The following is a 59,046-nucleotide window of genomic DNA, read 5'->3' on the forward strand; positions in this document are numbered from 1 at the left end:
TCAGTGGTTTAGACAGGATCCTTAGGAATTTGTGAGTCCAGTGAACTGTTGGATAGAAAGAGGAAATGATCAAGTTTATCTGGAAGGAATATATAGAACTTCAGCTGGAAGGTTGGTAGCTTTGGACTGAGAAGAGCCTGCACAAGAGGGTCTGGACATTAAGGAGAGAAGAGGAATAGTTTGCTTTTGTGGGTGTTATGAAGCTTTTGGGGCTTCTAGACGTTGGCACTCTGCGTGGTTACTGTTAGAGTGTAGGACTTGTGAAAAACGTTGGTATTGTTCCTCTGAGAGACAGCAAGATCTATGCCCTCAGTGTAAATTGAGGCATCCTAACCAAGCTGATTTTGAACCTAAGATCCTAAATTTTGTGTGTGGAAAATCATATTCAATACCTGCAACTTGGATGTGCGTGTGGGAGGAAGGTTGGGAAAGGACTGTGAGGCTGTGTGGAGAGAGATTAGGGTGGAAACAGGATAAGACAAGAAGGAGGAGGTAATGGGTACTAGTCAAAGCAAGGAGATGTCTAAGGCTAATCCTTTAGGCTGTATTTTGACACACTGCAAAGTGTTAGTAGGGCATGGGGGCACTGAAAAACAGCAAAGTGTGTTTCTCTGAGAGAGAGAGAGAGCAAGGTCTATGCCTCAGTGTAAATTGAGGCATCCTAACCAAGCTGATTTTAAACCTAAGATCCTAAAGTTTGTGTATGGGGGCACTGAAGAAGACCAAAGTTTGATTAACTTCCACAGACATATCCCTCAGTGGAAACCATTAGAACTTCAGGAAACTTTGGTGTTTCAATTAAACTTCGAATTCTTGTGAAGTTTTTTGAACACACTCTGAGGGAATTAATATGATGAATACAACAACAAAGCCCCAAGAGTGCCATAAAAGTCCTTGTGCTTTGTCTGTGCTGCTGAGCTGGGACCAACTCCTGGCACAGAAGGAGACACTGACAACCAAGAAGAGCTTCAAAAAGTCATTTCAGAAGAGGAGCAGCTCGTCTTCCAGCCCAGCAGGGCTGAGGGCACTGCCTGCAGGCACTGAGGGGACAGGAGCCAGGCACAGACAGGCTAAAGGCAATCAGGACTGGGAAGACATTGAGCTGAGACTTCACTTGGGGAAACACCTTCACAGCCCTGGACATGGTGAGTCTGTGGGTGCAGGGCAATGTCCCCTGTGCTCCTGGAGGGATCTCCTGGAGCCAGCACAGCCCACAGCCTGGGGGATGTGTCAGGAGGACTCTCCCAGTTTCTCTGAGGCACAGGAGGAGGAGGAGGATGTGCTGCAGAGCAGGGCTGCCCTGGGCACCGTCAGAGGGACAGGGCAGGACGGCTCCTGCTGCCAGGGACGGCTGCAGGGGCTGAAGCTGGGGCTGCAGCCAGGGCTGCCCAGGGCTGTTCTGCAGAGCAGCTCCTGCAGCCCTCAGGGCTCTTGGCCAGCCCAGGGCATGTGCCACCTGCCAGGGGCAGCTCTCAGCCTGCCTGGCAGCTCCCCATGCACTGTGGGGAGAAGTTGGAGGTGGAAGGAGCCACCCCCATCAGGGCAGATTCCTCCTGCTGTGGAGATGGTGCTGCATGGCCAGGGCTGCTCTCAGCTTTCTCCTCAAGGGAAGGGAAAGGGGCTGTCAGGTGTGTGTGTGTCACTGAGACTCCTGCACTGTCCCACTGGGGATCACCAGATCTGCCTCACATCTCCCTCACAAAGTGCCTCCTCACCCTGCTCTGCCTACAGACAGCAGCAGCAGCACCTTGGCCTGCAGCATCTCAGTTTTTTTTGAGCTGCCCTTAAGGGTCTGCTGGGAGGGAGATGCCTCTGGGCAGTGCCCTGTGCTGGGAGGGGTGTGCAGGGCAGAGCTGAGCCCCCAGGGCTGGGCTGGGCTCTGGGACCACTGGCAGGGACAAGGCTTGGATAGAGAGAAACAGCTCCCAGTAGTGAGAACTCCAGGCAGCAGAGAGCCAGAGCATCCCTGGATATACATCACTGTCCATCTGCACAGGTAAAGAAAGGAGGGTTTACAGAAACTGACTTTAAAACCAGATCTTCCAAAAAGTCCACTTCATTTTTCCAGTAACTTTTAAGTGTGATCACCCTGAAATAGGGGGAGGTGTAATGAGTGAAGGGCAGCTGAGTGTGACCAGCAGGTCTGACTGCACTGGGGCACAGGGAGCCCAGATTGAGAGCAATGCTAAAGATGAGGCAGTAACTCAGCAGCAGCAGATACCCAAATGCAAAAAATGTTTGGCAAAGTTCCCCCACATGAATAGCAATATTTTGAGGGAATTCAAAATAAAATAGCATAAAATTGAATCAAAGAAGTTGTCAATCTGTCCTTTCAACAGTCCACCATTCCCAGAGTGAAGAAATGTCCAACAGCAGCTCCATCAGCCACTTCCTCCTGCTGCCATTGGCAGACACGCAGCAGCTGCAGCTCCTGCACTTCTGCCTCTTCCTGGGCATCTCCCTGGCTGCCCTCCTGGGCAACGGCCTCATCATCAGCGCCGTAGCCTGCGGCCACCACCTGCACACCCCCATGTTCTTCTTCCTGCTCAACCTGGCCCTCACTGACCTGGGCTCCATCTGCACCACTGTGCCCAAAACCATGCACAATTCCCTCTGGGACACCAGGAACATCTCCTACTCAGGGTGTGCTGCACAGGTGTTTTTCTTTCACTTCTTCCTCTCAGCAGAGCTTGCTCTCCTGACTGTCATGTGCTACGACCGCTACGTGTCCATCTGCAAACCCCTGCACTACGGGACCCTCCTGGGCAGCAGAGCTTGTGCCCACATGGCAGCAGCTGCCTGGGCCAGTGCCTTTCTCTATTCACTGCTGCACACAGCCAATACATTTTCCCTGCCCCTGTGCCAGGGCAATGCCCTGGGCCAGTTCTTCTGTGAAATCCCACACATCCTCAAACTCTCCTGCTCACACTCCTTTGTCAGGGAACTTGGGCTTATTGCTTTTGGTGTCTGTTTAGCTTTTGGCTGTTTTGTGTTCATGGTTTTCTCCTATGTGCAGATCTTCAGGGCTGTGCTGAGGATCCCCTCTGAGCAGGGACGGCACAAAGCCTTTTCCACCTGCCTCCCTCACCTGGCTGTGGTCTCCCTGTTCCTGAGCACTGGTATATTTACCTACCTGAAGCCCCCCTCCATCTCCTCCCCATCCCTGGATCTGGTAGTGTCAGTTCTGTACTCGGTGGTGCCTCCAGCCCTGAACCCATTCATTTACAGCCTGAGGAACCAGGAGCTCAAGGCAGCAATGTGGAAACTGATGGCTGGAGGATTTCAGAAACATGAAACTACTTGCAAATTTCTGCAAGTTAATTGTAATAAAAGTTATCTTTGATTGTATATCTTGGTTTTGTTGTGTGTTTTTTCTTCTCTTTTGTTTTAGTTTTTTAATGTTATCCACCAATAAAGGTTCGTTGCACCCTTTCTCATTTTGTTTTTCTCCACCTTTGCTGTGGCCACAGACTGTGTCAATGAGGAGCTGTGCTCTCAGTGGCTTTAAATTAAGTAAAGGATCTCCCAGAAAAGTTTTCACCAGAGCTCCTTCCCTGGAGCTGCAGAACAAATGCTTGTGTGCAGAGCTGGGGACAGGTCACTACTGGCACAGCAGCTCTCCTCCTACTGGCCACTCTTCCTGGTCCAGGCCAGGTGCCATTGGCATTATTGGCCATCTGGGCAGACTGCTGGCTCATGTTCAGTCTGCTGTCCATCAGTGCCCCCAGGTCACATTCTGTCTACGCCCTGTCTAGCCCCTCTCTCCCTAGCCTGTAGCACTGCAGGAGTTCTTGTAGCCCAAGTGCAAGACAAGGCACTTGGTCCTGTTAAACCTCAGCTTCTTGGATTTGGGCCCTGGATCCAGCCTGTCTAGGTCCCTGTGCAGAGCCCACCCACCCTCTAGCAGATCTACAGTTGCACTCAGCATGATCCCACCAAGGTTCCATGAGCCCCACCAGTGTCACAATGTCCTTTTAATTTGATGGGACCCCTTGGTGTCACAAATCCACTTAGATCCTTGGGCCCCTGCAGTGCCACAGTGCATCCCTGGTTCCATGAGGTCTCGCAGTGCAGCAATGCTCTCCTTGGTTCCACAGTGTCACAATGGCTTCTTGGTCATTTCTTCATTCCAGGAGTACCTGAGAAGCAGCACTGATACCTTGGTTCTATGGGGCCCTACAGTGTCACAATGGCCCCATCATCACACGAGGTCCTGCTCTGTCACAATGCTCTGCATGGTTCTACCAGGCCCTGCAGTGTCACTGTGGCCTCTTGGTTCCATGAGGGCTCCGAGTGCCACCATGAATTCCTGGGTGCTGCAGTGTCACAATAGAGCCCTGGTTCCACAAGATCCTGCAGTGTCACGAGGGACCCTTGGTTCCATGGGGCACCAAAGTGTCACAATTGTTCCCTTAGTTCCAAGAGTCCTTGCAGTGGAACAATGGCCCCTTGATTCCATTGGCCCCAGGCTCTCACAAGGCTCTCCTTGGTTCTGCAGTGGCACAATGGCCCCTTGGTTCCACAAGGCCCTGCAGTGTCACAGTGGTCTCTGTGGCTCCACGAGGACCCAGACTGTCACCATGGACTCCTTGCTTCCATGCAGTCCCACAGTGTCACAGTGGCCCCTTGGCTCTGTGGTGCCATGTCATACACAGTGTCACCATGGTCCTCTCAGTTCCATGAGGCCCTGCAGTGTCACAATGGCCCCTTGCTTCCCCAGGGCCCTGCAGTGTCACAATCATCACAGAATCACCCAGGCTGAAAAAGTCCCTTGAGAGCATCAAGTCCAACTGTGACCCAGCACCATCTTGTCACCAAGACCATGGCACTCAGTGCCACATCCAGTCTATCCTGAAACACTTCCAGGGATGGTGACTCACCCACCTCCCTGGGCAGCCCATTCCAATGCCCAGTCATCCTTTTTGTGAAGAATATTTCCTAATGCCCAGCCTAAACCTCTCCTGGTGGAGCTTACGGCTGTGTCCACTTTTCTTCTCACTGTTACTGGGAAAAGAGCCTGACCCCCTCCTGGCTGCACCTTCTTTTCAAGGAGTTGCAGAGAGTGATGAGGTCTCACCTGAGCCTCCTCTTCTCCAGGATAAACATCCCCAGCTCCCTCAGCCACTCCTCATAGAACTTGTGTTCCACACCCCTCCCCAGCCTTGTTGCCCTTCCCTGGACATGCTCCAGCCCCTCCATTTCCTTCTTAAATTGGGGGGCCCAGAACTGGACACAGCACTCGAGGTGCAGCCTCACCAGTGCTGAGCACAGGGGAAGAATCACTGCCCTGGTTCTGCTGGCCACACCATTCCTGATCCATTGTAGTCAAATAGTGGGAAGGGCATGGGGACAAGTGTTATTGATTTTCAGCTATGAAGAGTTTTGATTTTTGTATCCATTCAGACTGCATTAGAAGGTGCTGGGGGTCAATATTATTTGCTTATATCCTTCTATAAACAGGAAAAGACAAGAATACAAATATTCTCTCTGCATAATTTCCAATATAGTATATACACTTGTAATACACTTCTGAAATTTGTCTAATTAACCACAGAAGAATTGAAAACTTAAATTATTCCCAGAGGTGTTCCTTCTTTGGGTGTTTTGAAGAAATATTTATGAGTCTTTGCCACTGAATTCCTGAACTGAAGAGCTCAAAAAAGAAGAGGGCTCTGCAACAGAAAAATTCATCAGCGTTGTCACCGTGTGACGGGTTTTGCCAATTTTAATATATTTACTTTCTTTTAGATATAGGATTTAGGAGTAGAGACAAGGCAGGCTCAAAACTTAAAAAGGTACAATAAGAAATTTATTAATAACACAAAAATAATTCAGAATAAGAGTTCTAGATTGTTCCCTCCTCCCTTCATTCCACATTTCTTACCAACAATATAGAGGGAACACTTCAGTCAGTTATCCACCCAAACAATCAGTTCACTTAAGAGAGAAAAGTACCTTTTTGAATTTAGGCTTAGGGGGTGTCTTCACCTTCACAATCTATATCCGCCCGGGAAAATATTGCAGATTATGACTCTTTTCCCATCTCCGCAGTCCTTCCAGAGCTGTGCAATGAGTTATGTTACACACTTGGGGTACCACTTTTAAAGGCAGGCTGCTGAAAAACAAGATTCTCTTCATCTCCTTCTCTATCAAATGTCTCTGTTCGTATTCCAGTCCCAGAACAGAGAGCTCCATTTCCCCGAGGCAAAAAGTCTTCTTCTCAAACACCCCAAACCTCCCCAAGTATATTTCCCAGTTTAATGGAATTTTAGTGTAGTCACCGTCCCCTTAGCCCACAAAAAGGCTTTCAGCTGCTTATCAGTTGCATCTTTTCAATCTCTTCCCATCAGGAACTTTACCTTCATTCCGCTGACCTCTGTAGTCTCCATGCTTCATTTCTTCTCATTCAGGGGAGCTCAGAAGATCAAGAATCTTATCCAGGCATTTAAAAGAGTTAAAATTGTATCCAGGTCGTGAAGAAGCCACATGGGCAGCTGGAGGCCTCTTCTGCCACGCAGAGAGCCGAGCCGAGCCAAGTCAGGGGCCAGCAGGGCTGAGGCCGTTGCCGGAGCCATGCGGAGCTGGGGGCCACAAGGCCAGGGCCGCAGTTGCCCGGAGATGGGGGAGCCATGCAGTCGGGGGGGGCCAGGGCCCGGGGCCATGCGGCCGGGCCGGACCCCCCACCAAGGCAGGGCCAGGGTACCGAGCCAGACCCTCTGCAGAGCCGGTGTCGGGCTGGGGTGCCGGGGTGTCGGGCCGCGCCCCCCGCCACCGAGCCCGGAGCTGGACCAGGGGACCGATGCCCTGGCCAGAGGCCACCGCACCTGCCCCGGGAGCCAGAAGCCGAAAGAGAAAAAGTTGACTTAATCCCATGTGATTTGTGAAAGCGAATTAACTTTTAATTGGTTTCCTGAGATGCCCACTACTAAATCAGCTCTCTGATTGGTTCCAGCAGCTCACAGGCGAAGCTCCCAGAGAAGGGACAGCCCCCCACTCCCCAGCCTCATGTTGCTTCTGTGTGGTGAATCCACCCCTCCCCCCTAGCACGTGAAACCAACACAAGCATCCTTCAAGTGGGTGAGGATTCATCCTTATCGGAGCAGGAATGTGAAACCAACACAAGCATCCTTGAAGTGGGTGAGGATTCATCCTCATCGGAGCAGGAATTGGGCACAGCTTTGTTGGCCTGGAGCAGGAGCAGCTCTGCAGGGCCCCAAGGCCGGGGCTGTTGTGCTGGCCTGGGCAGATGGGATGGCAGCAGGGGCTGCAGAGCTCTCAGGAGCTCAGGGAGAGGGGAGCAGGGCACACAGGGAGCCTCCTTTTGCCTTGGCCAAGCACCTTGCCCATGGCTGGGGCTGAGTCCTGTCTGAGCTGCAGCTGCTGCTGTGCCCTTGCCAGGGGCTGAGGCCATGGGGCCACTGCCCAGAGCCCCCTGCCCTGAGCAGAGCTGTGGGGCCAGAGCCGGCTGGGCTGTGCTGGGGAGAGGCCCTTGGTGCTGCACAGAGCTCAGGGCAGCTGGCACAGCCTGCAGGGAGCTGGGCTGGCCTGAGAGAGCCTGCCAGAGAAAGCAGCAGTGTCCATCTCAGCCTGGCTGAGCGTGCAGGGGCAGGACTCAGCCCAGGCCTTGTGGGGCAGGGCCAGCGCCTGTGGAAGGCATTGGAAACAGGCAAGTGGCCCAGAGAGGAGGCTGCTCTGTGCCCTTGGTGGCATGCACAGAGCAGGGAGGGGGCCCAGGACATTTGTCAGCGCCCGCCTCTGTCCTCAGCCCTTGCCAGCCCTGGCTGCTGAGCCCAGGTTTGCCGTGGGCTGAGTTTGGCTGTGGCCCAGCTCCATCCTCCTGCGGGGCTCAGGGCCTGTTCCCGGCCATGGCCAGCCCTGCCCGGCCTCTCTGCTGGCCCAGAGCCCGGCAGAGCCCGGGGCAGGGCTGTCAGTGCAGGCCCACAGGTGCCCCGGGCTGCGCAGGAGCTGGCAGAGGCTGCCCAGCAGGGAGGCCATGGGGCACAGAGCCCCAGGGCTGCTGTGGGCACCACAGCACAGGGGCCAGTCCCACCCTCAATGCTCCTGTCCTGGGCTGGGCCTGCACAGGGGCTGTGCCACCATGGCTGGGGCAGCAAGCTGGGAATGGAGGCCAGGGTGACAAATCCCCTGGCAGAACCTCATGGAGGAGGCCATTTTGAGTGGCTTCATAGCTCAGGAATGTAAAAGAGGGGAGAAGCCACAGAGATGCTGCACAATCTCGTACAATGCTGGGGATTTAAACCTCATTTCCTTGAGCTGCTTCAGACTCATTCTGGGGGACGTGTTACACCACAGCGAGCCCTGGGAAGGAAATTCCTTTCTCTTGTTTCCAAGCCTGGGCCTCCTGATATGTTAACAATTGACCTTTGGTTCGTAGTGATTCCATTGCATCACAGTGGTCTCCTTGTTCCATCAGGCTCAGTTTTGTCAAAGTTTAACCTTCATTCCATTGTATCACAATCCTTTCCTGAATTCCATGATGTCTTGCTGGGTCACAGTGGAGTCTTTGTACCATGCATTTCCATTGTGGCTCAGTGGTCTCCAGCATTCCATGACATCACGGTGCAAAACAGTGAGCGCTTCATTCCATGAGTTTCTGTTCCATCACAATGATCTCTCTTGGCTTCCATGAGGCCCTGCAGTGTCACTAGGGAGACTTTGATCCATATTTTTCCATTGTTCCAGAACAATCTTCAGCACTCTTTTGAGGCCACAACGTGAAACAGTGGACATTTGATTCCACATGATTCCACAATGGTCTCCTGGGTTTCATGAGGTCCCTGTTTGCAACAATTCAGACTTGGTTCCATGAGATTCTATAATGTCTCAATGCTTTCGTGGATTTCATGAGTCTCTGCTGTGTTTACAATTGAAATACCGTTCCCTAAAATTCCATAGTATCGCTTTGCTCACCTGTGGTTCATGAGGCTGTGCTGTGTCACAATGGACACTTGCTCCCTCCAAGACTGGAAAAGTCCCAGTGGCACCGGGTTTCCATCAGGCCATGCTTTGTCACAATGGGGACTTGGTTCCATGAGAATCCATTGCACCACAATCTTCTCCCCAGTTTTATGGGAGTCTGATATGTTCACAAGTGACCCATGGTCCCATGAGTTTCCAGTGCATCACAATGGTCTCTTGGATTCAATGAGGGCCCACTGGGTCACAGTGGAGCCTTCGTACCATGCGTTTCTATTGTGGCACAATGGTATCTAGCATTCCATGAGGCCCCATTGTAAAACAGTGGCCACTTGGTTCCATGAGATTCAATCCCATCAGGATCATCTCTTGCATTCCATGAGGCCCAGCAGTGTCCATGGAACTACAACAGCAGAGAGGTCAGGCTGAAGGCTGGGCTTAAAAAAAACAATACTAGCACAGGAAACATCAACTGGAGTGAAAAGACGTGTGCTAATGTCTTTACAAATCATTTGATGGGTGAAGGGATCGGGGTTAAGGTCTTTGAAATGGGTCCTAATTATTCTACTGACTTTGGACAGCAGGTTTGTTACTGGGCCCAGACAGCTTGGCTCCTGAATCAGAAAATGGTCTGCACAAGGCTGAACTTCTGAACTTCAGGGGGAAATGTCAGATTCAAGGGGGGATATGGGCCAGGATGTTCAGGAAGGCTGTACCTTCCTAGTGACTCGGCCAATGGAGTAATGTGCGCGCAGGAGTTCTGGATAAAAGGAGGCTGCGGCCTCTGAAACTGCAAGAGAGAGAAAACCCCGCAGGCGTGTGCCTTGGAGAACTCTCTGCCTTTATATAAATAAAGTTGAAGGACTCCTCTGTCTCCTTTTCGGTCCTAAACTTCTGGCATTTGTGGATTTTCCTGATAGTGACAACATGGAAACTCATGGAACCAAGTGTCCAGAGTTCCATGGTGCAGCCTCATAGAGTGCTGGAGACCATTGTGTCAAAATGGGAACACATGGAACAAAGGCTCCACTGTGACACTGCAGGACCTCATGGAATGCAAGAGATCATCCTGATGGAATGGAAACTCATGGAACCAAGTGCTCGCTGTTTTACAGCGGGGCCTCATGGAATCCAAGAGGATTGTGATACAAAGGAATCTTACGGAACCAAGGTTCAGTTGTGACAAACCTGGGCCTTATGGAACCAAGGAGACCACTGTGATGCAATGGAATCTCAAGGAACCAAGGGTGAATTGTCAACACATCAGGCCCTCATAAAGCTAAGGAGAACATTGTGACACAATGGATTGTCATTGAAGATGTTTCCCCAAGTGAAATCTCAGCTCAATGTCTTCCCAGTCCTGGTTGTCTTCAGCCTGTCTGTGCCTGGCTCCTGTCCCCCCAGTGCCTGCAGGCAGTGCCCTGAGCCCTGCTGGGCCAGGAGAGGAGCTGCTCCTCAGCAGAAATGTCTTTTTGAAGCTTTTCCTGCTTGCCAGTATCTTCCTCTGTGCCAGGAGATACAACACAATGACTTTAATGATCTGCTCAGGAGTCTGTTTTTTTAAATCAGATTCAATCCTGGAGAGAGTGTTTTTCAAAAAAACTTTTAAAGAACTCAAAATCAAATTAATATGCCAAAGTTTCTTGAAGTTTTAATGGGTCCCACTGAGGGACAGGACTCAGAAAGTGCCCCAAGGTTCCAGTTAGAGCCAAACACTGGAGGCACTGATGATAGATGAAGATAAACAAGGGAAAGGTGTCTCTGATGCTCAGCAAACCTGGATGTGTTTCAGGAATGCAAAGGGCCAAGGCTGAGCCCCAGCCCCTGGCAAGGCACATCCTGTCCCTCCCTCATTGCTCGGGGCTCTTCCCAGGGCACTGGGCTCTGGGGATGTGCAATGCCAAGGGCAGGACCATGGGGCGGCCCCTGCCAGGCTGCTGAGCAGGGACAAGGAGGCAAAGAGGCCCCAGCACAGCAAGGCTCACTTGTCCCCTGCTGGCCTCAGACCCAGGGCCAGCAGCCATGGCCCAAGTGCTGCAGCAGTTGGCTCTGGCAGGGCCTTTCAGCTGCTGCCCTTCCCTGTGCCCTCTGCAGCCCAGGCTGTCCTACGGTGTCCATGCCCTGCGCCTCTGTCCCTGCAGGCTGTCGTCATCCCCCGGCTGCCCCACCTCGCTGGCCCTTCCTTTGCTGACAGCTCTGCATCCTGCCTGCCTCTACCTGGCCACACAAAGCCTTGGGCTGCTCCAGACTCCTTCTCAGGGACGTGTTGCACCACAGCCCTGCCCTGGGACAGAAATTCCTTTCTCCTTCTGTCCATTCTGGACCGTCCCATCTGCCCTTGGCATTAATTCTTTTTTTCTCTGGCTGTTTTCCACTATGTCAGAAGGATCCACCATCCCTGAAACCACCCTTCCATCTCTCTCAGGGCTCTCCTTTGCTCTCCTCAGTCTCCACTTCACTGAGCACAGAGCTCCTTTGTCCCTATCTAGTGGTCAATGATTTGATGCCTTGGGCACCTGGACAAGAAGGACAGTTCTTTTCAAAGGAAGGAAACCACAGAACCCCAGGATTTGAAGGCAGATCAAAGGCAAAGGGAAGCCAGACCTGTCTGTCATTGGAGCTTTTGTCTGAAAGAAACCCTTGGATATATGTAGAGTTTAGGAGGTGGAATTCCATTTCAGGCATGGGTGCCTGGACCGGAATAACAATTCTTCTCCACAGGAAGGCAAGGGCAGAGCCTCAGTGTTTCAAAGACTGATTAGAGGCAGTCCCAAGGAGGCCAAGGCCAGACAGACCTGTTTGTCTTGGCAGCATTTGTCTGGGAGCAATCCTTGTATAGATGGAATTTGGGAGGCCAAATCCCAGTTTTGTCCCTGGGCATCTGGAGAAGGACAGCTCTTTTCCCTAGGAAGAAAAGTATAGGGCCCCAATGTTTCAAAGGCAGATGAGAGCTGGCCCTCAGGAAGCCATGGGAACCTAGACATTCCTGGCAGCTTTTGTCTGGGAGCTATCCTTGGATACAAGGAATTTTAGAGACAGATTCTCATTTGGCCATTTACGCCTGGACATGAATGATGTTTCATTCCATGGGAGAAAAGCACAGTCCCCCAGTGCTTTAAACACAGATGCAAGGTGGCCTTCATGAGGCCAAGGTCAGACAGAGCTGTCTGTCCTGGCAGGTTTCAGATGGGAACAATCCAAGGATATAATCAAATTTGGAGGTATCCCAATTTCGGCCAATTGGCACCTGGAGGAGAAAGACAGTTCTTTCCCACAGGAGGGAAAGCACAGAACTTTTAAGATTTCAGGGGCAGATGAGAAGCAACACTCAACATGCCAAGGTCAGCTGGACCAGTTCTGGCCCCAGGAGGCCAAGTCAACCAGGTCTGTTCCATATTCTTGGATCCTTGGAGCCCTGAAGCATCACAATTACCCCTTGGTTTATTTCTCCAATTATTTGTCCAAGTTTAGGACAAAACTGGGGAAAAACCTCCAAAGGAGCCCCCCAGACTAAACCCCCCTCACAATTCCTCCCCCCCCCACTGGGCTCGGAGAGAATTTTACTCGGGGGGGAAAGTGGAAAAAACTTGTTTATTAACAAACACAAGAAAAAAAACACTTCCCAGCAACAGGAAAGTACAATCCCAGATGACAAAAGAACTGTTTTCACCGAAGTTAGAGACTGTCGCTGCTGGGAAGGGCGAGAAGCTTCTTGGGCAGGCTCCGGAGGCAGTCTCTGATGCTCAGGTCCCGTCCGGAGCCGGTACAGATCTTGGAGCTGAAGGAGAGAAGGGGGAAGGGGAAGGCAGCAGCAGCCAGGGCAGAGCCAGGGCAGCAGCAGCAGCAGCGGGGCAGAAGCAATAGGGCAAAAGCAGCGGGGCTGGGGTAGCAGCAAGCAGCAGCAAGCAGCAGCAGCAGCAGGGCAAGCCGGGCAACCAGTCAACCAGGTCTGTTCCATATTCTTGGATCCTTGGAGCCCTGAAGCATCACAATTACCCCTTGGTTCCATGAGGCCCCACAGTATCACAACAGATCTTTGTTTCCATGAGGCCCAGCAATATCACAATGTTCTCCTTGGCTCTGCATTGGCACAATGGCCCTGTTGGGGGCTGAGTGTTTTCCTATTACTGTGTCAATTTGGGGAATTTTTCCCGTTGTCATTCTAATGGAGCTGCCGGTTACACCCGCAGATCTTTGCTGGCTCTGGACAAAAGGGGTAGGTGGGATCGGCTTGGGGAGGGGCTCTCATGATTCGAGAGGGGACTCGTGTTCCCGGCGAGCTGGGAGGAGGAGCCACTCGGTCTTGGAGCCACGCGGCCGAAGGCAGGAGAGCCAGACCCTCTGCCATCACCTGCCCTGCATCTGCCCTGCTCCAGCCTCCAGTCTCTGCGGACACAGCTGAGCACCAGAACCCAAACGGTGAGCGAGGAGCTGCCCGCTCCAGCCGCTCCCCCCTGAGACCGGCGCGGCCGCAGCCGCCCCTTCCCGCCTCCGCTCCCGCCGAGAGAGAGCGTGCCCACAGCTAAAGAAAGGACTGGAACCGAGTTATCTGTTCTGTTTTGTTAGTAATTTTAACAACTGCTGTTGTTTCTTCTGGTACAGTTAGATATATTAGTAAAAGAGCTGTTATTCCTACCCCCTTATCTCTGCCTCAGAGTCCTTGATTCAAACGTTTATAATATTTGGGGAGGAGTGGAATTCAGGTCTCTGTTTCAAAGGAAAATTTCTGCCTTTCTTGGCAGACACCTGTCCTTCAAACCAGGACAGATTTTGGCGCCCAACGTGGGGCAGGAGGGCATTAAGAGGAGAGTTAAGACAGGAGTAACAGCTCTCTTGAGGGGCAACATGTTGTCCGGTTTAATCTGGTTTGGGCTCCATGTGGCCACAGATACCTCTCTCCCATTTGTAAGCCCTTTTTTGAATATGGGCCCTCTCACCAAAGTTACTGTAGCTATTATTCTATTAGTTTGGTGGATTGATTATGTCAGAATTTCATGGTTTTTTAATTTTCTCTGGGAAGTGGCCACATGGATCCAGAACTATCATACTCTAACTGCGTGTTTCTGGGGTTATTTCAATAATGGTACTTACTGTGAAGTAATGAATGCAAGGGAAATTTTCTCCCAACCTATTACCCAGTTTTTTGAGGCTACTCCACCAGTTTTCAAGGATTTCAGATCTGTTTTAATTGCTAGTGTTATTATACAGTGGCTGGCATTGTTGATAGGCCTGTTCTACTTAGCATTCAGAAACAAGGGAATATTGGCTTGGTTAACAGCCCTGATATCTACCCCAGGGACTAGGGATATTGCTCCAGAGTCTTCCCCTGCCCTAGGGACTAGGGATGTTGCCCCAGAACATGACTCTGCTACGGGGACTAGGGATGCTGCCCCAGAGCCTGATGCTGCCCCACAGCCCACTGCAGAAATGAACCACCCAGAGTGGGTGGGAGGCTCTAGTGAAGGATATTGGCCAGGTATTGAAGGAGCAAAGCCAGATGTTGAAGTAGCACAGCCAGATGTTTAAGGAGCACAACCAGATGTTGAAAGAGCACTTTTCTTCAGCTGGTGAGAAACCCTCCTCCTGCCCTAAAGAGGGAGAGTCAGATGGTGCTGCAGTGGAACCCGTAGATGTTGTATCTGTCCAGGTTCCAGCCGCATCACAGGGGCAGCCACAGCCAGCAGCAGTTGCCCCTGTGGAAACTAGAAAATCTAAGATTAAAACGAGGCACCTAGATAATGGGGATCAGCCAGGAGGGTCCTCACAACCAGCAAGGGAGCCAGAGATTGAGATTGTCACAGAGTCCCTCTCATACGACAGTCTCTGTAACCTGCGTAAAGACATTGCACAGCGAGGCCGTGAGCCTTTTACAACTTGGTTACGCCGGGTCTGGGACCTTACGGGAACAGGTGTGCAACTGGATGGAACTGAGGCCAGGAATTTGGGATCCTTGGCCCAGGATTCAGGTGTGGACCAGATATTTGTAAGGGAGCAAGGCCTCCTTTCCCTCTGGGACCGGCTTTTACTGAGTGTGAGAGGGAAGTTTGTCCACAAAGAGAGAATGCAGGAGTACCACCGTAAAATGCGCTGGAAAACTCTTGAGGAAGGGATCCAGCAGCTGAGAGAAGTGGCAGTATTAGAGGTACTCTTTGGGAGGGATGGACAGCATGACAATGAGCCTGACAAGGTCAGGTGCACAGGGCAGATGCTGTGGAATCTGGCAAACCTGGGGCCATCTCAGTATACCACCTTCATTGCAATGATCAACGCTGATGACCACCAAGAGACAGTGGGTTCTGTTGCCAACAGACTCAGAAATTTTGAGAGTATGATGAATGGCCCAATGCAGGCCAATGTCTCTGCCGTGGCCAGGGACCTCCAAGAGGTCCAAAACAGGATGGAGGAGATGAGGGAGGAGATAAGGGAGGAGATAAGAAAGATCAGTGCAGCACCAGTGCGAGTCATAGGCCCCAAATCTAGAACCCAACGCCCCCCAGCTAGGGAGAGAGGGTACACCCCACGAGCTGACCTGTGTTTTTCCTGAGAGACCATGGAGAAGACATGGAAAAATGGGATGGGAACCCCACTTCTGTCCTGGCAGCACGGGTGCGTCAGCTCAGGGAGGGAAATGCTAACCGAGGGAACCGTGCTAAGATGAAGGTAGCCTCAACCTCCCATGGTAAAGGTGCAGGGTATCACAGAAGGGAGGATGATCTGTCAGATCCCCTGGAAGGAACCTCCACTATGTATGCCCAGGAAAGAAATAATAACCAGGGCTAGAGGGGCCCTGCCTCTAGCCAGGGAGAGGCATGGGATGACAGGATCTATTGGACAGTGTGGGTGCGATGGCCTGGCACATCAAAGCCACAGGAACTTAGAGTACTAGTTGATACTGGTTCACAATGCACCCTGATACCATCAGAACATGTGGGGAAGGTACCTGTTTCTATTGTTGGGGTGACGGGGGGATCACAGGAATACACTTTGCTGGAAGCTGAGATTAGCCTGACAGGGAAGGGATGGCAGAAACATCCTATTGTAACTGGCCCAGGGGCACCACGTATTCTAGGCATAGACTTCCTCAGGAACGGCTACTACAAAGACCCAAAGGGGTTCAGGTGGGCTTTTGGAATAGCTGCTGTAGCAACAGGAGCATTAAGCAGTTGAACACCTTGCCTGGACTATCAGAAAACCCATCTGCAGTGGGGCTCCTGAAAGTGACAGAGCAACAGGTACCAATTGCCACCATGACAGTGCACCGCCGGCAGTACCGGACAAATCGAGATGCTGTGATCCCCATCCACAAGATGATCCGTGAGCTGGAGATCCAAGGGGTGGTCAGCAAAGCCCACTCACCCTTCAACAGCCCCATCTGGCCTGTGCGCAAATCTGAGGGAGAATGGAGACTGACTGTGGACTATCGTGCCTTGAATGAAGTGACTCCACCGCTGAGCGCTGCTGTGCCGGACATGCTGGAGCTGCAGTACGAGCTGGAGTCCAAGGCAGCAAAGTGGTATGCCACCATTGACATTGCCAATGCGTTTTTCTCCATTCCTTTGGGAGCAGAGTGCAGGCCTCAGTTTGCTTTGACCTGGAGGGGCGTGCAGTACACCTGGAACCGACTGCCCCAGGGGTGGAAACACAGTCCTACCACCTGTCATGGACTGATCCAGGCTGCACTGGAAAAGGGTGAGGCTTCATAACATTTGCAGTACATCGATGACATCATTGTGTGGGGGAACACGGCAGTGGAGGTATTTGAGAAGGTAGAGAAGATCATCCAGATTTTGCTGGGAGCCAGTTTTGCCTTTAAAAAGAGCAAAGTCAAAGGACCTGCCCGAGAGATCCAGTTCCTGGAAGTGAAGTGGCAAGATGGACGGCGCCAGATCCCCACTGAGGTAATCAATAAGATCACTGCAATGTCTCCACCAACAAGCAAGAAGGAGACACAAGCTTTCCTAGGTGCCATAGGCTTTTGGAGAATGCATATCCCTGAGTACAGCCAGATTCTGAGCCCTCTCTACTTAGTCACCTGCAAGAAGAACGATTTCCACTGGGGCCCTGAGCAGCAGCAAGCCTTCGCCCAGACCAAACAGGAGATCGCTCATGCAGTAGCCCTTGGCCCAGTAGGATGGGACCAGAAGAAAAGAATGTGTTCTACTCTGCAGCCGGGAACCATGGTCTGTCCTGGAGCCTTTGGCAGAAGGTGCCTGGTGAGACTCGAAGCTGACCCCTGGGATTCTGGAGCAGAAGTTACAAAGGGTCTGAAGCCAATTACACTCCCACAGAGAAGGAAATCCTGGCTGCCTATGAAGGAGTTCAAGCTCTCTCAGAGATGACTGGCATGGAAGCACAGCTTCTCCTGGCACCCCGACTGCCAGTGCTGGGGTGGATGTTCAAAGGAAAGGTTCCCTCTACCCACCACGCCACCGACGCCACATGGAGCAAGTGGATTGCCCTCATCACTCAGGGCGCCCGTAATGGCAACCCAAATCACCCTGGGATTTTGGAAATAATTACAAACTAGCCAGAAGGTGAAGATTTTGGTTTCGCCAACGAAGAGGAGCAGAAGCAAGTGACCTGGGCTGAAGAAGCTCTACCATACAACCAACTGCCAGCAGATGAAAAATGCTACACCCTTTTCACCGACGGTTCCTGTCGCATTGTGGGGATGAACCGGAAGTGGAAAGCAGCCGTATGGAGCCCCACACGACAGGTTGCACAAGCTACTGAAGGAGAAGGTGGATCAAGTCAACTTGTTGAGCTCAAAGCTGTTCAGCTGGCCTTGGACATTTCTGAGAGAGAGAAATGGCTAAAGCTCTACCTTTACACTGACTCCTGGATGGTGGCCAATGCTCTGTGGGGGTGGCTGGAGAGGTGGAAAAAGGCTGATTGGCAACATAGAGGAAAACCTATCTGGGCTGCTGATGAGTGGAAAGACATTGCTACACGGGTAGAGAAGCTACCTGTGAAAGTCCGTCATGTGGATGCCCATGTTCCCAAGAGTCGGGCTAATGAAGAACAGCGGCATAACGAGCAGGTAGATCAGGCTGCACAGATAGAGGTCTCAAAGATAGACTTAGATTGGAAACACAAGGGAGAATTGTTCCTGGCTTGATGGGCCCACGATGCCTCAGGTCATCAGGGCAGAGATGCCACCTATAAGTGGGCACGAGACCGAGGGGTGGATCTAACCATGGACAGTATTTCTCAGGTTATCCATGACTGTGACACGTGCGCTGCCATCAAGCAGGCGAAGCGGGTGAAGCCCCTCTGGTATGGTGGGCGATGGTCCAAATATATGTAGGGAAAGGCCTGGCAGATTGATTACATCACACTGCCTACGACCCGCCAAGGCAAGCGCTACGTGCTGACCATGGTGGAAGCCACCACCGGATGGTTGGAGACCTACCCTATGCCCCACGCCACTGCTCAGAACACTGGGCCTGGAAAAGCAAGTCCTCTGGAAGCATGGCACTTCTGAGAAAATCGAGTTGGACAACGGGACTCATTTCAAGAATGGCCTTATCAATGCCTGGGCCAGAGAACATGGCATTGAATGGATATATCATATCCCTCACCAACTTGCATCAGTTGCCAGGAAAGTTGAAGAGTGCAACAGCCTACTCAAGACTACCCTGATGGCACTTGGAGGGGGAATCGTCAAGAACTGGGAAACAAGCAAAGGCCACCTGGATGGTCAACACCCGAGGGTCCATCAATCGAGCTGGTCCTGCCCAATCTGAACCCTTGCACAGAGTGGATGGAGATAAAGTCCCTGTAGTACACATGAATGGCATTTTAGGAAAGACTGTTTGGATTAATCACACCTCAGGCAAAGACAAACGCATCTGTGGGATTGTCTTTGCTCAAGAACTTGGTTACACTTGGTGGGTGATGCAGAAAGATGGGGAAACCCATTGTGTACTGCAGGGAAACCTAATTTTAAGTGAGAACTGTGTAAAAGTTTTCATTATGCAAATGGCAATAGAATAAGGGGTGGATAATGTGTTGGGTTGATGTGGCCAGAAATGTGTATTCTATCACCATCTGTTGAAGCTGGGTGGGGCAGTGACCCTTATCTCCATGGCACATACCATCTATTAATGGGCCATCTTTAAGACAAGATGGGGCAATCCTCTTTATCTTTTCCACAACCCATCCTCCCTCCAGGAGGATATCATCTGCTGCTGGTCCATTAAGTCCCACTTTATGACTGATAAAATTACATCATCCCATTGGGAGATGCTCCAGCCAGGGGGAGGAGCCAAGCCTTTCCTACCTGGATAAAAACTGAGATTTTGGTCAGCAAGTTATCCTTCTTTCCACTGGATTCCAGAGGAACACCAGACCTTTCCACATAATCTCTGGACCTTCAGAGGAAAACTGCACCTTCTACAGGAGCACTGCTCCAACTGAACCACATCTGCCACTGCAGGAGGATGCAGCCACCATTGAATGGGACTGCTACCAACACCCTGACTGACGGGGTATTAGGTTGTATTCTGACTCTGTCAGGGTTGGGATTGCTTTTCGTAATACTGTATTTCTATTTTAATTTTCCTAGTAAAGAATTCTTATTCCTAATTCCCCTATCTTTGCCTGAAAGCCCCTTAATTTCAAAATTAAAATAATAATAATTTGGAGGGAGGGGGGTTTACATTCACCATTTCAAAGAGGAACTTCTGCCTTTTTTGGCAGACATCTGTCCTTCAAACCAGGACAAAGGAGGATTTGGGATGGAAAAATGAGATTTTGGAATGGAAAAGGAGATTTGGGGAAGGAAAAAGGGATTTAGGGTGAGAACTGAGGATTTGAGGTCAGGATTTCAGTGAGAAAAGGGGATTTGGGGTTGAAAAAGGAAATTTTGGGGTGGGAAAAGGAGATTTTGGGGCGTGAAAAGGAGAATTTGAGGTGGGAAAAGAATTTGGGGTCTAAAAAGGACATCTGGGGTACAGAAAGGATTGTGGGGTTGGAAAAAGGAGGATTTGGGGTAAAAGAAGGATTTGGGATAAAAAATGGAGGATTTGGGATAAAAAAAGGAGGATTTGGGCCACACTGAATTTACCTGGGAGAGTGGTGGCCGGTGGTAGGTTTAGGGAGGGGTCAGGACTATTTTTGGAGCACTTTTCTAGGATTTTGGGGTATTTCTATGAAATTTGGGGGCGGTTCTGTGGGATATGGGGGCAGTTTTGGAGGATTTTTTGGTGTTTTGGGCTGGTTTTGAGCAATTCTGGGATATTTGGGGGCAGCTTTAAGGGATTTTGAGGTGGTTTGGAGGCATTTTAGGGTGGTTTGGAGGGATTTTGGGGTGTTTCTAGTTGATTTTGGGGCAGCTTGAAGGGATTTGGGGTGTTTTGAGGCAGTTTTGGGATTATGAGGGGTTGTTTTCAGCCATTTCTCTGGGATTCTGGGATGTTTTGGGGCAGTTCTGGGATATTCAGGAGAGGTTTTTGAGGCATTTCTCTGGGATTTTGGGGTATTCCAGGCGGGTTTTTTTTGGGTTTGGGGGTGTTTGGGAAGGTTTTGGGGTCACTCTTTGGTGAAGGAGATTTTTGTGGCATTGCTCTGGGTGATCTTGGAGCCCTGCAGGGCCTCGTGGGCGGTGCCCGCCTGCACCTCGGTGTCCAACTCCACCAAGGCGATGTCGTGGCGCCGGGCACCAGGCACACCTCCTTGAACCCCAGGAACCTGGCACGGGGGAATAGGGCCACAGATAGCCCAAAAACCAGGAATAGTACCCCAAAAATTCAGGAATGGTACCCTAAAAAGTTTGGGAATAGTACCAAAAAATCAGGGAATGGTCCTGAAAAAAATCTAGGAATGGTACCCCAAAAACCTGGGAGTGGTACCCCAGAAATTCGGGAATTGTACCACAAAAAACTCAGGAATGGTACCCCAAAACATGTGGGAATGATACCCCCAAAAACCTGGGAATAGTACCCCAAAAAACAGGGGAATGGTCCCCAAAAATTCCGAGAATGGTACCACAAAAATTTGGGAATTGTACCCCCAAAAGTTCAGGAGTCTTCCCTCAAAAATTCAGAAATCTCCCCCAAAATTCAGAAATGTTCCCTAAAAAACCCCAGGAATGTTCCCTCAAAAGCCTAGGAACAGTCCCCAGAAAACCTAACAATGGTCTCCAAAAACCCAAAATTGTTTCCCCAAAAATTCTGCAAATGTTCCCTCAAAAATTCAGAAAAATTCCCCAGAAATTCAGAAATAGTCCCCCAAAAAACCCAGGAATATTGCCCCCAAAAATTCAGGAACGTTCCTCCAGAAAACCTGGGAATGGCCCCCAGAAAACCTAGGAATGGTAGCCCAAACACCAGGGAATGTTCCCCCCAGAATCTGGGAATGGTTCCCAAAAAACCTGGGAATGGTCCCCAAAACCTGGGAATGTTTCCTCCAAAATTTGGGAATGTTCCCTCAAAAATTCAGAAATGTTCTGCAAAAAATCCAGGAATTGTCCCCAAAAAACCCAGGAATGGTCCCGCAAAGAAACCTGGGAATGTTTCCCAAACACTTGGGAGTGATCTCCCAAAAACCCAAGAATGTTCCCCCAAACCCAGGAATGTTCCCTCCAAAAAACCTGGAAGTGTTCCTCAAACACTCGAGAGTGATCCCCCAAAAACCTGGGAATGGTCCCCAAAAAAACGAGGAATATTCCCTCAAAAAATGCAGAATGTTCCCCCCAAACCCAGGAATGTTCCTCCAAAAAAAAAAGGGAATATTCCTCCAAAAATTCAGGAATGTTCCCTCAATAAATGCAGGAATGTTCCCCCAAACTGAGGAATGTTCCTCCAAAAAAAATGGGAATGTTCCTCCAAAAATTCGGGAATGCTCCCCCAAAACCTGTAAATGGTCCCCAAAAATCCGGGAATGTTCTCCCAGTCTCCAGGGAAAGTTCCTAAAAAAGCCCGGGAATGTTCCCCTAAACCTGGGAATGTTCCTTCAAACACCCAAGAAAGGTCTCCCAAAAACCTGGAAATGTTCCAGTCAAAATTCAGAAATGTTCCCCAAACACCCTGGAATGCTCCTCCAAATAATCTGAGAATGTTCCCCCAAAATCCGGGAATGGTCCCCCAAAAATTTCATGAATGTTCCCTCAAAAATTCAGAAATGTTTCCCCAAAAATTCAGAAATGTTCCCCAAAAATTCAGAAACGTTCCCCCAAAACCCCAGGAATGGTCTCCCAAAAAATTCAAGAATGTTCCTCCATAAAACCTGGGAATGGTCCCTCAAAAATTCAGAAATGTTCCCCGAAAATCCAGAAATTCCTGCCCCCACCCCAAATCCAGAAACATTCCTCCAAAAATCCAGAAACCACCCGAAAAATCCTGAAATTCTCCCCCCAAAAAATCCCGGTATTTCCCCCCAAAATTCCACCCCTTCCCTCTGTGATCTCCCTCAGTTCCCCCTGGAATTCCTGATTCCTTGGAGAGCAGGATGTGGTTTGGAGGGTTCTCTGACAGCTGCGGGGAATGGGGAGAAAAACCAAAATCAGACAAATACAGCTCAAAACCAGACAAAATCAGCAAAAATCAGCTCAAAAAACAGCCCAAAATCAGCCTCAAAATTCTACCCAAAATCAGCCCAAAGTTACCCCAAAGCACAGAGAGAACCCCAAATTACCCCAAAACACCCAAAATTACCCCAAAAACACCCCAAATTACCCCAGAGAACAGAGAACCCCAAATTACCCTCAAAACATCCCAGATTATCCCAAAAACACCCCAAAGTTACCCCAGAGATCAGAGAGAATCCCAAATTATCCCAAAACACCCAAAATTACCCCAAAAAACACCCCAAAGTTATCCCAGAGCACAGATAAGAGTCCCAAATTACTCCAAAAACACCCCAAATTATCCCACAGGCAGAGACAACCCCAAATTACCCCAGAGTACAGAGAGAACCCCAAATTATCCCAAAACCACCCCAAATTATTCCAAAGGAACAGAGAACCCCAAATTATCCCCAAACACCCCAAATTACCCCAAAAAACACCTCAAAGTATCCCAAAGGCACAGACAGAACCCCAAATTACCCAATCCCAAATCCCATAAATGATCCCATAACTGACCCCAAATCCCAGAATTGATCTGAAATCCCATAAATGACCCCATAACTGATCCCAAATTCCAGAACTGATCTCAAATCCCATAAATGATCCCATAACTGATCCCAAATTCCAAAATTGATCTGAAATCCCATAAATGACCCCATAACTGATCCCAAATTCCAGAATCGATTTCAAATCCCATAAATGATCCCATAACTGATCCCAAATCCCAGAACTGACTCCAAATCCCATAAATGACCCCATAACTGATCCCAAATCCCAGAATTGATCTGAAATCCCATAAATGACCCCATAACTGATCCCAAATTCCAGAACTGACTCCAAATCCCATAAATGATCCCATAACTGATCCCAAATCCCAGAACTGACTCCAAATCCCATAAATGATCCCATAACTGATCCCAAATCCCAGAATTGATCTGAAATCCCATAAATGATCCCATAACTGATCCCAAATTCCAGAACTGATCCCAAATCCCATAAATGATCCCATAAATGACCCCAAATTCCAGAACTGATTCCAAATCCCATAGCTGACCCCATAAATCCCCCAAAACTCACAGGCACAGGGGATTTCCAGGAGGCATTTTGGGGTTTTGAAGGGATTTTGGGGGGAATTTGGGGGATTTCCAGCAGGGATTTTGGGGTTTCTGAGGGATTTCTGGGGAATCTGGGGCATTTCTAGAAGGCAATTTTGGGGTTTTCTGAGATATTTTGGGGTTTCTGAGGGATTTGGGGAGGTTCCAGATGGATTTAGAGGGGATTTGGGGGATTTCTGGGGGATTCAGGGAGTTTCAAGAGGAATTTGAGACATTTTGGGATTTCTGGGGGATTTCCAGCAGGGATTTGGGGATTTCTAAGGGATTTTTGTGGGGGATTTTGGGGTTTCTGAGGGATTTGAAGTTTTCTGAGAGATTTTTAAGGGATTTCCAGGAGGCATTTTGGGATTTCTTAGCGATTTGGGGTTTCTGAGGGATTTCCAAGAAGCATTTTGGGGTTTCTGAGGGATTTTTGGGGGATTTCCAGGTGGCATTTTGGGAGTTTCTGAGGGATTTTGGGAAGTCCTAGTAAGGATCTGGGAATTAATGAAGGATTTTCAGGGAATTCAGCGAGATTTTGGGAAGGATTTGGGAGTTTCTGAGGAATTTTGAGGGAATTCATGGGGTGGAAACCTTTGGGAATTCCTGGTTGGAGTTCAGACTTTTTCCCAGAATTTCAGGGGTTTTTTTCCCAAAAACAAAATTTTCCCCCAAATTTCTGTCTCACCATGAATTTATTGTAGAAGGGGTAGCTTTGCATTTGTTGTTTTTTTTTGGTTTTTTTTTTTTTTTTTTCCCAGGAATTCAGAATTTTCCCCAGAATTTCCAGGACTTTTCTACAAAATTTTAGATTTTTTCCCCAAATTCTGGTACTGTCCCCCAAATTTTTTGTCTCACCATGGGTTTGTTGTAGAAGGGGAAGCTTTGAGGTTGTTCTCAGTTTGATTTGAGAGTGATCCCAGGGGATTTTGTTTTTTTTTCTCAAGAATTCAGGGGTTTTTCCCAAAATTTGAGGTTTTTTTCCCCATAATCTTGGTATTTTTCCCCAGATTCTGCCTCATCATGGGCTTGTCATAAAAGGGAAAACCTTGGAGATGTTTCTGGCTGGATCTAGGGGGTATTCAAGGATGCATTTTAAGGTTTTTTCCCAGGAATTTGGGATTTTACCCAAAATTTCAGGGTTTTTTCCCCACGTTTGGGTTTTTTTTCCCCAAATCCCAGTATTTTGCCCCAGATTCTTTCTCACTAGGGGTTTGTTGTAGAAGAGGAAGCTTTGAGATGTTCCTGGTTGGATCTGGGGGATATTTGAGGCTGTATTTTGGGAATTTTTTCCCAGGAATTCAGTTTTTCCCCAAACCCTGGTATTTTGCCCCAGATTCTGTCTCACCATGGGACAGCACGGTGACATTGGGGACAGGTGACAATGGGGACACAGAGGGACTTGTTCAGCTCTGGGGGGTCAGGGGTCCCAGACACACCTCAGACGACTCAGTTCCTCTCATACCCGCCTCAAACCTCCCCAATTCCCACTCAAAAACCACTCAACGCCCTAAAATCCACCCCGGCCCAAACTCAGATACCCCATTTCCCCCCCAAATCCTCCTCAAACTCACATCAGACCCCCCAGATTCCCCTCAGATTCCCCTCAAAATCCCCCATTTCCCCCCAGCCCCACCTCAGCTCCCTCCCCAGCCTCCTCAAACTCACCTTAGACCCCTCAATTCCCCCCAGATTCCCCTCAATTCCCCCCAATTCCCCTCAGATTCCCCTCAATTCCCCCCAATTCCCCTCAATTCCCCTCAAATTCCCCCCATTCCCCCCAATTCCCCTCAGACCCCTCAATTCCCCTCAATCCCCCTCAATTCCCCTCAGATTTCCCCCAGATTCCCCTCAGATTCCCCTCAATTCCCCTCAGATTCCCCCCAATTCCCCTCAGATTCTCCTCAATTCTCCTTAATTCCCCCCAATTCCCCTCAGACCCCTCAATTCCCCTCAGATTCCCCCCAATTCCCCTCAATTCCCCTCAGATTCCCCTCAATTCCCCTCAATTCCCCCCAATTCCCCTCAGATTCCCCTCAATTCCTCTCAATTCCCCTCAATTCCCCTCAATTCCCCTCAGATTCCCCTCAATTCCCCTCAGATTCCCCCCAATTCCCCTCAATTCCCCTCAATTCCTCTTAGATTCCCCCCAATTCCCCTCAGATTCCCCTCAATTCCCCCCAATTCCCCTCAGATTCCCCCCAATTCCCCTCAATTCCCCTCAATTCCCCCCAGATTCCCCTCAATTCCCCTCAATTCCCCTCAGATTCCCCCCAATTCTCCTCAGATTCCCCCCAATTCCCCTCAGATTCCCCTCAAAATCCCCCATTTCCCCCCGGCCCCACCTCAGCTCCCTCCCCAGCCTCCTCAAACTCAACTTAGACCCCTCAATTCCCCCCAATTCCCCTCAATTCCCCCCAATTCCCCTCAGATTCCCCTCAATTCCCCCAATTCCCCTCAGATTCCCCTCAATTCCCCCCAATTCCCCTCAATTCCCCCCAATTCCCCTCAGATTCCCCTCAATTCCCCTCAATCCCCCTCAGATTCCCCTCAATTCCCCCCAATTCCCCTCAATTCCCCTCAATTCCCCTCAGATTCCCCTCAATTCCCCTCAGATTCCCCTCAGATTCCCCCCCAATTCCCCTCAATTCCCCCCAATTCCCCTCAGATTCCCCTCAATTCCCCTCAGATTCCCCTCAATTCCCCTCAGATTCCCCTCAGATTCCCCCCAATTCCCCCCTCCCAGCCACTCTCCCCTCACGCTCTCCCGCCTCCGCCGCAAGCGCGAGCCCCTCCCAGCCAATAGCGGCGCGCCGCTTCCCGAGCCAACCAATCAGAGCGCGTCTCCCCTCAGCAACGCCCGCCTCCCCCGCGTCGCTCCAGCCACTCAGGGGCCAGGCGGAAGTGGGGTCTTGGGATGGATCTGCGGATTTTGGGGAGGGGTCTGGGGGGATCCTTAGGGGGTTTGGGAAGGGCCTGGGGGTGTCTGCGGATCCTAAGAAGGGTCTTGGAGGGTGTTTTGGGAGGGTTCAGGAGGAGGTCATGGGGGGCTATGGGGAGAGGTCTTGGGGGGGATCTGGATGGGATCCTGGGAGGCTCTGGCACGGTCTGGGGGTCCTAAAAGGGGTCGGGAGGGTCCTGGATGGGATCGAGGGCGGTTGGGAGGGGTCTTGGGGGAGTCTGGGGGTCCTGAGAGGAGTCGTGGGGGGGCTCTGGGGAGGGGTCTTGGGGGTCCTAGGCTGGGTTTTGGAAGGGGGCTGGGGGGTCCTTGGAAGGTTTTGGGAGGAGTCTGGAGGGGCTTTGGGGAGGAGTCTTGGAGTCCTGGGTGGGATTGTGGGGGTCTTGGGGAGGAGTCTTGGGTGGGGGGTCCTGGGAGGGTCCATGGAGGGTCTGAGGAGGGGTCGTGGTGAAGCGTGGAAAAACTCTCTATAACCCACAAAAATCAGTTATAAGAGTGGGTATTGTTATGAATGGATTTTCAATTTGTCCAATTAATCAAACAAGATTAAATTTAGCACCAATTTATTAATAGCAGCAATTGTATATAAATGAATACAATAAAAAAATACTAAATACATAGATTTGAGTATATATAAATTTAGCAGTAAGTAATTTAGTTACATTTGTAATAAAGCATAAGCAAAACCCACCAGGGTTACACTGACCGGGGGTAGGGGTAGGGCTCTTCCTCCTGTACCAAATCAGTCAAGCTAAAAATCTCATTTATATACTGCTTATTAATGCATATTAATATAGAATGGTCTGGAAAGCTCCTCCTAGATCCTGCTTCTATAATCTACAAAGATTATAGATTATATTATTATTATATTATTATTATAGATTATATTATTCCACCTGCTTTGTTTAACCATTTTTAACCACTTTGGAGAGGTTCCTTCTCTTCCAGTCCCAAGGAAATCTCTGTCTCCTGTTCACAAACAGGGCTGGTGGGAGATGTGGTGGTCAGAGGCAGTTTGGAGTACAGTGACCACGAAATTATTGACTTTTAGAAAATTTTGTGAAAGGAGGAGAGGCATCAACAAAACTTCTACACTGGACTTAGAGAGAAGACTTTGGCCGATTCAGGATGCAAATTTGGGGACGTTATTAATGTGATTTGTGCTAATTAAATTGTAACTATATTAGCAAATGTGTTGCTTTAAACCAATAGAAAAATTGTAACAAAGCATAAAGGATAAAGGAAATGGTTAAAGCAGATGGAATCATCCTCCAGATGTTGGGAGTGAAGGTAGTAAGGGTGTAGTGTAAGAACAGAATCTAGAAATAAACTTTCAACCTGTAATTGAGCCAAATTGGGATGATTCCATTTGGACAAGACTTGTTATAGTAACATAGGCTTAATTATATAATTCTAAGCTTATTGAGCCTGCACTTCCTGCAAGGTCAAACAGCGACACTGAGGAAGACCCAGAGCCTTCATGGGAAACAAGAGCCCAAAAGGAGGAGAGACCCCCGAGCACTGGTGGAGCACGTGCAACACAACACAGTGACGTAGATTTTAGGAATAGAAACGAGGAGGAGCTTTCCAGAACATTCTGTATTAATATGTATTAGTAAACAGTATATAAGTGGGATTTTATATGTTGTGACAGGAAGGGCCCTACCTGTACCCCTGGTTGGTTTTGCTTATGCTTTACTCGAACCAAACTTCAATTATACTAAAATACTCTCTGCCAAATTCTGTATTTACTTAAATATATATAGCTAATATACTTTGATTGTATTCATTTATATACAATTACTGCTATTATTAATAAATTGCTGCTAAATTTAATTTTGTTGTTTGATTAATTGAGCAATCGAAGACTCCATTCCTAACAACTCTTGGGGACCATTAAAATACAGAAAGATTCCAGGAGCTCTTTGTCTTCCTTCAATTGTCTTCAAGTCTCCAGGGCTTGTGCAGATGCTTGGAGACAGTTTGGAGTTTCCTTAAGTGAAGATTTGAAAGTGCATCTCATGACTTTATTTTACTCAAGTGAATGTTTTTCTATTTTTAAGTTCAGAAGGAAAGGGCTAGAAGCATTTCCCAAGTGACCTTGATGCAGAATGATTCCTTAGGAGGTCTGGGCACGTTGAAGAAAGAGCCCCTTGCAGGCTGACCCAGTTTGGACAACCTGCTCCTCACCCCCATCACAACCATGGCATGATATCTCCCACCTGGTGCTGACAGCCCAAAATATAAAAAACCTCATTAATTTCTCTTCATAATAAAAATGTTATTTAATTTTACAATTATATTTTCCTTATTTGTAATATTACTATTCTATCATTTTATGACCTACTTTTTATATTTGTAATAAAAAGCTATACATTATTAGCAACCAAAAAAATTATTGGTCATTGCTTTTAAGTAACACAATTCCCTTCATTCATTGGTTATTTATTTCTCCCCCTTCAAGATAATTCATATCATTATAGCCATTTCTTAATCTTTTTTATCATCTGTTTTTCACACAGGGTCAGGTGGGCACTTCGGGGTCCAGGGAGACATTTCTGGGGCACATTCGGGGCAGTTTTGGGTCTGGGGGAAGAATTTCGAGGGACAGGAGGAGACTTGGGGGCATTGAGTGGGCACTAAGAGAGAACTTGGGGATCCTGAGGGAATGTCTGGGCTTCGAAGCGGCACTTGGGGGTCCAGGGATGCGCTTGGAGCTCAGGGAGGGGAATCTGGGGCCCTTCGGGGTGGGGGGGAACTGGGGGGGCTCCAACGGGGCTCTCTGGGGCGCGGGGCATGATGGGAGTTGTAGGCGCAGGTATAACACAATTTAAATTGGCCGTGGAGTATCATGGGAGTTCTCGGCACAGCAGTGGTGTCTCTCGGTATGGCGCGGGGCATGATGGGAGATGAAGTCATGGCTGGAATAGCCCTCTATGGCACCGCAAGGCATGATGGGAGCTGTAGTCCCGGATGTGATTCTGACAGAGCTTTTGCGGGGTCTGGGAGGGCACTTGGGGGACACTTTTGCCTCTGAACGGCAACTTCAGGTCCTCAGGGAGCAATGTATACATTTTGGGAGCACTTGGGGGGAGCTTGGGGAGCTCTAACCAGGCTCTTTAGGGCATGGGGCACAGCAGGAGTTTTAGGCACGGGACTGTGTTATGAGGTGCTCTGAGCTCGCGGGGGATGGCAGGAGATGAATTCCCAGAAGTGCCTGTAACGGGCATCTGCAGGCTTGGGAGCATTCAGGGGATTCAGGGACGTTTTTGGGATGTACCGGAATGGCCGCTGAGGGGGCACTTAAGGATCCTTGGAGTTTCTGGAGGACATCTATTGGACATATGTGGGGAATACCGGGGTTCTGTGGAGCGCGGGGCATGACGGGTATTGTAGTCCCGGCTCCCGAGAGGCTCCATTGGCCGCGGGGCATGACGGGAGTTACAGACACAAAGGAAAGATGGCGCCGGCTCCGGGTGCCCCGCCCGAAACACCGATCCCCGGCCTGAACCTCCTGAGGGGTACCTCGGGCTGGCACACGCCTGAGGAGTGTGTCTGTTTGCAGTTGGGAAGATTAGGAGTTTTGGGTTCCTTAAGAAAAAAAAAACAAAACAAAAAAAAAAAAACGGAAAACCCCACTTTTCGTGGCAGACCCATTCTCCAAGCGAAGCAGGTCCCAGGTGAGTGAGGGCAGACAGGATGGGGTTGGGGAATGTGGAGCAAGGCTGTCCACACTGGGTCAGACCTCAAGGCACAGCTTGTCTGAGCAGCCAGACCTCCTGAGGAGAGACCCTGGATCAGTATCAATCATAGAATACTGCAATCATGTCTGCTCTAATGAGAACACTATTAAAATACAGCATTTAAAATGGAAATTTGTATTTCTCAGAAGCTTTTTGAAATATTTCTCCATGACTATCATAGGAAAACTTCCTAATGAAGTGCAACAGACCAGGGGGAAATCAAGGCAGAGTCATGGTTTGTTAGGAAACCTCTCAAGAACTCCAAGTCAGAATCAATCAAATAAAAGTTTCCTAAAGTTTTAATGGGTCCCACTGAGGAACAGGAGTGAGAAAGTGTCCCCAGGTTCCAGTTAGAGCAAAAAATTGGAGGCAGAGGTTGCAGGTGGGGACAAAGAGAAGCCAAGTCTTGGTGCCCTGGGGCACAGCAGGGTCTGTGCCACCAAGGGCTCCAAGGAGACACCTTGTCCTGAGCCACTGGGGCCTCCTGGCACAGCCCCAGCAAGGCTGGCCACTGTCACCCCTTGTCCTGCCCTCAGCATCTCCCCACATCCCAGTGGCCTCAGGGATCTGCTGTGACCAGTCCCTGGGGAGCCTTGGTCAGGAATGGCCCTGGGGGCTCCTTCATGCTCCCAGGGACTGCAGGTTTTTCAGAGGACTTCGGGTTTTGCTTTTGCCTTGGAGTCTCTGAGAACTTTGTGCAATCATTGCCTCCAATTACCTGCTTTAATTAGTCTCTTGAGAGCTTTTCTCAGTAACAACACTCACTGGGGCTCATTAATACTTCAAGGTACTTCAGCTTTTTAAGGTACTTTTCTTTTTCCTTTCTTCTCTGAAAGGTTTTTGGGCAATCATGGCCTCCAGTTCTCTCCTCCAAGGAGTCCATCAGGAGCCTGTGTTGGGGATGGACCTTAGTGGGACCCATTAATGTCTTGAGACACTTTGGGTTTTTCTTCTGACTTGGACTCCTGGAAAGGTTTGTGCAATCTTCTCTCAGGCCCTGATCATCAAGGGCTCAGCACCAAATCCACCACAGGGCTCATTTGGAAAAAGCAAACCATGACAAACATGGCAAACCATGGCTCTGCCTTGATTTCCCTCTGGTTGAGAACATATCCAGGAATTTGTTAGATTCAGTATTTTGGCTGCTTTTATCTTTACATTTTCATCACAATTTTCATGACTAATCCCTGGTTATACTTTAGAGATGTTTCCAGCAAACAAAAATTCTGCCTGATTATCCAGATACAATTTACAGACTTCAGCATTAATGTAGTGACATGGTTTTCATTCTTTTTCCTCAATCTCATTTTGGTTAGGAACAATAATTCCTGTTGTCCACAGAGCTGACACCTGTTTCATTCCAGAATAATGTCCCCAAGGTCCTTTTCTGTTCAGCTGTACCACGCTGTCTGTGGGTGAGAAGGCTTGGTGGGTCCTTTCCCCTCTGGCTGGAGAGGTGCCTGGTCCCAGTCCCTGAGGGCACCCAGGCTCCTGATGGAATTTGTGTGGAAGTGCCTCAGTGTCACAGCAGCCTTCACTTGGAGCCCCGTGGATCAGAGCATTTTCCAAAGAGCTGTTGGGGCAAACAGGGAGATTTGGTCCTACAGGTTCTGTAAAACAACATCCCATAACATCCACTTGTTCTGGCACGGAACACTTGGGTGCAGGGACATATTCCCATCCTTCTCACCCAGGTTTCAGCTTTCAAAGAGTGCTGTCTTTCCCCAGAGCTGTTCCTTCAGCTGCCCTGGGAGGGCATTTGGCCTCTGCACCCACACTGGCTCCATTTTTAGGACTGGTGCATCCAAACCCTTTATCTCCATGAACAGCAGAGATTTGAGGTGGATGTCCTTTTTCTACATTTGTTTTAAAAGCTGAAAAATCAGTAATTGTGCTACCCTTCCACAACTGAATATGAGCTTGAATAATCCTATTGTTCACAAATGTTTAACAGAATTACTTTAATTTCTCGGTGATAATCTGCACCAATTGCTCCTCCCAAAACATGAACACTTCAAGGCCAAGCTCGAGTGAGCATTTATCAAACCAAAAATGTCCTGGAGGAATCTGAATTCCTGTTCCAGTATTGATAACTCTCATTTGCTTCTTATTCAACCTAATTAATGAATTCCAATGCCTAAAGGTCCAGCCCTGCAGCCTCTGGAGGGGCCCTGTCAGGGGCCATCACACCCAGAAAAATTTCCCAGGCAGTCACAATGTTACTGTCCATGGCTGTATTTGCACATTGGGTGCAGCCATGCACATCCAGGGGATTTCCATTCCCCCGGTGGGGCAGTTGTTAAGGGTATGGAGCACATCTGTGAGATGGGTTTTCATTGTGACACATTCCAATCTCATTTTTTTTTCAACTGCTCTTTTAACAATCCCTTAATCTGTTCAATCAATGCTGCAGCTTGTGGCTGGTCTGGTGTATGAAAAACCCAGCAGTCTTACTTACTTTATTTTTCATAGGAACAGAGAAAGCATTCCACATGCTAGTGTCAGCAAACCCTACATAAACTGCCAATTTCATCCTTTTCTCCTTCATTTGTTGTATACAGTCTCACAGAGTTCACCAGTGATATTTGTGTCCTGGCCAGTCATTTTCTGTAGGGTATTTAATGTTACATCCCTGAGCAGCAAAAGCTAAAAAATTAGTTTTTGGAGCATTATTTTACAATGTCATTATATATGTGAAAGTATTTATATAAAAGTTTTAATATATATATGTGTGTTCAATTATTTATTATTTTTTTGCTCTTTCCTTTGCACAAATGAATCCAAGCTCAAGATTAAAAACCTTTTCTGTTGCTCCATGTGGGAGTATTTTGACACCAATCGTTCTCTTTGTTGGCACTATTTCTGGGATGCTATTAAAAAAATTCATCCTCATCTTCCCAGAAACACAACTGCTTTTCATTTTTCCAGATGAAATTTTTGCATGCATTTTAATATATCCAGTGGTTCAGCTTCTTTCAGCTGACTTCCCCATTGCTCTCACGATGCTCCGACCTAGGCGCACTCCAGAGCCAGCAAATGCTAGGGGTGGTTTTCCCTCTACCAGGGAATATAGGACAGGACTGATTTCTCACATTCACAGCAACATTTTTTGGTGATCTAGCCAGGCCACACCCACTTTGTTTTACCAGTGGGTAGGATCAGCTGCAGAGACACAGACACCAAGATCAGGAGCCATTGTCATTTACTGTAGCTCATTCTGGTTTCATTCTCCTCTTGGGTCACTCCCAAAGACTGGCCAGGGCTCAAGGAGGAACCAGGAGAGCTGACTTTGATCATACAACCCCAAACAAGGTCAGATATTGGATTTCATGGCCTTGTGTATCTTCTAAATAGGGAAAGGTCAATACATGCTTTATTAATGAGCGCATACACCTATCACTAATGGCCATGCATATTTTGCTGAGTGTATACAAAGATAACCTTTGGTTGGGAGGTTCATCCAGAGGTCACCTTTGGCTCAGGGCCTGTTGTCCAGGCCTTGGCACTTCAGGGACATAGTTTAATGCTGGGCTTGGCAGTGCTGGGTGAACGGCTGGACTCAATGTGCTCAGAAGTCTTTTCCAACAGAAAGGATTCTATAATTTCAGGATTCCATCTGCTGGATTCAGCTAGGTCCATGCTGGCAGCATTACTTTGGTCAAAGCTCCCTCTTGCTCAGCTCTTGTGGCCTCAGGCTTCAGCTCCTTCAGCTCCTTTAGCTCCCGGTGCTCAGCTGCTCATGCTGAACGAGATGACTCGGAGAGAAGAATTCAGTTCATCCAATTCCTTCTGGGACACTAAGAGCGGAGGCTGTGAAAACAGGAGCATTGTTTGGTGTGGCCTCCTCTCTGCCCTTCACACCTTCCAGCACTTTGAACCAGCCAAGAGCTTTTTCCTAGAGTTCCATGAAGCAGCTGTTCCTGCTTCCAGCTCTGGCTCTTCCCAGTCTCTGACCTTGACTGGTTTTGTCCCTCTTGCTGTGCCCTCTGTTTCCCCTGTGCTCAGTAGCTGCTGCCCAGGGCTGTGGAACTGGCACAGATCAAGGGCTCCAGCCCCTCCTTTCTCTGCCCTTGGAGCTGCCTGGGCACAGCAGCCTTTTCCATCTGGAAGCTCTACATGGACAGGGAGTCCCCACCTCTGTTCCCTGCACAGCTCCAGGAGCCCAGGGCTGCCATCTCAAGTCCCTGCTGGCACTGGGGGCTCCCAGGTGCCCCAGGCTGCTGTGACACCACTGCACATGGGAGGGAAGAGTGGCAGGGGCTGTGCTGAAAGTCACATCCATGGGCTGCTGCTGCTGCTGCTGCTGTGGGGGTCAGAGTCAGGGATCAGATCCAGGCACTGCTGCTGCTCCCTCGGGATCAGCCACAGTTTGGGTGTTGCTGTCAGTGCCAGCAGAAGCGGTGGCTGGAGCAGTGGGTGCTGACAGTGCCCCAAGCCCCAGGGCCAGAGGGGTCCCTGGGCGGGGGCTGGGAGGGAGCTGCCCCTTGTTCTCCCTCTGCCCCACACAGAGCTGGGCTGGGCACAAGTGGGGCAGCACAGCAAACAGGGAGCCTGCGAGTCTCTTCCAGCCCTGTCTGCTCAGAGTTTGGGCCTTGGAGCTGCAGGTGGGCAAAGGCAGCTGGTCCTGGTCCCTCTGTGTGTCCCCATGTTCAGCAGTGCTGCTCCATCAGTGCCTAGCAATGGGGAAAAGCCTCAGCCCTGCAGGGCCAGGAGCTGCCGGGCTCTGCCTGAGCATCTCAGCCAGCGGGAAGGAGCTGCTCCACACAGGAACCAGGAGAAAAGGACACTCCTTTTTTATGACATGTTTTCTGTTTTAAGGAAAAGAAAAAATCCTCTATAAAATGTGAAAGAGAAAAACAAAAACCAAGTGTGCAGTGAAAAATCTTCTGTAACTTTGAATTAAGAAGTAACTGATCTTTTGAAAGACGAAACTCATTTGTTTAGTTTGTAAATGAGCTGATGGCATTGATGCACCTTACTGGCCTTAATAACCTTTTTAAAAAAACTTTTGGTGGTTGTTTCCAATATTGCTATTTAAAATTGTGGTGAAACTGGTGTGAAGCAAGAAGAAATTCCTTTGTGCCCTGCCAGCTCCTAGCAGGACTGGCAATCTAAACTCTGTCACAGCTCAAATCTTTTAGACAACCCTTCCTTCTCACCCTGTGAATGAGCTGCACATTCCCTTTGAAGCTGTCAGGGGTTTATTAAAGAAATTCTCACTTATGGCTTTTTGCTTGGTTTGGAAGTGCAGAAGGGCAATTCTCCATCCATCAGCTCCAGACTGCACTGCCTTAGGAACATGGCTCACTTGACAGGTTTTGTCAATTGGTGGCATTTCTAGAAGAAGAAGAAAGTGCAATTGCACAATTCCAGCCAAGAAGGAATGAAGAGTGGGACAGAGAAACATCCTGTGGAGATCCAGGCATTCAGCTGGGACTGTGGAGAGTTTGGGTTCTTGCCAACTGGCTGTGTGTCCCTAACTGCAATGTCTTGGCCTGCAGGAGCGTCTCACTCACCTGCAAAAGCAGAGAGCTCAGGCGGTGTGCTTGGAAAGGGCTCATCTGATGCAAAGCTGTCAGAGCAATGTGAGGGCAGAGCGCTGTGCCCAGGGCTGAGCCCAGCAGAGCCCTGGCAGAGCCCAGAGCAGACTCAGCATCCACAGAGCTTGGCTGCAAGGAGAGAAACCAGAACCCACCTGTAAGCTGAAGGCTCCTGTCCCCCTTGTCCCAGCTCCCACGGTACCCAGGCCATGCTGGCCGTGCCCAGAGTGGTGCCCAAAGCTGCCCATCATTGCTGCCCATCATTGCTGCCTTGGGCAGCAGAGCTGGAGAGCAGCACATGTGCCCAGCCTGCAGCCAGCCATGGCACATCCAGCTCCTCAGCAGCTGCCCAGAGCCAAAAAGCACCTTGGCAGCCCACTGAAGGATTCATGGCATCTGCCCCAGCAAAGGGGGAACCTTTGGTGCCCGGCCAAGCTGTGCCATGGCCAGATCTGGGAGCATCCCTCTGGCTGTGGACTCACCCACAACTGGTTGTGGACCTTGTCTGTGAAGAAGGTTCTATAATCAAAGTCCATCATCTTCAGCTGGCCAGGTTGAGGAAGAGATTGTCATCACTGAGATTGTCCTTGGTGTTTCCAGCAGCAGTCCCACCTGGTACAGCTTCTCCAGGGGCTCCTTCTCCTTCCCTGGGGGCCAGACCAGGCTGTCAGTGTTCTGCCCAGGGCCCAGCCATCAATGAACCAGACAAGCAAACCCAGGGGGATGGTGGCCACCAGTGCTTGCCACACAAGGTCTCCAGCTCAGCTCCAGCTCAAGAGCTGTGTGTTCCCTTCTGATGATCCCTGCTCCAAGCTATGGGCAGAACAAAACCAATCTAGTTTGCTTTGCCACTGATTGACAAGAGATGTCTGCAGCTGTTATATGTCAGGCCCCTGGACCCAACTGTACACAAGGATCTCTCCCATCTTTTAGGGTAGATGAACACCCTGCAGCTAAGGATCCCAGAAAAGGTATTCTAAGGATGCAGAACTGGTCCAGCTGACCATGGCATGTTGAGAGTTGCTTCTCATCTGCCCCTGAAATCTTGGAGTTCCGTGCTTTCCTTCCTGTGGGAAAGAACTGTCTTTCTCCTCCATATGCCCAATGGCCGAAATTGGGATACCTCCAAATTTGATTATATCCTTGGATTGTTCCCATATGAAACCTGCCAGGACAGACAGCTCTGTCTAGCCATGGTCTCATAGGGATGACATTGCATCTGCCTTTAAAGCACTGGGGGACTGTGCTTTTCTCGCATGGATAAAAACATCATTCATGTCCAGGAATACATGGCCAAATGAGAATCTGCCTCTAAAATTCCTTGTATCCAAGAATAGCTCCAAGAAAAAAGCTGCCAGGACTGTCAAGATTCCTGTGGCTTCCTGAGAGCCAGGTCTCACCTGCCTTTGAAACATTGGGGCACTATACTTTCCTTCCTATGGAAGAGAGCTGTCCTTCTTTTCCAGATGCCCAGGGACAAAACTGGGATTTGGCCTCCCAAATTCCATCTATCCAAGGATTGCTCCCAGACAAATGCTGCCAAGACAAACAGGTCTGTCTGGCCTTGGTCTCCTTGGGGCTGCCTCTAATCAGCCTTTCAAACACTGGGGCTCTGCCCTTGCCTTCCTGTGGAGAATTGTGATTCCGGTCCAGGCACCTATGGCTGAATTGGAATTCCAGATACAAAACTCTACATAGATCCAAGGGTTGCTTTCACACAAAAGCTCTAATGACAGACACGTCTGATTTGCTTTTGCCTCCGATCTGTCTTCAAAACCTGGGGTTCTGTGGTTTCCTTCCTGTAGAGAAGAGCAGTCCTTCTTGTCCAGGAGCCAAAGGCATCAAGTCCTTGACCACTAGATAGGGACAAAGGAGCTTTGTGTTCAACAGAGTAGAGATTGAGGACAGCAGAGAAGAGCCAAGGAAGGGATTGAAGGTTGGTTTTAGGGATGGTGGATCCTTCTCACATAGTGGAAAACAACCAAAGAAAGAAAGAATTAATGCCAAGGGCATCTGGGATGGTCCAGAACGGACAGAAGGAGAAAGGAATTTCTCTCCCAGGGCAGGGCTGTGGTGCAACACATCCCCCAGAAAGAGTCTGGAGCAGCCCAAGGCTTTGTGTGGCCAGGCAGAGGCAGGCAGGACGCAGAGCTGTCAGCAAAGGAAGGGCCAGCGAGGTGGGGCAGCCGGGGGATGACGACAGCCTGCAGGGACAGAGGCGCAGGGCATGGACACCGTAGGACAGCCTGGGCTGCAGAGGGCACAGGGATGGGCAGCAGCTGAAAGGCCCTGCCAGAGCCAACTGCTGCAGCACTTGGGCCATGGCTGCTGGCCCTGGGCCTGAGGCCAGCAGGGGACAAGTGAGCCTTGCTGTGCTGGGGCCTCATTGCCTCCTTGTCCCTGCTCAGCAGCCTGGCAGGGGCCGCCCCATGGTCCTGCCCTTGGCATTGCACATCCCCAGAGCCCAGTGGCCCGGGAAGAGCCCTGAGCAATGAGGGAGGGACAGGATCTGCCTTGCCAGGGGCTGGGGCTCAGCCTTGGCCCTTTGCATTCCTTGAACACACCGAGGATTGCTCAGCATCAAAGACACCTTTCCCTTGTTTGTCCCCAACTGTCATCAATGCCTGCAGTGTTCTGCTCCAACTGGAACCTGGGGACAATTTTACAGTAATATCCCTCAGTGGAATCCATTAAAACTTTATGAAACTTTAGAATTTGAATCTGACTTCGAGTTCTTGAGAAGTTTTTGAACACACTCTCGGGGCCTGAGTCTGATGTTATCAGCACCAAAGCCCAGAGAGGGTCATTAAAATCCTTCTGCTGTGTCTGTGCTGTTGATCTGAGCTGGGCTCCTGGCACAGAGATCAATCCTGGCAACCAAGAAGGGCTTGAAAAAGGCATTTTTCCTTAGGAGCAGCGCTGTTCACAGCCAAGCAGGGCTGAGGGCTCTGCCTGCAGCCACCCTGGGCACAGCACAGATACACAGAGAGCTTCATTAAGTCAGGACTGGGAAGATGCTCAGAATTGGCTGGGACAGAATCGCTCCCAGCCCTTGGCATAGGAAGCCTCTGTCTGCAGGACAAGGCAGCTGCAACTCCTGGAGTGATCTAAAGCTGGAACATCCCAATGCCTACAGACTCTGTGAGTACATTCTCTGATTCTCTCTTGTGCAGAGCAACCAGGGGTGCCCAGGGCTGTCCTGCAGAGCAGGGTCCTGCATCCCAGGGCGCTGTGCTGGGGCAGGGACTCTGCTGCCTGCCAGGGACAGCTCTCAGCCAGCCCTGGGAGCAGCTCACAGCGTGGGGGACAAGGTCTGGGTGGAATGAGTCAGCTGGTAATGCTTAGAAGTGTTCTCCTTGTGTGGTGAGGATGCTGCATTGTTCATGGCTGTTCCCAGCATGACATTTAACTGCAGAACATTTCCAAGTAGATTACATAGGGAGCACAGCAAGGCAGAGACTGCATAAAAGGGAAAATCCTGATTTTATAATCTACTTCTCTAGGTTGTCTGGATGGGAAATTCCTCACTGATGTTCATCTGTCTGTTCAGGTTGAGAAAAATAAAAGCAAATTCTCTCAAGTCTGAATAAACCAGGCAAAGAAAGAAATCAGCACAGGGTCCCTTACAGGCAGCACCAGTGTCTCTTTTCCGACATCCTCAGGATTGCTCTGATGCTGCCATCAGAGCCTGTAGAGGCAGAGCTGGCCCTGGGCAGTGCCCTGGGCTGGGAGGGATCAGCAGGGCAAAGCTGAGCCCCCATGGCTGGGCTGGGCTCTGGCAGCACTGGCAGGGCCCAGCCCTGGGCACAGGGAAGCAGCAGCTGGCAGGGACAGCTCCAGACAGCAGAGCCCTGTGCAGGCAGTGGGGGGAAAGTGCCACAGAGCTGGGATGGGATATTTAAAGTCTCTCCAAACTGAACTGTTCCATGATTACTTTTCATACAGGTCCCCATACCAAGACACAGCAAATGTCCAACAGCAGCTCCATCAGCCACTTCCTGCTGGCACTGGCAGACACGTGGCAACTGCAGCTCCTGCACTTCTGCCTCTTCCTGGGCATCTCCCTGGCTGCCCTCCTGGGCAACGGCCTCATCATCAGCGCCGTAGCCTGCGGCCACCACCTGCACACCCCCATGTTCTTCTTCCTGCTCAACCTGGGCCTCACTGACCTGGGCTGCATCTGCACCACTGTGCCCAAAGCCATGCACAATTCCCTCTGGGGCACCAGGAACATCTCCTATGCAGAATGTGCTGCACAGGTTTTCTTTCTTCTTTTCTTCATTTCAGCAGAGTATTTCCTCCTGACCATCATGTGCTACGACCGCTACGTGTCCATCTGCAAACCCCTGCACTACGGGACCCTTCTGGGCAGCAGAGCTTGTGCCCACATGGCAGCAGCTGCCTGGGCCAGTGGCTTTCTCTATTCACTGCTGCACACGGCCAATACATTTTCCCTGCCCCTGTGACATGGCAATGCCCTGGGCCAGTTCTTCTGTGAAATCCCACACATCCTCAAGCTCTCCTGCTCAAACTCCAAACTCAGGGAACTTGGGCTCCTTGCTATTAGTATCTGTTTAGCACTTGGGTGTTTTTTGTTCATGGTTTTCACCTATGTGCAGATCTTCAGGGCTGTGCTGAGGATCCCGTCTGAGCAGGGACAGCACAAAGCCTTTTCCACCTGCCTCCCTCACCTGGCTGTGCTCTCTCTGCTAGTCAGCACCTCATTTTTTGCCTACGTGAAGCCCCCCTCTATCTCCAATCCATCCCTCGATCTGACACTGTCAGTTCTGTACTCGGTGGTGCCTCCAGCTCTGAACCCCCTCATCTACAGCCTGAGGAACCAGGAGATCAAGGCTGCAGTGTGGAGACTGATGACTGGATGCTTTCAGGAACATTAAACTGCTGCCCAGTTTCTGAAAACACATTTAGTAAGGGTGATTTTTGATGATACTTCTTCTTGGTTTGGTTGTGGGTTTTTTTCCCCTTTGTTTAAGTTTTATCATATTGTCCATTAAAAAAGCCTCTTTGTGTTCCATTCCTCATTTTGTATCTCCCTCTTCCCTGTGGCCACAGACTGTGTCAATGAACAGCTGCACTCGTAGTGCCCAGCAAAGTTTTCTCCGGAGTTGCCCCCTCTTGTTCCCTCCTCTGGAGCTGCAGCAGCAATGTCTGTGTGCAGAGCTGGGGCAGATCAGTGCTGGCACAGCAGCTGTGCCCAGCAGCAGCAGCACTTGGTGTTGCCAGTGCTGCTCCCGTGCCACTGCCCCACTGCCCTCCTGCCCCTCGTGTTGCTGCAGGGCCTGAGTGCTCTCGGGGCCGGGCACAGCCCTGGGGGTGGCAGTGCCGGGGCTGCAGCAGGGAAAGGCCATGGGCACTGCTGGGGCAGCGCTGACGCCTCAGGCCAGGGCCTGGGGGATCCAGGCTCCTTGGCCAGGCTCTCTCCACAACACTTGGCCAGGCCAATGCTGAGCAGAGAAAACCCCCATGAGCAGCCCAGGCTGGCCGTGGGCAGGCTGGGGGCAAACAGCATGGCTGGTGCTCTGCAAGGGCCCTGCAAGGGGGAGACCCTGGCAAGGAGCAGCAGAGCAGGGGCTGATCCATCCCCACTGCGCTGGACAGCCCAGGGCAGCGTCCCAGAGCGTCCTCATGCACCTGCCAACAACATCCCCCCTCTGCAGCCCTGGCCTCTCCCCCAGCTCACACAGGTGCCGCATCCTTGCAGGCACAGACACGGCAGCACTGGCTCAGGAGCCCCTGTTTGCACTGCACAGAGCAGGCGTCAGCACCCCCACGGTGCTGCTGTGGGGAGATGGAGCTGAGTGAGCAGAAATGCCATCAGCCCCTGGGGCCAGCAAGGGCTGGGGATGGGAGGGAAACCACTCAGGTTTGTCGTGGCCTCTGCAGTCAGCCAGAAAGTTTGTTCCCATGAGCTGTGAGTTTCCTGTCCCATGTATGACCCTACTGCACACAGCCAGGGCTGCCTGGCAACCGCCTCCAAGCTGCCCTGAGCATTTCCTTGGCTTCACCATTGCTTTCTTCCTGCTCCAGATTTCTTCCTCTTGCCCTTTCCTCTTCCCTCCTCTGAAACTCCCCATCCCTGCTTGCCCTTTCCTCTCTGGACCCCGTCTTCAGTTTTTGAGTTGGCACCATGGGAACATCCCTTGGGGAGCAGGATCATCCTACAAGTGCTTCAGGAATTTTCTGCAGGCTCCTGCAGTGCCTCTTGCTGTTCCCTTGCCAGAGGCACCACAGGCCAGGGGGGCACATCTGGGCTGCTGTGTCTGGGTGTGAGGCTCCCTGTTCTGGGCAGTGAGGAGGGGCTGGAGAGGCTCTGCAGGACTGACTGGATGGGCTTTGGAGCTGTGAGGAGAAGCTGAGGGACCTGGGCTGCTGGACCTTGTGAAGAGGAGGCCCAGGGCACATCCTGCAGCTGCTCCAAGGGTTGTTTCAGAGAATCACAGAATCAGCTAGGCTGGAAAAGACCTTGGAGATCATCAAGTCCAACCTGTGACCTGCAACCACCTTCTTTCCCCTGAGCCTCCACCAGGATAAACAATACCACCTCCCTCAGCCCTTCCTCACAGGACTTGTGTTCCAGACCCCTCACCAGCCTTGGTGCCCTTCACTTGACTCACTCCAGCCCCTCTATGTGCTTCCTAAATTGGGGGCCCAGAAGTGGACACAGCACTCGAGGTGCTGCCCAACCAGTGCTGAGCACAGGGGAAGAATCACTGCCCTGCTCCTGCTGGCCACACCATTCCTGATCCAGGCCAGGAGCCATTGGCCTTCTTGGCCACATGGGCACACTGCTGGCTCATGTCCAGCCTGCTGTCCATCAGTGCCCCAGGTCCCTTTCTGCCTGGCCACTGTCCAGCCACTCTGTCCCCAGCCTGGAGCACTGCAGGGGTTGTTGTGGCCAAAGTGCAGGACCTAGGACTTGGTCTTGTTAAACCTCACCTTCTTGGATTGGAGCTCTGGATCCAGCCTGTCCAGGTCCCTCTGCAGTACTCTCCTACCCTCCAGCACATCCACACTCATACCCAGCTTGGTGCTACCTACACCTTTGCTGATGGTGCACTCAATGCCCTCATCCAGATCATCAATGCAGATATTGAAATCCACACTGGCTGGCTCTGATCCCTCAGCCATCCTGCAGGTGCCCTGTGATGGCACTCAAGGTGATCTGTTCCATCACCTTGCTGGGCATTGAGGTCAGGCTGACAGGCCTGGAGTTCCCCAGATCCTCCTTCCTGCCCTTCTTGGGGATGGGCTCACATTGGCACCTCCAGTCCTCTGGGACCTCCCTGGTGAGCCAGGACTGATGGTAAATGATGGAGAGCAGCTTGGAGACCTCATGCACCAGCTCCCTCATCCTCTAGGATGGATCCTATCTGGTCCAGAGACACCTGTGAGCATCTGAGTGGCTCAGTAGGTCCCCAGCTGCTTCCTCCTGGATTACAGGGGTCTGTTCTGCTCCCTATCCCCATCTACCAGCTAAGGAAAGCACTTGTCCTGAGGACAACCTATCATAATTTTAACAAGAGAGGCAAAGATGGGGTTAAGCACCTCAACCTATTCCTTTATTTTGCTGGCCATATCCCCCCCTAATAAACAATGGACATTTTCCTTGTCCCTCCTTTTGCCATTTTTGTATAAAATTTGTTATCCTTCCCAGAAGTGACCAGGTGATGTCCTAATGGAGCTTCTACCTCCCTAATTTTCTTTCTTCATGACCTAACAATGTCTTTAAACACTTCCTGAGTTACCTGCCCCTCTGTCCAAAGGTGATGCAACCTCTTTTTTCCCCCGAGTTCTGGGAAAATGCTCCATTCCCAGTAAAGCCAGCTGTTTTCCTCACTAGCTCATAATTTGGCACAGAGGGAGAGGTTGTTACTGTGCCTTCACAATTTTTTTCTTGAAGTCTGTCCCTCCCATAAAAAAATCAGTGTTTGATTCAGTACTCACAAAATTTGCATCCTGAATAGGTCAAAAATTGCTCTCTCAAAGTCCAGTGTAGAAGTTTTGTTGATAGCCTTCCTTCTTTCACAGAATATTTTAAAAATCATAATTTCATGGTCACTGTACCCCAAAAAGCCTCTGACCACCACATCTCCCACCAGCCTTTCTGTGTTTGTGAACAGCAGGAGACAGAGCTTTCCTTGGGACTGGGAAGAGAAGGAAACCTCCCCCAAGTGCAGCCTGGAAGGTTCAGCCTGGAGGTGAGGAAACAGCAAAGTCCCTGCCAGGGCAGAATGCTGGTGGCCGAGGTGTCCCAGCGTGAGGCTGGGCCGTGCCATGGCTCTGTGTGCCAGGAGCCGGCAGCGCTGGGTGCAGGGAGCCCAGGGAGGGCACAGCAATGCTGGGCTGAGAAATGCTGGGGGGACAGCGAGATGGGCGTGTGCAGCCGGCCAGGGCAGAGGAGCAGCACGCACAGGGCACAGGCTGCAGGAGAGATGGCCAAGGGCTGGGCAGGGCTGGCAGGGCCAGAGGCACCCAGGCCTTTGTGCCCTGGGCTGGGCAGTGCCTCTGCAGCCCCACAGAAGGAACTTTCCTTGCAGGGGCTGCACTTTGCTGCTGCCCCGGCCCTCCCTGAGCAGGCTGGCAGGGCTTGCAGGGTGATGCCATTTGTCCTTGCTGCCCCTCCCATCCCAGTGCCCCAGGAACAGCCCCGAGCCACCCGTGAGGGACAGGCCCTGCTGGGCCAGGCCTGGGCTCAGCCCTTGGCCTTTCTGCTGCCTCCAACCAGCCCAGGCCTTGCTCAGCATTGCAGTTCCTGCTCACAGCCTTTGGCTCCTGCAATCCTGCCCTCAAGGATCTGCTCTCACCAGTCCCTGGGGAGCCTTTGGCAGTCCCTGCCCTCAGTGGGGCCACTGATGCTCCAAGGGACTTGGAGTTTTGCTTCTGACTCCTTGAGCAGTTTCTTCAACCTTCTCTCAGTGCCTGGGGGTCCTGGACTCAGCCCCAAATCCACTGAGGGGATCATTAAAATACAGAAAACCCTTGAGAGCTCTTTGTCTTCCTTCCATTGTCTTCAAGTCTCCAGGCCTTGTGCAGATGCTTGGAGAGGGTTCGGAGTTTTGTTAAGGAGGAAGATTTCAATGTCATCACTTAACTTTTCTCAAGGGAATGTTTTTCTACTTTTCAGTTCAGAGTGAAAGTCACAGAATCATTCTCCAAGTGACCTTGATGCTGAATTTCTCCTTAGTAGGTCTGAGCACATTGAAGAAAGAGCCCCTTGTAGGCTGAACCTGTTTGGACAGCCTGCTCCTCATTCCCATCATAACCATGTCATTTTAAATTTTGGCACTGAAACTAATATAGACCAGAATGAAGGGATTAACAGGTCAGGTAGTCAAAGTGAGAGGAATGTTACATTTGTCTTTACAAATAAGTTGTAGATCTGTTGGTAGATAAAGTTAGCACCTAGAGATAAACAAAACAATGGGAGGGATTACACTGATTGATGAATGGAAAAAGAGATTTGCATTTACAAACAAACTGTAGGTTTGCTGGTAAATGAAATTGGGTAACAGGAGATGAAAGAGCAACGGGGGGGGGAAACTATGAATTCTACAAGAATTAAAAATTAAAAGGGAGGGTTATACATTAGAGGGGAATGTCAGGTGTCAGGCGTTCCGGGAAGTCTGTGCCTCTCGAGTACCTCAGCCAATGGGGAAAGAGAGAGGGAAAAGCGGCCGGGAAATTAGGATAAAAAGGGAGGCTGCGTCCTCCAAAAATTTGAGAGATCCCAGGGGAATGCCCCATGGCCTCTCCCTTTATTCGAATAAAGCAAAAAGGACTCCTCTGTCTCCTTTTTGGACATAAACCTCTGGTGTTTGTGGATTAATTTTCCTTACAATTTGGGGGCTCGTGTCCGGGATATTTCCACCGTCCAGGGCAGCAGGCAGCGGTGGAGCTGAAGGCGCGCCTCACCCAGTTTGGTGATCAGCTCCCCTGGGTGCCGGCTGGCCCCGGGCGATCGATTGGGTTCCCGAGACTGTCCAGGAGACAGACGAGTGGCGGACCAGGGGTCCGTGAAGAGTCCGCAGGGAAGGACCAGTGAAAATCTCACCGGTGAGTAAAATGGGATCCTCGGGGAGCAAACCTGGGAGGGCGCCCATGGAGGGCAGCACAGGTGAAACGGGGAACCCACGGAGGGCAGCACAGGTACACCTGGGAGGGCGCCCATGGAGGGCAGCACAGGTGAAACGGGGAACCCATGGAGGGCAGCACAGGTACACCTGGGAGGGCAGCCATGGAGGGTTGGTTGCACAGGTGAAACAGGACACCCATGGAGGGTTGGAAGGGTGAAGCCGGGAGAGGGTCCCCGGAGAGTCCCTTGGGGAAAGCGCTGGGGTCTTGGGACAGATTGTATATTCACTCAGAGGTAACTATGAAAATTATGGTAAAATATTGTTATTGTATTGTATTGTATTGTATTGTTATTTTGTGTGGCCAGAGTATAAGTTGTCAAAGGGGCTTATTAAGGCCATGTTATATAGATGCCCTGGGGGGACAATAAGGGAAATCGAGAAGGGGACTCGATAGTCCATGGCCTGAGGGGCAAAAACGGGAGTCGAGAGAGGGTCTCGACAGCGGCGGGTGGATGGAGAGTGTTTGTGCGTTAGAACAGAATTGAAGAGGAGTGTGTGATAGATATGGGTGAGGCAATGAGCGGCAGGGCCGGGCACGGAGCTGCGGTACCGAGAACACGGGCTGGGGACTGTAGGTCTGCCGGTGCTTTGTGCCGGGCTGTGCCTGACACCGACACCCCCGGGCAGGGCCGGCAGTGTCCGCTGGTCCCCGTGAGGCTGTGGGATGCCCAGCCGCCCGTGAGGCTGCGGGACGTGCTCGCTGGGAGCACCGGTGGGGGAGAAGTGTTTGGACTGTAACAGGACAGGCACAGGTTCTGGTATACGGTGTGTGATAAAGAAAAGGAGAACAAAAATAAAGGAATATTTGGGAAATGCGGATTATACATGGAAGGATTGGAATTTTCTTTTGGGAGTTTTGTTTGGGTCATCGGAGAGACGAATGGTTTTGTGGGGGGCTCGGGAGCTGTGAGGGGATGGGCGTCTGCGGGCAGCGGGAGGGCTGTACCCAATGCACCTACAGTGGATGGTGCCGTCCCCCAGGCGGACCCCCAGTGGGACCCAAATAACCAGGCTAGTTTGACTCACCTCCGTGATTACCGTGCTTATCTGATCAGGGCAATCAAGTCTGCGGCTCCCAAAGCTAACAACGTAGCTAAGGCTATGTCGTTAGAACAGGAGAAACAGAAAAGTCCTTCTCATTGGTTGGAGAGGATTACGGATGCCTTGAGGAAACATGGGGGGATGGATCCTGAGGGGCCAGCCTTTAACACATTGCTGAAAGTGCAATTTGCTACTAAGGCTTGGCCTAATATAAGAAAAGGAGTACAAAAAGATGAAAAGTGGCAAAATAAGCCTCTGGAAGAATTGGTTAGAAAAGCACAGCAGATATATGTGAGAAGGGATGAAGAAAAGGCAAAGGCTAAGGCAAAGATAATGGCAGAGTTTTTGCAGCCCCAAAGGAATAAACTGCAGGGTCCAAGGGGTCCCCCGGGACAGAGGGGACGGGGCTGGCCACAGGGAAGTGGCAGAGGCATCCCCTCTTCGGCAGGGGAAAGCCAACCCAAACCGCGGCTGGGGTTTGCAGGGCAGAAGGGCATTGGAAAAATGAGTGTCCGCAGAAACAGCTGGACCCTCAGGAAGAGGAAGTCCAGAAGATAATGGAAATGGATTGTTAGGGGTGTCAGGGGCTCCTATTATATCAAGGACCCACTACTCAGGAGCCCTTTAACTTTTAAGGTGGGTCCAGACCGAGAGGAGGTGTGTTTTTTGGTAGACACAGGGGCCTCCCAAATCCACCTTAAATTTTATACCTAGAGGGGGAAAATTGTCAAAAAGATCTGTGGTTATTCAAGGAATGAGTGGAAAGGATGAGCGAGTGTATTTTATTCAACCACTGTTAATCGATGTGGGGGACAGGTTTAAACTGCTTAATTTCCTTGCAAAAAAAGGGACTTAGAGTGTCCAAAAAGAAAGCTCAGTTAGTAGAAAAAAAAAAAGGTCAAATATTTGGGACACATTCTGACTGAGGGGTTACAGTGTATTGATCCAGAAAGAATAAAAGGAATTTTGCAAATACCATTTCCCCAGGCTGAAAAGGAGCTACGGCAATTTTGGGGTTGGTAGGGTACTGCAGAGCTTGGATCGAGGATTTTTCTGTTGTGGCTAGACCTTTGTGTAACTTTTTAACCCAGAGCGGTCCTGGTGTTGTGATGTGGACACCAGAGGTGGAGCAGTGCTTTGGAAAATTAAGGGATAGATTGGTCAGTGCCTCGGTCTTAGCTCTTCCGGACACAAAAAAAAGGAATTTCAACTACATGTGGGTGTTGAGCTGGGTCATGCTAGAGGAATTTTGGTGTAAAAGAATAAGGGACAGGAGGCCTGTCGCCTGTTTTTCTACATTGTTAGATCCAGTGGGCAGAGGCTGGCCCCGTTGTCTGCAGAACTGTGCAGCCACAGCTCTGATGGTGGCTGAGGCAAGAAAGCTGACAAGGGGAGGGTATCTGATCGTAAAGGTTTCACAACAGATTAAAGCTTTGTTAACTGAGAGAGCCTCTAAGTGAATGACGAGCGCTCGATTATTACAGTATGAATCTTATTTAATGGAACAGGAAGATTTAGAATTTAAAAATGGGGAAAAATTTAATCCAGCCTCCTGTTTAAATGGCCAAGGGGGAGACAGGAGAAAAGCCATGATTGTATCCAGGTTATAGATCTTCAAACTAGAGCTAGGGAAGATTTGAGAGGTACTCCCTGGCCTGAGGGAGAGAATGTGTTCATTGATGGGTCGTCAAGAGTGATAAACGGGAAGCGTTTTACAGGATACTCTATCGTGAGTGGGAAACAATTAAAGGAAGGGGGGAGGTCACCCCCACCTGGTCAGCCCAGACAGCTGAGCTGTATGCGCTGATCAGAGCCTGTGAGTTATACCGGGATAAGACAGTGAATGTTTTTACTGATTCTAAATATGCATATGGGGTGATACAGGCATTTGGGAAACTGTGGGAAGAACGAGGTTTATTAAAACCTTAGCCCATGAAAACTTAGTCTCTCGCCTATTAGAGGTGGTGAATTTACCACAAAGGGTGGCAATAATCCACATTAAGGGGCATCAGGCAGGGTACTCAGAGGAGGCAATAGGAAATCGACTGGCTGATGAAGAAGCCCGGAAAGCTGCATTGTTGCCAGAAATCTCTACGATCCTCCCCTTACTCCCAGTAACTGCACCGCTGCCAGAGAAACTGTCTTTCCCACCAGAAGAACTTGAGATAATTAAAAAGTGGGGCAGAAGAAAGAGGAAATAATTGGTTTACAAGGGATGGGAGGCAGTGGATCCCAAAAGCTCTGGCCTTGCAATTGTTAAAACAACTTCATGAAGGGAGTCATTGGGGCTCTCGAGGGTTGGCAGAAGCCTTCCTAAAAATGTATGCTGCTGTGGGTCTCTTTAGCTTGGCAAAACGGGCTATTGAGGGTTGTTTGACTTGTGCTAGAACCAATAACAAAGTTACAAAGAAACTTGCCCGGGGAGGGAGGCCTTGGGCTGTACGTCCCTTCCAGAGATGTCAGGTAGATTTTACTGAGATGCCCCGAGTGGCAAGGTTTAAATATCTTCTGGTAATAGTATGTCAATTAACAGGGTGGCCAGAAGCATTCCCCACTGTTTCAGCAACTACAGGATCAGTTGTTAAAGTATTTTTGGAACAAATAATTCCAAGATATGGAATTGTAGAAGCAATAGACTCAGGGGAACTCATTTTACAGGAAAAATTCTTCAAGGAGTTATGGCTGCTTTAGGGATACAATGGAATCTGCATACCCCCTGGCACCCCCAGAGTTCGGGTCGGGTTGAAAGAATGAATGGAGAAATAAAAAAACACCTTCTGAAGCTGGTGATAGAAACCAAGATGCCGTGGGTACGGCTCCTGCCCCTGGCATTGGCAAGAATAAGGGCCAGACCCAGGGAAGATATTCAATTATCTCCCTTTGAGTTAATGTTTGGAATCCCTTACCCTTGCAACTCTCAGCCTAGTGGGGGGGTAGAGATAAGTGATGTGTATTTGAAACATTATGTGTCTCGGGTACTGTCTCTTGTGAAATCTCTTCGACAGGAGGCTCAACTAGCACAGACCCTGCCTTTGGACTTTGCTGTTCACAACATCCAGCCAGGAGACTGGGTCCTAACTAAAGAGTATAAAGAAGCACCGCTGGTGGTGAAGTGGCGTGGACCGTTCCAGGTGTTGCTGACCACAGAAACAGCCGTCAAGACAGCTGAACACGGGTGGACCCATCACACTCGGGTCAAGGTCTCTGAGGGCCCAGAGATTTGGACATCTCATCTGGAGGAGAGGGACGGGAAGCCACGACTGACACTCCGCAGGGGCGGACTGGAGCAGTAGCAAGTGCGTCGACATCGAGGGAAGCCTCGTGTGCCCACCCACGGACTGCCTGCTGAAAGTCTGTGTGGGCATCCCTCCTCTCGGATCTCCAGTCTGGCTGGGGGCCAGCCCTTTGCTGTCACTGTTTTCTTTGTGTTGGGCTGTTTCTGTGCCTTCACTAACCACAGGTGCAGAAAACAACGTGAAAGTAAAAATTAGTTTGGGGAATTACATAACACCATTAAAATGTTTCTCTTAATAATCTTACCTTTATACTGTCAGTTAGGGTGGGGCCAGGAATGGGAAAATAAGTTTCTTAACTTTAGGAGAAGAAGTAGCAAAAACCTTTAACCTTAGCAATTGCTGGGTCTGTGGGGGCCAGGAGGATCTGAAAACTGGCCATGGGTGGCCAGCCCAGTCGAACCTAAATGGTGGGTTAGCACCCTGAGTGAGGTCCATAATGGAACAGGATTCTGGGATGAAGAAGGAAGTCCATGGCAGCTTCATTCTTCTGAAAGAGGAACTTATTGTCTAAATAGAACAGGAAGCAAATACGTGGGAAAAAGTGTTTGTGACTGGACTTTATCTTTGGGTTTAGATTGTTGGACCCCCAACTGCCTTCCTTATGATTGTTCCAGATATCAGGGCAGATGGAATCAAACTCACGTTAAGCTCTCAAATGGTAGCTGGGTAAAGTGTTCCTACCATAATTACCAGAAAGATTTGGAAGGTTGTAAAGCAGTGGGAAGGGATAAGTTTTTTGACTCCCTATTTTTAAGCTGTCCCCGCGATAATTCCACAAGTAGGACACATGTCGTTCGTGACTATCAGTGGAAGTGGCAACACCGGAATGGAACTCGAACCCTTTTTAGCAGGTTCTGGTCCAAATCTAATAAGACAGATCTGGGATGTAACTGCAGCTGGAAACCTCATGTGGGAGCATGGAAGTGCAAATACTGTGATTCCTATGGTGGGGCAACTATTGTTGGGGGACCACTAGGCCCAGGAAGCAAGCTCTATTTTGACTCCCCAGTGGATCATGAAAATTGGGAGGGTCCCTTTGCCAACGGGACCTGGGCTTTAAAGGGGCATTACTGGATTTGTGGCCAACATGCCTATCGCAGGTTACCCCCAAACTGGTCAGGGATATGTTATGTGGGGTATATCAGACCTCTGTTCTTTCTGCTACCACAGGTTCAGGGAAACCAGTTAGGAATCAAGGTATATGATGATCTAATTAGGGAAAAGCGGTCAATTGATGTATCCCTGGCTGGGGAAGCACCCAAAAGTGGGGTGATGATGAATGGCCACCTGAACGAATCATACAACACTATGGACCAGCCACTTGGAATCCTAATGAATTAATATCAGGTGCCAGAGAGCCCATTTATAATTTAAATCGAATAATTAGGTTACAAGCTGTCTTTGAAATAATAAGTAACCAGACAGCTACCGCTCTTGACCTTCTTGCTGACCAATCTACTCAGATGAGAAATGCAATATTTCAACACCGGATGGTATTAGACTATTTATTAGCAGAAGAAGGGGGGGTGTGTGGCAAATTAAATGACTCAAATTGCTGTTTGCAAATAGATGACAATGGAAAAGTGGTGAAACAAATAGCAAAAGGAATAAGAAAGTTAGCTCATGTACCTGTCCAAACATGGAAAGGATGGGAGTGGGACATGTTTTCATGGCTACCTGGTGGACTGTGGGTTAAACAACTGCTTTTTTTCCTCTTATGTGCTGTAGCAACTCTAATCTTTTTACCATGCATGATTCCTTGCTTAGTACAACTTATTCAACATGTGATCAAGGGGATGCAGGTTATAGCCATGCCTACTGACCCAGAGATGGCTACAAAAGGACAGAAATTGATGTCATTGCAAATAATTGCAAAACCAAAAAAGACACAAGAACAAGAAATTAAGACAATGATAGCTAAAGTTTGTAAAGACAATTACTAAAAATAAAAAAAAGGAGGGATTGAGAGGAATGTTACATTTGTCTTTACAAATAAGTTGTAGATCTGTTGGTAGATAAAGTTAGCACCTAGAGATAAACAAAACAATGGGAGGGATTACACTGATTGATGAATGGAAAAAGAGATTTGCATTTACAAACAAACTGTAGGTTTGCTGGTAAATGAAATTGGGTAACAGGAGATGAAAGAGCAACGGGGGGGGGAAACTATGAATTCTACAAGAATTAAAAATTAAAAGGGAGGGTTATACATTAGAGGGGAATGTCAGGTGTCAGGCGTTCCGGGAAGTCTGTGCCTCTCGAGTACCTCAGCCAATGGGGAAAGAGAGAGGGAAAAGCGGCCGGGAAATTAGGATAAAAAGGGAGGCTGCGTCCTCCAAAAATTTGAGAGATCCCAGGGGAATGCCCCATGGCCTCTCCCTTTATTCGAATAAAGCAAAAAGGACTCCTCTGTCTCCTTTTTGGACATAAACCTCTGGTGTTTGTGGATTAATTTTCCTTACAAAAGTAACAGGACAGAGGTAAAAAGTTTAGAGCCAGGTAGACAGCCCTTACTTCCTTTCCTGAAACCCTCCAACTCATTGAAAAGACCACCGACCCAATACCAAGGGAACACTATGCAACCACAATGAGTATGCAACTAATTTTAATAACGAATGTGGAATGGGTGGTAACAGGTAGTAAATATGTGTAGGTGTCTTAAAATATGCATGACTTTTGTGAATAAATAGAAGACTAAAAGCCTTTGGGAGCAAACCCGTGTGTCCGCCCAGCACTGAAATGAACATATCCTTTTGACTAAACTGGTTGAAATGTATTTTGTCCTTGCCTTTCATTAATCATTTTGGTGACCACGGCAGGACCTTCTCTTCCCGCAGGAACAGATGGGAGTGTGACAGCTCTAGGTGCCCCAGCCCGAGTCCCTCTTGGACAAGAGACCTCCACTCCCACCTGCTTCAGTGTGGGAAATAGACAAGTCTGCTGGCCAAGGACAAAATGTATGATAATGATTTTAAAATTACCCCAGGGTGAGAGGGCCAATTGGTAAGACATAGAACATGTCCTATGCACAATGTGGGCCGAAAGGTATTGCTTGCAAGCAGAAAGAACTGTTTCAGTTACTGTTGAAGGGATTCTGCTGTTCCACAGAGGGCACTGCTAGCAAGTTCTGGGGATGTGTTTGGGCAAAGACTTGTTTATTGCTGCTATTATGGCAAGCTGTTGTTGTGGTTGTGATTGGATGTGTGTGTGTTTGTGAACAGTGCTAGATTAGATTTTTCTGCAAGTCTGACAGCTATCATGTATTTTTGAGGCAACACTACCATCTTGTGTCAAAAGTTGTAGGTGCCAAAAGTTGATAGTTCATTTGTGATACAACACTACCATCTTGTGCTAAAAATCATAATTGCAGCAAATTGGGAACTTTTGTGTTACTCAGGCCATTTGTTTGTTTTAATAAATTGTTAAAAATGGCCAGCGAAGCTCGAGTGGGAGACACAAGTGTCCAACCATCCAGGGAAGGGCTCTCTAGATGGTTTTGGCTCCAACCAGGTGAATTTTTAGCTGAAGGAGGAGACAAGGCTATTGTCAAATAGGGGAATAGGAGGAGAGAGAGGGTGTTTTGAGGGGGATTGTATTAGAGTCAAACAAGTAATTATTTGATTTTTGACTGGGAACTACCGCCAACTGAGAATGATCTCAGAAACCCACAAAAGTTGGGGACTAATAGGGGTAACTCCTTGCTTTTTGTGTGGGCTGATGATTTTTCATTGGGAAGCAGGATGGAATCCAAGTTGGGTCCTTCTCCACGGCAGAGGGTGCAACAAGAGGTGGTATTGTATATCTTATAGAAGGAGACCTAGGTGCCCTGGGTATGCCCTAGAGATCATGAGATCCCATAAATGGGAAGTAGCACACTATCAGTTTGACATAGTGAGTCTAGTCTGTGTAAAAGGTTTAAAGCTGGAGAATTTGGATATTTTGGAAAAAGACTGGGAATGGTGCCAGCTTGGTAAAATTAATTATAAGGCTCCCCTTGTAGTTTAACTTTTAGTATTTGATATACAAGGGTGTACTTGTGGAATTTCTTCCTGGTCAAATAGGAGAAGGAAGCAGCCAGCTGTGTGAGCTATTGGAGAAGGGGGAATTTGAATAACTTAGAGGAGAGAGCAGAAATAATCAGGACTGCGTGTGCTCAGTATTTTCGTTCCCTGAGACTACAAGGTCAAGGATAAGAGCTGGTATAAAATCAAGGAACTGGAGGAAAAAAAAAAAACAAACCCCAAAACAGGAAGAACAATGGGCACCAGCCAGAGCAAGGAGATTTCTGAAGTCAGTCCCCTAGGCTTTATTCTGGCACATTGGAGAGAACTTGTGGGGAATGGAGGTATTGAAATCTTGTGACGTTTTGTACACAATGGTGGCCACTTAATAAATTGGGAGAAGGCACCTGATGGCCGCCCTCGGGGAGTTTGGATTATGAAACCTTATTGCAGTTGATATTATCTTTAAAAAGGGAAGAAAAATGGGAGGAGATGACATATGCTGGTGTGTTTTTCTCGCTCTGAAATCATCCTGAATGGCAGAGAAGTTGTGGGATTAGGCCTCCCTCTGACCCCTTTGTCCAAGCTTTGGAAAAGGACAGCCAGGCAAAGAGAGGGAAACCTAAGCATTGCTGTGATGCCTGCTCCATAAATCAAAGGTGCACACAGCCTGATAAAGTTTATCATGCAGAAAAAAAAGAACAGAAGTTAACAGATTTGCTCAGGCCACCCCCTAAAAGGCAGGGTAGACAAACAGAGGGAACGGGTTCAAGGGAATCACCACAGCTAACCCCTGCTTCAGTGTCATTAGAAAAGAAAGAGACTGAGCAGCCTATTCCCTCACCTGCCAGAGCACCATATCCATGCAGTAGTGATAGTGATGATGAGCTGACTTCTCCCCACAGCTCACCTCTCCAAAGTAGTCCCACAGCAACCTGAACTAGAAATAGAACAAAAGAGATAATACAAGCACCACTATGAGAGGCAGTGGGACCAGAGGGAGCAAGGATGTTAGTTAAAGTACCCTTTCCTACAAACGATTTAGAGGCATGGCAGAAAGTTACTAAAAACTACCAGAGTGATCCGATTGGTACCACCAGGAGATTCAAGTTTATGATTAAAAAACACAATCCAGACTGGGCAGACATCCAGCTAATGCCAGACACCTTAACTGAAACAGAATAAGCGATTAGTTTTGAAAACAGCAGGGAATTAAGCAGAAGATTCTCCTAGAGGAACAAATCAGAATGTTAAAGAATTTTTCCCCCTCCAGGATCCAAATTGCAGTCCAAACAATTGATTTCATAAGGACATATTAAGGAACTATCAAGAATTTATAACAAAAGGAATAGAGAGGGCAGCACCTACAGCCATAAATTTGTCAGCCCTTGTCGCAGTCATGCAGGATCCTTCAGAAAGCCCTTCTGAATTTTTAGATAAATTGTAAGATGAAATGTGACGTCATACATCCCAATACGTGACACATGACCTGGAGATTATGTGTATGTTAAGTCTTTTACAGAAGAAGACCCTGGAGCCTGAGTGAGAAGGACCATTCCAGGTGCTTCTCACCACTAATACTGCAATCAAGATGGAGGAGCAGAACACTTGGATTCATCCTATGCAAGTAAAGGCTCCAGAAGCTCCTTGGAAAGCAACACTGGGTGATAATTAACTGAATTTGAAACTTACTCGAGAAAGGTGAATAGATTTTGGATAGAAATGTTGGCCATGTTCTCATGATTATGGCCATAACTGTGACCAAAGTAAATGCAGCACCACATATATATGTAGTACAACTGGGAGATGTTTTTCCCAAGGAAAAGCTTATGACATTTACTCCCGTAGGATGTTATCCCAAATGATGAAGGTTACCAATGCAACTGTCTGGGAAGGGAGAAATATTTGAGGTTGTGAATACACGTTTGTCCAGGTCGGATTCCATAAGTACCACCAGAAACCTATGGAAATGAATTTGAATAGATCTGGATTTTGTGAGACTTGTTTGTCCACCTATGCTGAGTTTAGACTTAAAATTGAAGGGTGTGCAGTTAGGAGTTATAAATTAGATTATGGTATTACTCAGGATTGCGTTGAACCCCAGGTAGATGAGACTGCAGAAAATCCACCAACCCAGAGGCTAGAAGAAACCACCGTCACTCGAACCCAAACTACCTCAAGGAGGACAATTCAGCCAATAATTACCAAAATTTGACCTTGTGCTATTAAGAGAGTAAGGACCCAAAGATTATTGCTGAATCCAGAGTGGTCTCTGAAGCGAGCAGAAATGGAAATGCAAGTTAATGCTTCTGCTATTCAACCATAATATACCCCATTCCCCAAAACCTCCTTTATGGATTGGATCACTTGGTTACAGAAGCGTGAGCCTGATATGCTCAGATGGAAAAGAGACCTTACAGGGATCCTAGGGATAGGATTGGGAATTTTGAACATAACGGATTCAGAAGTGTTAATGAACAAATTGACTGCAACCAATAGCAATGGAGTTAAATTACAACAACCCTTATGTTCTTCTTTACTAGCCTTAGGTACTAGTCAGTCAAAACTGACCAAAACATTACCTGAATGGGAAGGTATAGAAGGACAAGTTCATGGACTAATAGTGAATGCCATGGGTGCAGCTAGAGAAAACATGTCTTTAGGTCTTGGATGTGTGCAAGCACAACTATGGATGCAATTGGCATCTGCCTTGATTATCAGGGAAGATGGTGAAGGCACATTCCCTGCTGAGATTCATAAAGTAGTTTGGGATAATACTTCTTATTTAGAAAGAGAACTTCAGTCATGGTGGGTCCTAGTCAATTTTATCTATGATCTTGTAACAAGTATGGTAACTGCCTTTGTTTTAACTATACATGAGCCATCAGTGAGCCTGATACACCCAATAATTACCTTAAGATTAAAACATGAAGGAACCATCCTACACCCTTCTGAACACAAAATGTGGGCACAAAAACTGAAGGGAAATGGAGGACTGTTAATATAGAGTCTTGCACCATGAGGAAACAATTAGGGTTCATATGTGAAGGGAATATAAATAATCATCAAGGTACTTGCCTGGATACAGAAAAAAGCATTTGTAATTTCAAAGTTCACTCAGCCAACCAGACAACTTTACTTGTGTACATGGGCCAGGGTTGTGTGTGTCTCAGGACACATGTCCCACAATCCTGGTAGATAAGTTAACCATAAATGTAACCCAGTCCAATCTATGTATTTGCAACTTTGTCAGAATTGAAGGTTGTGACTTTTCTTATCAAGCACCTGTGGTATCACATATATAAAAGCAAATCTGACTGCTGTACAAGAAATATTGCCTGTTCCTATAGGGATGAATTTGACTTTAGTCAAGCAGCTATTGAAACATGAGGACTTAAAGGAAATTCTCAGAGAAATTAGGAACATGGGAAGAAAGACTCTGATCACAATATGCCATGACACAGAAACCATATGGAGAGTTTTTAAAAGTTTGGAAGCAGACACATCTCATTGTTGGGGGGATGTGCTCTTTGCTCTTTTGCCAAAAGCAACTGGGATGCTCAACACACAGGTTCATCCAATTATTGTATTATTAGTTTTGATTGGCATCAGTTTGATTATGTCTATTATAATGTTTGTTTGGAATTGGACAATATTACAACGAGTAGCCATTCTAACTTCATTAACAAAAGCATATAGTGCAGCATTAAGGGATACTGTACCTCGGTATGAAGGCAAAATATTTGAGTATTAGTAAAAGAATTTACTAAACTTATAGAAAAGGGGGGGATGAACCATAGTATTCTGTTACAGACTAGACAACTGTATGTTTGGGAAACAATTTATGGGATATCTTAGAGAGCTTAGAAGCTAGAGGTTAGAAATGTGACCCATAAAGGTAGATAATTTAGTAGAAGATCATGAAGTTGACAAAGATTGATTGTTTAACATTCAGAACTAGTTAAAATACACATCATAAATTTTGACACTGCAGTTAATGAGCTCCAGAATGGAGGGACCAGCAGGTTAGGTAGTCATAGAAACAAGACAGAGGTAGAAAGTTTAGAGCCAGGTAGATGGTCCTTACTTCCTCCCCTGAAGCCCTCCGACTCATTTGACGACCACCAACTCAATATCAAGGGAACACTACGCAACCAAAATGAGTATGCAACTAATTTTAATACTGAGTGGGGAATGGGCAGTGAGAGGTAATAAATGTGTATAGGTGTTTTAGAATATGCATGATTTTGTGATTAAATAGAGGGCTGAAAGCTACTGAAGGGCGTGCACACTTTTGGGAGAGATCCTGTATGTGCGCTTAGCACTGAAATAAACATATCCTTTTGTCTAACCCTCTTGAAAGGTATTTTGTGATTGCCTTTCATGATTCAAGGAGACATCAGACAGGACATATGGAAAGCCTTTGTTCCCGTGAACTCAGACCAGATCAAGCCTTGAACCACTTGGTCTGGGGCTCTTTCTTATAGATTGGGCTGCTGACTTGCTGAATTGGGCCAAACTGGGATGATTCCAGGCACTAGACGTGGAATAAGGCCTGTTGTGGGAATATATATTTAATTATATAACTTTAAGCTTAGTGTGCCTGTGCTACCTGCGAGGTCAAACAGCGAACACTGAGGAAGACCCAGAGCCTTCATCGGAAACAAGAGCCCCGAAAGGAGGAGAGACCCCCCAGCCACTGGTGAAGCATGTG

The 59,046-nt window shown here is 49.0% G+C and overlaps 2 protein-coding genes and 1 long non-coding RNA gene across 5 annotated transcripts; 2 read left to right on the forward strand and 1 right to left on the reverse strand.

Moving 5' to 3' along the window:
• Positions 1-2,347: 2,347 nt before the first annotated feature.
• On the forward strand, positions 2,348-3,343 carry LOC130266551 (olfactory receptor 14I1-like). Its single transcript, XM_056515801.1, has one exon. The coding sequence runs from the start codon at positions 2,363-2,365 to the stop codon at positions 3,341-3,343; it is 981 nt and encodes a 326-aa protein (XP_056371776.1). The 5' UTR covers positions 2,348-2,362.
• Positions 3,344-18,904: 15,561 nt separating this feature from the next.
• On the reverse strand, positions 18,905-22,966 carry LOC130266554 (uncharacterized). Its single transcript, XR_008842915.1, has 2 exons — positions 22,872-22,966; positions 18,905-21,385 (listed from the first exon to the last, which is right to left on the reverse strand). It is a non-coding gene; the product is annotated as an uncharacterized LOC130266554 (long non-coding RNA).
• A 6,932-nt stretch (positions 22,967-29,898) lies between these two features.
• Positions 29,899-40,881, forward strand: LOC130266553 (olfactory receptor 14I1-like). Of its 3 annotated transcripts, none has more exons than XM_056515804.1 (3): positions 29,899-30,237; positions 31,137-31,273; positions 39,786-40,878. In XM_056515804.1, the coding sequence occupies exon 3, from the start codon at positions 39,809-39,811 to the stop codon at positions 40,304-40,306; it is 498 nt and encodes a 165-aa protein (XP_056371779.1). In that variant the 5' UTR covers positions 29,899-30,237; positions 31,137-31,273; positions 39,786-39,808; the 3' UTR covers positions 40,307-40,878. The 3 variants fall into 3 exon arrangements, with proteins under 3 accessions (XP_056371779.1, XP_056371778.1, XP_056371777.1); XM_056515803.1 differs by lacking the exon at positions 31,137-31,273 and adding an exon at positions 38,752-38,981; XM_056515802.1 differs by lacking the exon at positions 31,137-31,273 and having other exon boundaries at positions 39,786-40,881.
• Positions 40,882-59,046: the final 18,165 nt, after the last annotated feature.

The sequence above is a fragment of the Oenanthe melanoleuca genome, unplaced genomic scaffold, assembly GCF_029582105.1.
Source record: "Oenanthe melanoleuca isolate GR-GAL-2019-014 unplaced genomic scaffold, OMel1.0 S083, whole genome shotgun sequence".
Lineage (NCBI taxonomy): Eukaryota > Metazoa > Chordata > Aves > Passeriformes > Muscicapidae > Oenanthe > Oenanthe melanoleuca.

What these genes read in the sequence shown, in the direction of transcription:
- LOC130266551 (XM_056515801.1), top strand. Translation starts at nt 2,363, where the DNA reads ATGTCCAACAGCAGCTCCATCAGCCACTTCCTCCTGCTGCCATTGGCA.
- LOC130266553 (XM_056515802.1), top strand. Translation starts at nt 30,018, where the DNA reads ATGGCGCCGGCTCCGGGTGCCCCGCCCGAAACACCGATCCCCGGCCTG. An exon ending in CCAAGCGAAGCAGGTCCCAG is followed by an intron (nt 30,238 to 39,785) that starts GTGAGTGAGGGC and finishes CTTTTCATACAG; the next exon opens with GTCCCCATACCAAGACACAG.